The following is a 66,600-nucleotide window of genomic DNA, read 5'->3' as shown; positions in this document are numbered from 1 at the left end:
TCCTGCCTTCAGTGGGATCGCCCTGCTGCCTGTTTATTATTTAAAATTGTGTTCCTGCTCACTTTGAACTATTTCAATAAGAAAACAATACAACAGAAGACTGGTACCTCTGGGGTGCTGCCAGAATTACCGCCATGGGGTGATGCCCTTCTATTTCCAAGTACTTCGAGATCTATTTGTGAGCCAATTTTCAGTCTCTAAACTGCACACATCTGTACTTCACGCATGTATTAATCAAGCTGATGGGTGATAACATGGCAGGTGCCTATGTGTACTGTCAACACGTTTGCTTTTATCAGTCAAACTTTTAGCTAACTACATGGGAAAAAACAAAAACAAACAAAACAACCAAACAAACAACATGCAAGGCTTGACAGGATTTGTTTTCCATTAAAGTGTACAGACTGGAATTAATTTTCAATTAAAGGGTACAGGCCACCAGCCAGGGTGGTCTCACATGCTTTGCAAGCTGCTCTGCCCATCACTGGCATTCATCCTGCCACGGCTGCTTGCTCCTTGCCAGCCCCCTGTCCCTGGCTCCTGGGGATATCACTGTGAAAGCTGATTTTGCAGAAAAATGATCTGATTCTTCAGGCCTGTCAGGTGGAGAGGCTGTCACACAGCCGCTCTGCTTGATGGCAGCAGAAGGCACCTTTATCCCAGACGTCTTCCTTCGTCATCCCCAGCTAGGGAAAGTAATTTGAAAAGTGACTGACACCTCTTAGGCAACGCTGTAAAGAAAACTCATTTGGAGATAATTCAGCTTCTGCTTCATGAATTTGCTTAATTTTCCTGCATCCTGGCACGGTGTGTTAACATGGAGACAGAGTATTTGCTTTAAACAGCTCATCAGCTCTGATTATTGACTGTGCTCCTTGTGTCAGCACCCAAAGGGAGGATGCAGCAGCAGAGAACAGCCCCAAGCTACGAAACCCCACTTGTGGTCCATGCCCCATCAGCAAAGCTGCCACCTGTCTCTGGGGAAAGGAACAGGCAGGGACAGAGGTGAAATAATTTGCAGGGTTTTTAACCTGCTCCCTGGTATGACTTGGGATCTCAGCGTGTCCCCTCAAAGCATCACAGTGAAGCCAGCAGAGGCAGCTTGCAAAAAGCAGGGGGCTTAGAGAAAGCACCCTGCCCACCAACTGCAGCCTGTCTGAGGTGTGACTCACAGACAGTTCGGCCAGCCCTGGGGACAGCTTTTTTGGGAGATGGTGTGTCTCTGGTCAGGTTTCTGATGGCTGGGCAGGAGAGCAGCAGCATGATGCTAAAAGCCCAGGAAAGGAGTGTTTTATAGAAGGAATAAATGGCTGAGTTTGAAAGCTGTGAAATGAAGTCTGGTGATGGCTTCAATGGAAAGATCGTCCTGGATTTCAATATATACATGGATTAGATGGAATGTTAAATTAAGAAGACGTTTAATGCAACATAGTGATTATGAGTTAAAGGGGAGAAGCACCAGCCCAGGTAGCAGGGAAGGTTCCCAGGCCAGCAGCCCTGTGCTGAGGGATGTGCAGAGCTGCTGGGAGACGGTCCCCAGGCTGCCCAGTGGAGGACAAGCCAGAGGCTGACGGTAGCATCTTTCTGATGTACATCAGACACTGAATTTCAGGAGGATGCAGCATGCAAGATTAAGGTTTAGCACCTAGGAAAAAAGGCGCTGGGGAGATAGTCTTTGCATAGCCTGGAGGCTGAGCACCCCGGGCTTGCAGCTGGACTTCTGACAAGCAGACCCTGTATCCATCAGGGAGATGCTGGCGCTTGCGAGGAGAGAGAGGTGAGAGCCTGCAATGAGCACATCTAATGTGGTGTGAGAACAGACAACTTGGCAATCTCTCTGAGAACAACAGTGTGCTGGAGGCTGCCTGAAGAATAAAGCAGCTGAAATTTCACAGCTCTATTATCACGCTCTGAAAGGCAAGCAGGTCTCTGCTCTCCAAATGAGGACTGCTGGCCAGCCCTGCATGCTTTGATGGCCCAGAAAATCTCACCTGTAAGTGTAGGAGCAGCAGGAGCAGCCTAACTGGTGATCACTCTGAAGGAGAGCAGAATGCTGCACTCCATAATTTACCAGAAATCATGGAAAAGCCCAACCTGGGAGGCAGCCTGGAGGTGAGCAAGGAAGGGCTTGTGGCCAGTCTGTGGGGGTTGTGGCCTTCATGGGTCCCTACATGAATCCCACAGTTGTACAAGCACCCCATAGTGACAGTGATAGATCCAGGGACCTGAATAGGCTCCAGAGCCTGCCATTTCTCCTTCCCTTTGCAAGGAAAGCAAAGCAGCGACCACCATGAGATGCCGGTGACCTGTCTGCATTTTCTTCATTGTCATGACCTATACCCTCCAAATGTATTCCAGCACATCTCCAGTTCTGGCAATTAGTTGCCTGTGAAAGCAGCAATGCTGCTGCCCAGGATTACTTTCTTAGTAGGGAAGCTGGATTGTTCCATGCTGGGAAAGCTTTGCAGAACCCTGCTGTGAAACAACAGGAGAGCATCCTCTGACCAACTAACGTGGGCATCAAAGAGCTCCCAGGTGTGTCTTAGCTTCTTGCCACCTCCAGGAGGACACGAGGAGACCCACCACAGCCTGAGGGACTGGAGACTATTAGCTAGCCCATCCAGTATCTGAGCATCATAGCCCCACTCAATCACCCTGCACCTGCACAGCTCGGGGAGAAAATGCCTCATCCTGACTGCTCCAGTGGCCGAGAGGTGCCTCAGGAACCCAGCCACCCAGTTGGGAAATAGCATCTGGTAATTTCTTACTCCTTTGCATATGCAACTGCTATCTTTCCTCTCCTAATTCAGGGGCATTTTGGGGAATTCTGTATTTTGTCTATAAGCTAAAATGCAGCATTTTTTTTTTCCAAAATACTGATAGTTTTCCAAGAAGACATGTATCTCTAAGGAATCCCTGCCCTCTCCTATACCTCCAGCCTGAACCCTTTTAACCAGCACTCTGGAGCCAGCCCTGCGCTGCCCCTGCTTCCCTCTGCTTGCACTGAGGAAGAGGGGGCAGATTTGGGCTGGATTCTGTGTTTCCACTGCCTGCTTCCCCGAGCTTTGCAGAAACACTAGCCCTTGAAAAAAACAGGAGACAGAACAATGTAATTAAGGAAAAGAGGAGCTCCAGATGACACTAACTCTAGAGAACAGTGCTTTCCCCTCCCTCTTGGTGCTTTCTCATTGCATTGGTCTCTCGCTGGGGGCATGAGTCACATTGGTTCTGGTGATGGATGAAATTAGCTCCAATGTGAAATGCGAAATAAAAAGCCTTTCACTGACAAGACAGTTGCGCAGGCACGGGGCTCAGGGCAACGATCCGCTCTGCCTTTTTCTGTTCTCGTGCTTTTCACTAGCAGCTCCCTTTTAATTAGATGGGACGCAGCTCTAAGTCAACTATAAATGATATTATCAAACTAATAGAGTGTGATCATATCCTGTCTTTTATCGGTCTGGGAGCTGCTGCTGGCTGCCATGGGAACTGCGTGTTTCACATAGCTCCTCAGGTCTGGTTCATATGCATCAAAAGAAGGGAAGGGAAGATGATGAACCCCCAAAATGACCTTGCTTTGCAAGGATTTGGTGAGTTGTTCTCTCCAGAGACCCATCCATTTGGACTTTTTGACCCCCTCTTTCTCAGCCAAGGCTGCTCTTCAGCATTTCCCTTTGTGTCCCAGGAGGCTCCTGCCCTGCTGCCCACCAGCCCCTTGCTGCAGCTGGGCTGTGTGAAAGCAGGAGTGATGGAGAAGGGAAACAGAGAGAAAAGCGAGGACTCTCCTGTTGGTGCAGTGCCTCTGTGGGACATGAAAAGGAGAAGCTTCCTGAAAGTTATCTGAGGGGAGAGAGAGAAGCAGGGCAAGGGAGGCACTGCCCAGGTCCTCCAAAGGCAGGGCAGTGAGGAGGGGAGAGGAGAGCAGGGGCTGCAGCCTGCACCCCCCTCAGCCTGTCCCAGCAGAGAGGGTACAGTCTGGGCTGTATCTGCAAATACAATCTAATGCAAAAGGAGAAAAGACAGACAGAGATTACTTGCTTCTGGCTGCTGTTAGTGTTTTAAGCTTGGCAGGATGTTGTGGGCTCCAGGTGCACCTGGGCTGGAGTGCATCTCATCTGGGTCCATCCAGCCAGCTGGCTCCAGCTCAGAAATCTGGCAATTAAACTGAGCCCAGGTGAGCTGACCCCCAGCCCAACTTCCCACACTCTACACTACAGGGAGCAGCAATTAGCCTCATTTGTGCCTCATCAGCCTCTCCCCAGCTCATCAGAGCTTACAAAGGTCAGAATTTGGTATAGAGGAATATGTGTCTGCTGGGCGGGGTGTAGAGGGCAGCTGCAGGGACATGGGGTCTGGGTTAGATGGGACCTGGGTGAAAGTTTCTCTGCCAAGTGCGTTACCATCTTTCTGCAGCAAGAGACCAAAGTCCAGCTTCCAAGCAGGGGTTGCGAGGGTGCATGGCTGTGGGTGACCCAGGGGACAAGGGGTCTGAGTTCCGCCAGCTGCTCAGCATTCCTGCTCAGCATCCTGCCTGCATCCCTGCTCCTGCTGCCCTATAACACTGCAGCTCTGGCTGCTGACGTGCTATCACCTCGTCCTGGCTAGCTACTCTTCTCGAATTTAGATTCTTCTGAAGAAAAAATACCTGAAGCAGGAGAGGTTTGCTATAACTACTAGGCTGAAAGACTTCTTCCCTGCCTGTCTGACCCTGCTCCATGATGTTCCTTTGAAAAGATCTGTCCGTGAGCAAAGGCATTGAGCATGAAATCCCATGCCCCAGTTCAGATCTTCTCAAACCACCCCCTGCTGTATTGATTTTTTTTTTTTTTGCATGAGACTAATTTTTAATCAGAGTGATGTAGGACATGATCAGAAGCAATTAAAGGCTGACAGACTAATTAATGTCAATCAACATGGTTTATGGCTATTGGCCTTGTCAATCAAACCTGATATTGTGTGTCAGTGAGATTGCTTTTGGTTCTCAAAGCTAATGCTCTACAGAGAGCTTTTCTTTCCTAAGATGCTCATTAAAATAGTGCAAGTCCTTCAGGAGCTGCTTAAAGGACATACTTAAAAGTTCTTTAGGCACTGACAATTACAGATAGAACTTTTGCTAAATCCCACTTGGTGCTGCAGCAGATTAAATGCCAAGCTTGCTAGGGTGCTAGGTGCACCTCACCCCACCTGGGGCCAGCAGGCTGCTGGGAAAGTGTCCCGGGAAGGTTCGGGCTGGAGGAGATGAGTATGGCAAGCTGCTCAGCCCAGTAAAGGTGTGATTAAATGGGCACCAAGGTAAGGCTTAAGCAGGATGGGGACAGGTACAGACTGGAAATCTGAAATGTCCCATTGCCTGTGGGGTGTTTTGCAGAGGGATGTTTAGGAAAAAGAGGAGGCAGAAGAAACCTGTTGTAAGCTTGATCCTGACAAAAGCAACGAGTACTTTGGAAAGGTTGAATTTCTAAGCAAGGACACCTGCTGCCGTGTGGCATTCCCGGCACAGCTGCTGATCCCTCCACAAGGCCCCAGATATTAGCTGACTGCAGGCATTGGCAACCTTTCCAGCATCCCACCTGAACCCGTGGAAGAAGAACAGAGCTAGCTATTAAAGGACATCCCTTCCCTTGCAAGTCTGCATGCCGAGTCTGGTGCTGCTCTTGCTGAAACAAAATTCAAAGTGTGTTTACAGTGCATGAGCTGGGATGGCACAGGCATAGTTGCTACGAGCACTCGCTGCCTTTTAAACCCCACAGTGCTCGTGTTCTTTGCTCATAATAGTACGGATGTAATTTCCTACTTTTAAGAAAAATGAATAAAGGAAGAACTCCATCAAGCGGAGCCCCTGGCAAGTGCCCAGCAGAGGTGTGAGGTAGCAAAGACAGGATCTTGCAGGGCACAGCCTTCCATGAAAAGTGATGCTCAGAAGTCTCAACAGCCCCAAACAGGGGAAGCACAGGCTGCAGGGTACCAGGGACTGGTGGCATTGCCTTCCCAGCAGAAAACACCTGGCCCTTTGGCAGTGATGTGCTTGGGAGGTGTAAGACTCGCTGCCATCCACACTTCACGGGGACCATAGTGCCAGCTCCTTCCTACACAGAGCTGGAGAGGGCTAAAATGCTGGTCTCCATTCCACTGGATTTTATGGGACTCCAGGGGTCTGAGAAAGACTGGCATATTATTCAGCATCTCATCAAATATTACAGTACAGCCAGCAGGTCTCCAAGTGGTCACTGTGAAATTTATCTTTGTGATTGCTGGGGCTCGTATTATTAAACTTTGGAGCTCTATAATGCTATCCTTTCTGAGTGGCTCACAGTCCTTTGCCACAGCCTGTCAGGCGGAGATGTCTGAAGCACCACGGCAGGCTGAGCCGGGCAATGCTTCCAGCCCCGGTGTGCAAAGAGCTGCTGCCACGTGCCAGGAGCACGGAAAGGGCAGCCAGGGAGGGGAGGGATTTTTATGACACGCTTATTTCTGTGGTACAAAATCATATATTTACATTATGGTGGAAGATCCTTTGCCTGGTGGTCACTTAAGACATATTTTATCTAAGCAAACGCTTAATTACACCTCATTGGACACTGGTCGTGGGACATTAGGCATCAGTAAAAGATGATTCTTAAAATATGGGCTGAATACTCTTTCCACTGTGATGTAGTGGTTGTGGTCGCAAAACAGATTTGCTTCACTGTGTTTTTATTTTTCATTTGTTTTCCATTTGGGCAAGGTGGCTGATACCTCTGCCGTAACCACATCCCTGTTTCCCAGCCCCAGCCTTTGCCCTGCAGCTTTCCTGATGCAAAATGCCCCATCCCTGAGCGGGGGGCACTGTGGACAGAGCCACACATTTAATTCCTAGATGACATGGGAAGAGCATGGTCCTGAGACAGAAGACAAGGCTGCGTGGTGCTCAGCAAGAGCAGGGAAATGCTGGTTGCTCAAAGGACACAGATGCTGGAGGGAGGCATTAGTATTCCAGGCCACCACGTCTCTCTGCCATCTGTTGCACTGAGGCAAAGGACACTGAAATAAACTTCAAAATCCCCTGCAAGGGAGAAAACTCTGGATGCTGCTTCTATGACAAGCTGTTCAAGGCTTGCTCAGATCCCCTTTCCAAATGCAGCATTTCTGAGAGGTGTCCTGCCTCGGGGAGATGGGTTGGGTAGTTGTAAGGCTTGTAGGAGTGTGATGGTACATGCTGGAGGTGCAGGCATGCTGCAGCACAGCCAGCCCGGCTTACTGGGAGCTGCAAGCTGGCAATCCTTGCAGAGCAGTTTGTTCCTGAGCTGGTAGCACCATTTAAAACTTTTGGATATTTCCTGAGATGTCTGATGGAAAGGAGGAGAGGTTTCCCCCAAAACACCTGTGGACCGCGCGAGGCCCTTGTGCTGCCCTGTCTCCTGCTAAAAGCCCTTCCACCAAGGTTCCATCTCCTCCAAGTGCTGATGATGTCCCCCTTCCAGGAGGAAAATTTTATGAGGATTTATTCTTTAGCTGGTGTTTTGCACTCTCGCAGTGTAACACACTTACCGCCTATGGCCCATTCCCTTGTCTCCTAGGATGTGCAGGTAAAGATTTATGCTATCCCAGGTGTCAGCCTCACCAGAGAGATTAATGAGAGATAATTTCTTACAAAGAGGTTGATGGAGTTTTCCGAGTTCATTCACCAGCTGTGAAGTGAAACATCTGAAAACAGTTTTTGAATATTAAATTCTCCCTGGCACTAGTGCAAAAAAAAAAAAGGAAAACAGTGCGTTTTTCTGCTAGAGGTATTTATTCTGCTGGGCAGAGCAGGCTCCATGTGCAAAGTCGCGGGAGCTGAGATGCTGAGTTATCGATGCTGCCAGCACAGCACACCCGGGGTGTGGGAGGATGTGCCTGGCATGCTCAAGGCACCATGCTCTGCTTCTCAGCATCCTCAGCCCCGCAAGCTCCTGTGAGCAATGGGTTGTTATTTCACAGCAGATTTGGAAAAACAAGGGAGCCCAGGAGACAAAGGCAAAGGTGATCACTCAGCTACAGCCATGTAAAGGCACTAGGAAACGGGGTTTTGGCTCCAGCACCCACATTGTTGGTCTGGTGTCATAGCAATATCTTTTCTGCTATGTTATGCTTTAAGGCTGAAGGAGGAAGGTCCTTCCTTGACCTCAACCTCACCCAGTCCCCTCATTGCTCATATCTTGTTGACCTGCTTCTCGGGACACCCTCTTCCCTCTGCCCTACCCAAAAGCCCAGCAGGAGCCCAGCACTGGCTCCTGCACCCTCATGCTGGGCTAGTGCAGAGGGTAGAGCCTGGACCAGCATCACACAGCAAAATAACACATGGTCATGCTGTTAGAGGTGATGCTGTCTTGCTGCAGCCAGTTTTCTTCCTTGGAACATAGGCTCCTCTGAACAGAAGTCACTGTTGCTCGGTTTGGAGGACTGCAATTGGTTGCAATTAGTAAAATGTCCTTTCAAAAACTCCTCCCATTAGTAACTAGGCAGGTGGCTGCACGGGGATCTCTGGAGGGTGTATCTGTATGTAAATATTTGCCATGAAGCACTGATTATCCTCCTCTCCTGTGTCAAGAGCATTCCTACCCCTACCAGTGGATCATTCTACTAATTTTTATATCCACTGCATTTAGTGTACTATGCCCATAATGTGTTTGCATTTTCACATAGATGTTGAGGGTATGTTAGCTGGGAAGAGTCGATGGAGAAGCCCACAGCTGTAAAGCCAGATTTGGGAAGATTATTTACCATTTCCCTTAATGTGTTACAGCGAGTTCCCAGTGAGCCTGTGGGTTTTCCCCCTGGGATGCACCAGTGGGGAGGATCTGGGCATCTTCTTCACTTATTTATTTATTTACACTTTGATGTTCCTTTTTTAGGGGTGGTTTTTCTGCAATCTGGAGCATTTTTCCTTCAATAATCCCCTCTTGGCAGCACCCCAGCTCCAACAACAGGGCCGCCACTTCTTCACATCCCGATGAAGAATTTGCAGATATATCTTTGCAAATGTCTTTTGCACACATGAAATGCTGTAAAATCAGAGAAGCTCACATAAAAACAAACTACAGCACTAGCTCTTCCCTTTGACTGGTCTTTGTCTTCAAACAACTGTAAAAGAGGGCAATCAATATACCTTGCCAGGGTCTTTTTAATGCTTCCTGAGCCATAATGGTCATAATGTTTCTTCAGGCTGCCGTGTCAATACATTTGAGACACTAAACATGTCAAAAACACATAAAATCTTTATTAAGGTGAAATTAAATGAGCAAGCCCAAATCAGTAACTTAAATGGATATTATCCTTCAAGGATGCCAGACCTAAAAACAAGACACAGCTGAAAAATCCAAGGCATTCAAAGTTAGGATAAAATTGATGAGAAACTCAAACTTTTGCCACAGAGCCTGGGCAGGAGGAATTTAGACAGATGGGAATTGCTGTTACGGTGCTCTGGACACTTGGCCTTTGTTTTTATTGCAGCCTTGGCCTGAGCTAAAGAAGTGCAACGAATCTGGGACAGGCAGGAGGAAAACAGTTATTGGTGTGAATGTTCAGCCTCCCTCTACTCAATAAATTAACCCAGACTGAACAAAAGAAAACAAACAAAATATTTATTTGCATATGGTCTGAGGTGTCAGTGCATAGGCCTATGGGGAAGCCTGTGCTCTGGGAAGGACCAGGGTAGGAGGAGTAATTAAACCCCACAAAAGGGAGCAGGTGCTGGGCTGGGAGAGCAACCTGTCCCCAGGTAGCCTCTCTTGGTGCGTGGTTTGCGAAGTCTCACACTGCAGAGAGTCAGCCTGACCACAGGGCCACCCTTGTGCTGCACTGACCCAGTGGGTGACTTTCCTCTCCTGAATGCTCCTGAGCACTTCTGGACCCTGCAAAGACACCAGTATTGTGGCCACAGGGAGAATCTGGCTGCAGGAACACAGGTTTTTGGCTCCCCTCTCTGAGCCTTGCACGGGGGCTGCAGCATCAGATATTTTCAGCTGCCAAAAGGAGATCATCAGAGGACAAGAAGGACATGTGAGAGCTGCCAGGACCCAAGAAAAGCTACAACTCACATCCCACTGGCCTCCCCACTGCCCTTGGCTGTGGAGCACTCAGATCAACGCAGTGGTAAATGCATGAAGCTCCCAGGTAAAATTCAGCCCAAGGTGGCAAGAAGGGTGGTGGTACTTCAGGTACCACAAGGCTGCTGGGACACAAAAGTTGGATCCAGGCTCTTCTCACAGACAGTGTCAGACATGCAGTAGCTCAAGCACATTGCTGCCTCTTCATCCAAATGTTTGGCAGGGGTATGGGACACAGATGAATTTGCCTGGGCTCGACGCTTTGTAACAGCCTGCTATGTCTTGCTTTGCTTCACTTGTGAGCTCCTGTTCTGCAGTTCTCCAGTGCTTGGGAAGGGGATGGGTTCAGCCTCACCCATCCCTGCTGCCCAGGGAGCGATCACAGTGGCTGTGCTGGGACAATTTGCTGCCCTTCAGGACCAACCTGACAGGAAGGATCAGAGAAGTTTGGGTTTTGCATCACCAGGGGCTGTCATTGCTCTGGTGGGAGCTACAGGGCAGACCTGGCTCCTCCAAGGGCTGTTGCTTGGTTTGGAAGGAGGTATTCACCTCAGCGCTACCCAGCAGGCCAGTAACTGGTAGGACAGCACTAGTTGGGTCCCCAAAGCACCATCTGCCTCTCTTCACCATGGGCAAGGGCTTCCTTGTGCCTGTGGCCTGTTTACAAACGGCAGTGGGGGATGCTGCTCACATGGGTTTTCCAATGGAGGGCTGGGAATTGGCATCCCTTCTTCTGCATTATTGTTGTGCTGCTTTCACTTGAGCAGGTGGGAGTCTGTAGCTTGCCAGGAGGATTTAATATTTCACAAAGGAGCCTTTTGCCAACCCACCATCTCAGCGGAAGTCTGAAATATTGCCTATTTAGTTTTAATTGTTTCCTTTAGTTCTTATTGCCCACAGCAAAATACCCCCTTCCCTGAACAAACAGCCAGGCTGGGAGCCAGTCACCCTGTGCAGCCACCGCCCCTGTGCCATCCCTCTTGTCCATCCCACGGCTCCCAGGGCTCTTGTCTCTGCTGGGCAGGGCTGGATTTTGGGGAGAAGGAGGCAGCAGCAGCTTGCAATGCCTTCAGCAAGCAACAGGCAAGGAACAGTTACAGTGCTCCCATTGCTGGACCATCTCCATGTTTCCGAGGTCTCTGCTGGCCATGCTGGCTGTCCCCTCTGTCCCCAAATGCTCCCCATGCTGCCATTCCCAGCTCGCTCTCCTCTCCCCAGCTTCCCTGCCTACTGTGGAGGGGACAGATCACAACACTTGCTTTCAGGATGGCTTTAAAAAGAGAGGATTGTGTTGCTGAATAAGAAACATGAACCACACAGAGCCCCAGGGGGATGTCAAACAGCAGTAGAGGAGAAAAGCATCTCCTCCCTCTCTTCACCACAGAGTGAGCTTCGAGCATCAGCAAGCTCAGGTGCCTCATGGGAGCGATGCTGTGCACAGCATCCCAGGTGAGCATCACCTCCAGGACCTCTCCTGCTCCTGCTGCTAATGCCGGGGCTCGGGCAGCCCTTGAAGATGACAGCCCCATGTCAACAGTGGAAAGCAGGGCCTTGCAGCCTTGGGGAAAAGGCTGTGGGGGACTCCTAAGCCTGCTGGGAGGTTACGGCACCAGGATGATAAAGCACTATTCCCTTTCCATGCAGGGTCTATCTCCTCAAGCAACCTTAGCAACAGATAAAGCTCAAGGGAATATTTACTTACTGCAATATAAGGCATGGGTGGAGAGCTAGATATCAGGTGGAGACAGGACAAAAATACACACAGCAACCTCTCGGAGTAGCCCCTGGGCAATTTATTTTATCTCCAGGATAAAATACCGCTGTGGGCCCAGCCTCATGCTGGGTGCTGCCCGAGCTGCGTGGCGCCGGAGCCGGCAGCACCGCGGTGCCAGCGCCTGCAGGATTCCCTCCACTCAGCTCTGGGGAAGAGCTGTAAAACAAAGGCTCATAAATTAATTACCTAGAAGAGTGGCAGGATGTTATTAGATACTTGGGAGTTAATTGTACTGATGTTAATCGCATGTATTTTAATGGCATCAGTAGAGATGTAATACGTAATTCCATAGGTATTCCAGAATAATTTAGCAATTTAATTAGTTTCTGCTAATACCTTTTGAATCACCTGCCTTCTTCCTGTCATGTTCTCTGAGGGAAAGGAGGAAGAAACTTTTCCAGTTGGCTAAATCTATTGCAAACTCACTTTTGTTGGCAAAGATATCCTTTTATTTCTCAGTGTATTTATTCCCAGTAGGGAAGACCCACAAAGTCATGCCTGGGTGACAGGGTGACCAAGCAGGGCTGTGATTGCCTGGTCCTAAATTGGAAGACTGGATCAGGGCTGGGTGAAATGTTTTGGACAGATCATGATGGGTTGAAAAGATGGAGACTAAAATGGCTTTGTGGATTTAGGTCAAATCTGGTGAGTGGAGACAGGAGAAAATGAGGAACGGAAACATAAACAGCATCAGACATTTTATTCCCATGTCCTCAAAATGAAATGTTTGGTTTAGAAAAAGCAAAAATATACCATTTCAGCATGTTTGAGATGCAGTTTTTCTGCTTATCTCCCCTGTGCCTCCCCCCCAGGCAGCTGAGATGTGCCCAAACCCCAAGGGCAGCCTTCGAGCTGGAAAAACAATTTACTCGCAGGGCACAGCACCTCAGGACAGCACTTGGGGTGGCAAGGTGGATATAGGAGGAGACAAGTGATTTGGGCCATGTGAGAGCTGCCCCCATCCCTCCCCACACTGGCAGAAAAGAGACCACGAGAAGCCATTGCTCTCAAGGGGCTTTTATTGTCCAGCTGGTGCTTGCCTCCCGCTGCCCGCGGCCGGCTAAGCCCCTCGCCACCACACACATGAGCAGGGGAAGACCCCTGCCCAGCCCTGAGCCCGGCCACCTGCTGGGGCAGCACATCCTTCCCAGCTCTTTTTTGGGTCGTTTGTTGGTTCTTTTTTTTCTTTTTTAATATTTTATTTTAAAAATATAGTAGCTGTGGAAAGCAGCCCTCTTTATAAACACTCGATGCCGGAGTGAAGTGCATCGTTGCCATCCTTACACCTAAGCTGTCCTGGGTGTCTGTGCCTGCCTGTGGCGGTGCCCGCGGGGGCCGCACCGGCGGCTGCAGGCAGGGAGAGAGCAAGAGAGACCCTTCTAAAAATAGAAATATTGTGCTGAGTCGTTTGAAGTGAATGAAATACGTAAACCACCAGCATTTGGTTAGCTTTAGGTTGTCAAATATTGCTGCCAGCGGAGTCGGCGCGGTGCGCTGGTGGGGGTGCAGTCTCCCCCTGTCCTGGGGTCGGGGGGCCATGCTGGCCTCCAGTCCCACTCCCCACTGCAGGGCTTGCTGCTCTCATCCACTGCAAGGACACCGGCCCCCAGGACAGCCCAGGAGCCCCTGGGAGCTGATATAAATAGGAAACTGTAAACACAACCATTGGAGATAAGAGACATCTACAATCACAGGGTTTACTGGTTCAAATCTCCCACCCTCCCCCTCAACCCATACACTCCTGTCCCCACTCCATAAAAAGGTCTCCAGTAACAAAATCTTCGTTCCAGGCTTGGAGTAAAGGTGAAGTGCTCAAGGAGTAAAAAGGGACATTGCAACCATAGTGGTCTTTGCTCGGGAGGGGAAAAGGTGGTGGGAAGGAGGGAGAGGGTTAGCTGGTTCAGGTCCTTTGCAAGTTAATTTGGTTTGTCTGGAGGACTCCTAGGGTTATACCTGAGATGAAGACGTCTAGGGGACACTCCATAGCTCAATCAAAACATGGTTGGTGTTTTGTGCCTAGAAGAGCCCTCGCTGCCAGGATTTGTCCATCGCGCTCGCCCCGTGCAGCAGGGAAGCAGCATCCCTGCTCCGCTCGGCACGGGGCTGTCTGAACCAACACTGGCTGGGGGTCATCCCTCATGTGTCCAGGATCTCACTGGTGGGCGACGGCTCATGGGGGATGCCCTGTGCACTGTGGATGGTTTGGTTGTGGGAGAGGGAGTTCTGCTGGAGCTCCAGGGCAATGGCGTTCTGGGGGAACTCCTTCACCTGCCTCTTGTACTCAAGGAAGGTGCATGCCTTGGTGGCGATCGCGATGATGTTTTTGCCAATAAAGATGGTGGAGACCCTGCTGTCCTGGAACAAGATCATGTTGATGGCCCGGATGAAGATGGTGACGATGTTAATGGTGACCAGGCTGAGGACAGGGTAGAGCATCATTTTTTGCGGGGCAATGTGCTCCCCTTGCATGCTGATCTCACTGAGGGACACGCAAGGCAGGATCAGGAGGAGTATGTAGCAGTAGAAGAACATGAGCCCCTCTGCCCAGATGGGCAGGCCGGTCCTGTGTGGCTCCCAGAGGTTGGCCTGGATGTCCAAGATATCCAGCAGGTCGAGGGCCACCCAGAAGAGGCGTCCCCTCAAGTCCTCTTTCTTCCGAAAGGTCCGTATGTACTCCATGCTGTCCAAGGCCACCAGCACCAGGTAGAGCCCTGGCACGCAGATGGAGAGAAGCAGGGTCAGGGCTTTCCTGGCCACCGTCTCCAGGTTCTTCTTGTCCGCTTTGTAATTCTGAAAGATGAAATACAGCTTGATCTCCAGCACAAAGATGTAGAGGAACCACAGAATCATGGCGTAGCCCCGCTTGGCTGTCTTCACCTCCGCCCCCACCCACACTGCCACGTAGCGTAGCACGATGAGGAAGCAGATGTCCCCCACCAGCACGATGATGCAGACACCGATTTTGCGGGGACCCTGGTTCTGCTCCACCAGGTAGGCGTCCATGAAGGCCATGCTGGTCATGATGACGATGGTGGTCAGACAGACGTGGCGTTTGTCGGGCGGCGGCAGCACCATGGTGAGATGAGCGTCCCTCCCTCTGTGCCGGCACTAGGGGAGCAGTCCTGCCAGCGAGGGACAAGGGGACATCCACGGCAAGCCTGGGGACCTAGGCTGCCCCAGGAAGAGATCCCCAGAGGAGCTGTCCCCAGCTCTTGGCCCTTCGCTGGCTGTGCCCTGAAGGCACCACAGCTCTGCCCCCAGCCCCAGGCAGCCTCTGCCACCAGCAGCCAGGGTTCACAGAGGTGCACGGCCTCCTCGAGGGATGTCCCTCCTCCGTGGCAGGTCCCCCATCATTGTCAGGGTCTCCAGTGATCCTACAGCACTAATGCACCTTCGGGCTCTGAGCCCCAAATCCTGGCACAGATCTCTGGAAAGGCAGGAGGCAACTGGGCAGCAGGGAGGGGAGTTCTCTCCCCAGTGACACCCTACGTTCCTCTGGGATCTGGGGGAGTCCTGCTGAGTCCTCACGAAGAACCACCTTCACACCTATCCCCACAGGGCTGTGCTGTGCTCCTTCTGCTCCCAGCTGCACATGCATCCCTCCATCCCTGGAAAAGAAAGCAGAGAACAAGCATTAGACATTGAAAACCTGCTCTACTTTGCACAGGCAAGTGTATTGCAGCTGCTTATGTTTATGAGACCTCATTTAAATAAAAGATGGATTCTCTCCTGCTTCGGGGGGAGAAGAAGAACAAAGAAGAAAAAGTGGGAAGCCATATTACTCAGAGCCAGATCTGACATGTGCCTGAGTAGGTGGACACCAGGGATGAGGGTACCTGTGCCCTGGTTCCCAAAGGACATGGCAGGTGAGACATGGTGCTCAGCAAACCTTAGCAGGGGACTTAAAACCTGCTCCCAGGACCCCCACATTGCTCTTCTGAGCCCACTGCTAGACTCAGGCACAGCTGGGAAAACTGGCACGTTAAAATAATTTCTCAGGCAGGAGTTGCTCAGAAAGAAACCAAAAAGCCCAAGGGGATTAATGAGGACCCCTAAACGGTGCTACCCTGGTAAGGCACTCACCGCAGCCCTGCTCTCACTATGCTTTGTATCTGCCGTTTAGCACTTCAATTTGTTCTTTCTTGAGGTTTTGGATAAAAATATACAGTCTTTGCTGTAACTGCTTTTAAACTTGTGCCAAGTTTTACAGGGGATTTATAGCCAAGGATGGATAATTCCAGATAAATTAGGTCTTTCAGAAGGGAATGGTGTTCTTTTTTCTTTCCCTCTGAAATATTTATGCCTTCAAAAGACAGCGATTATTTAAAGGGCAGTGGGTGCATCACAGCACGTTAAGGTTAGGAAGCAGCTTGCTGGTAAATCATGTCCCTCTCCCTCTCTGCATTACATGTGTGGTCTGGGAAGCCGGGGAAGGTAGACGCTCCCAGCCCAAGCTGTCCTCATGCCTACAAGAAAACACACAGAAAAACCCTACCCTGCCTCTCGATGCCTACCCAGGGCACCGGGCAATATTAATTCCCACTGTTTACAACAGCAGCAAACAAGCCTTTCACCACCAGCGCTGAGCAGACTGTTTTCTGCAAAATACATGCTCAAACGGTGGATTCTTCCCTCTTGTCCGCTCCTGAACAACTCACAGCAGCTTGGGATGGATTTGATAAACATGTGCATTTGTTACAGTGACCTTTCAGAGCAGAGGAACAGGATCGTCGGGCAGAGGTGAATCACAGGACTCAAGCGCTGCTTTCTCTCAGGTTAAATCCTATATTACCCAGGGCAAGCACCTCTCTTGCCTTTTGCAAATGGTTTCCAAGCATTTGCTGCAGCGCAAGATCTTATTCTTTTTGAGCTGTGCAACAGCTGGTACTTTCCCCACCTCTTGCAGCCCCAGTGCTATTTAGAAATACGGAGGTCTCTGCCTATCTGTGGAACAGAGCTTGGCAGCTGGAGTGATGTGTGACCATCCTTCCATGGATGGGGGACGTAAAACTCTCCTCAGAGGACTATTTAAAAAAACAGCTAGTTTCTAACCAATCTTTACCCTGGGAAATCCTGGTTCATAATTTTTAAATGACTGTATTTGACAGTACATACAGAAACCACTTGAGAAACTTCATGGATATAAACAAGAAAATGAGCATGTCAGATAGCCACAAGAGCATATCTGAGGCAAATATTTATTTAGACAAGTATTCACAAAATTTTTCTTTCTGCAGGAATTCTTATAAATAAAAGGCAGCTCACCTGAACGTGATGAGCTTGGAGTGTTACAGATGCCAGCAAGCCAGATTGGAGCCTTCCTATGGGAAGCGATATAGCAGGCTTTGCATCCTGCTCAGTGCCAGGGCTCCCATGAGCAGGTATTGCAGCGATGCTTCAGTCTTGGCAACTATGGGCCTCCTCACCACAACAAAATTCTATCCATAATCATATATTGTCATCTACCACTATTCTACGCAAACAGCTCTGTTTGGAGCAAGCCAGCCCCTGCTCTTATTGCTCTGATGCCTCTGCTCTGGCTGTGGAGTTATTTCTTGGTCTTTCACCTGTTTTTCCCAGCCCTCCCAGCTGCTATAAAGAACCTGTGGTTACCTGAGGACGTGTGGTCACAGCCTTTGCTACACCAGGCAGTTTGGAAGAAAATTAGTGTGCTCCCAACCATTACACCAGTGGCTCATTGCAGTGTGATTAATTGCCGCTAGCTCTGCCGTTACTGGTGTCTGCAACCCACAGCCACCCATCACCAGTGTCCTCCCACATCCTCTCCTGCCTCCGCTTGTTGCCCATGTCCAGCATCACCTGGATGGCACCAGGCACCACAGGGAGCCGCTGGCATCCCCCACACCCACACAAACCCCATCTCCAAGGTGTGGGGAGCAAGTGGCCGCAGGCAAACCTGGAGGGTTTCTGGAGCCACTGTCAAAACACAGCCTCATTAATGCCAACAGGTGCTTCTGAACCCTGGCTCTACCTGGCAAATTAGTTTAAATTATTTAAGTGATTTGAATTCTGTCTATAAATAAAAGAGGGAGTGAACAAGGCAAAAGTATACACAATGCGCTTCCCAGGTAGTTAGGATGCTGCACTGCCTAAAGCTTCATTTGCACTTTAATTGCTTTGATTTATTTCAGCTTTGCTGAGTGTAAATCCAAAGCTCCCCTTCCCTTAGTCCTTCAGCCCTCTGAAGAGCTGCTGCTCCACAAAGCCCTTTCCCCAGTGCCTGCCATGCCCTGTGTCACAGCACTGTCCCCAGCATGGGGCAGGACATGGTGATGGACAGAGCCACCTTTTGTGAGGACTGAAAGCTAGCTGTGGCAGAGCCACCCGGGCAATGGCACTGCTCCGCAGCAGCCAGCTGCGCTTCAGGGAGCAACCGAATAACAGCCAAGTGACCTGCCCTCGGCAGAGGTCAGGGCTGGGACGCGGCTGTCAATTGCTTACGTTTTTTATGACCCACTGAATCATTTGTGAGCTCTGTGCACCACATAAGGATGGGGTTTACAAGGAGAGCAAATTCTCCTCTGACTGAGGAACTATAAATCATGTAATCGCCGTGCCATTGCGTGTTCCTGCGTCACCTTGCTGAAAATTGATGCCGGTGGGCGTCTCGTTCTGCCTCCACTGACCTGCATGCTGGGATGTCACCTGCCCCGCCAGGGCAGTCCCTGGGCACTGATGGAGGGGGAGCATTGCCGAAGGGGATGCTCATACCCTGGGGAATGGGGAAGGTGCTTCTGCGCCCTCCTGCTTGCTCCGAGGCAGTACCGGCATCTCAAGTGCATCCTGTGAAGGAAATGAGATTGTGGAAGATTTTTCCGGACTATGCCCACTAATTGTGTCTGAAAGAGGAAACAGCCCACTTGCTAATGATTACAGATAATCTACCATGTAGGCATGGCAAAACAGGGAAAGAGCTGCAAACTGTTCCCAGAGCCTGCCCAAAATAACCAGTGCAGCAGGGCTGGCAGGCAATACCAGCTCCTGCATACACCATGAATGCATCCACCATGCTCTCACCCTGCAAACCCCTCAGTTCTCTCAGGTGGTTCATTTCTCCCCACTTTCCCAAAAAGAAATCCAAACAGAAAGTATCAGACCTATTGCCTCAGTAGGAAAAAAATAAAACCACCCTGCCGATCACATCATTTTGTGATGGAGTGGGGAACTGCTGCTTGCTCAAAGCAGAGCTGTGTGGGGGGCGGATGGCCTTTTGTGTTCGCAGCCCTGTCCCCCGTGGCCATTCTGCCAGGGCTCTGCTGCTGATGCAGCTGGCTGGAGCTGCCAGGAACTTCTCCCCATTCACAAATATGCTAAGTTTGATGATATTTGACAGACGTGTCAAAAAATAAAATTTAAAAAAAGGCTTTTCAGGCATTTTGGGTGTTTAAACATACCATTTAGAGAAGTTAAATGATTCATTTTGATTTGTACATAAAATGTTAAAATTATAATACTATGTTTTGACACTACCAAAACAATTTACCCTTTTCCCAGCAAAAACTGCTGTTCCTTTAGAGGAACTGCTGTTCCTCTGCCCAAGCCCATCAGCATCTTCCCTGTGCCCCTGCAAACACGGCACCCAGCACTGGCTCTCCCAGCCGTGATGTGACCTGCCTTTGCCAGGAGAATACGACCCAACTACCAACTATACCCATGCCTTTTTTTTTTTTTTTTTTTTCTAATTCCAGGCTCTGTTTCTCCACTTTTGCAAGACCCTGTTGCAATTTGACTGTCCTCCAGCATGCTCCCACCCACCCTACCTGCAGTGTGCCGTCAGTAGACGTAACCAGCTCCCTCACTGGTCCTCCAGCCGAGTCACCCATGACACTGCCAGTTCCCTAAGCAGGATCCGCCCCATCTGGGAAAATATTTTGTTTGTTTGTTTTTTTCTGAAGAAGCCACGTCGTCCCTATGCTGGGGATGAAGCACATCACAGAGGTGACCGGGCACTCAGTGTGTGGGACTGCAGGCACCACAGGGCTGACAGTGCACCTGCAACTTGCATTTGCACAAGTCATCTAACTAAAATACACCAAAACATGACCAACTTGGACCTCTGCTAGCACCTTCCTAGATAGATAGGTCAAACCAAACTGGTCAACAAGTTTCACTTGCAAGCAAAGCCCCAGAGCTTTGTTTTTTTCTGTGCTACAAACAGACACAAATGCAAACACCAGGACCAGCCCAGGCCAGGAGTGTAAAATTTGGATCTGATTTCAGTAGCGTGAGGCTCTACTTTTGTGTGTGAATCACTGCTAGGTCCTCACATAACCTCATGTTATCAGTATTGGGGGAAAGCAAAATATGGAACCAGTGCACAGTCCTCACATGGACACTTTGCCCCATTGTCTGCTGGAAATCCCCGCAGCTGAAAGATGGAAAGGCTTCCTGCTCTTGTTCATCCTTGTTCTCACTCTCACAGGGATGCACAAATTTTCCTGGGAGAGCTGGTCCCAGCACCTTCACCCAGGCCACCAAGTGCTCCCAATGCTGCTCTGGCAGCATCAGGTGCCCCAGAGGCTCTGGCTGCCCCTCACCTCATCCACATATGATTGAGCGGAATCAGCTAATTAACAGAAAATGGAGGCTGGTGTGTGAAGCTATAAATAGGAGAGTGCTAGGAGGTTCCTGGTGCTAAAAGCTTGCAGGGGAAGGAGCTGTTGAGGGCTCTAGGGCAGAATTCTGGAAATCTCATAGGAAAGCCAAATCTGAGCTCTGTAGGCATCTACTTAAAAAAAAAAAAAAAAAAAAAAGTTGGTTTTCCTGACCTTGGGCCAGACTAGGAGGCAGTAGGTGAGGGACCTGTTCTCTTACCTCCTCCCTCACCCACACAGCGGAAGGAGAAGCTGTGGGTGACAAGAGGCTGATGCATACAAACCAGAGCAAGCTCAAAAGGTAAGAGCTGGAAGGACAGAAGGGTCTGACTGCTGCAATCCTGGAAACCCCTGTTGCTTGATGCTGAAGGTATTGAGCACTCTCCACACTCAATTGTTTTAGGGAGGTGTTGTGCCAGCTCTGTAGGAAGCTCTGTCCTAGGGTGGAAGGACAGTGAAAATGACTGTGTGTGTTCTGCTGCCAGGGGAAAGCTCCCCCCTTGTCTCTCTGTTTGAGGAGAGGAGTCAGCTTCAGCATCGTGTAGGTGGGGAGGCGCTTTGCGAGGACAAGTAGCTCATCTGCCAGCCCCAAGATACAGTTCCTGCACAAAGCAAGGGTCATCTTGCTGTCCCTGGCACCTGCCTTGGGCTTGTCCCGGCTGCCAGGCTGTGGTGGCACATTACGGCTGGGCAGCAAGTAGAGAGAAAATCATGCCACTGCTATTCCCTCTGTGTCCTGAGCACGTGGTTGGTGGCAGTGGGATGAGCTGGGCAGTCCGCTGCTGCTGCCATCAGTCTGGCCTCAGATTAAGAGTGATTGTTCTACTCTTAATTAACACAAGGCAGCTGCTGGCCACTGGAGAGCACAGTGATGGTGATAAAAGGAGAGCATGTCTGCTGGCTCCTGCTGAGCCTGGCAAAGCTGCCCTTTCCCTGCCATGTACCCGAGCTGCATGCAATGATGCCTCCAAACCTTGCTGAGGAACTCTCCCCTTCTTGTGATGTCAGGTTTCAGCTACTATTTGGAGCAGTGTTAGAGATGAGGGATCCACTCAATCCCTGGGGTAATTTTGCTGTGGTCTGTTTTCCCAAACCACCCTGAGATGGTGTTGCTGACATTAGTTGTGTGGCTGCCTCCCTCAGGGTTTATTCCTCATCTGCTCCTCAGAGGACACCTTCCTGAGACAGAGCCTCTCCTGTGACAACAGGTCTCATCCTCTGATGACACCTGGCATGCTGCTGCTCACTCAGGTCCAAGGCAGCCACCTGCCCTACTTGGGGAAATGGGGTTTCTGAGGAATGGTGTGGAGCTGCTCAGCATGTTGCACTTGCAACTGAACCATTTAATCATGAGACAAGAAGACATCTTGGCTACTTTTCTCCCCAAGACTTATGAGCAGGGAGCACAGCATGTATGTAACCCAGTAACAGCTTCACCAAGAACATTATGGGGTTTTTTTGCTAAGTTCAAGTGCAGCAAAGCTCACCTCAAACCTCAGCAGTGCAGAGACAACAAACAAGAACAAACTGGCAGGTGATCTGCAAAATCAAGGGACCTTTGCCTTGCCACACACTTGGCTGATTTATTTTGGCGAGGCTGCTCCAATGTTAATTATTGATGGCAATAGCTCACCGCTGGTCATCATGAAATCTTAGCAGGCCAAGAACTCCCGGTGGCACATTCTCCAGCAGACAGCTATTAACTTGTCTGGTCTTAAATCAAGGGTGAGTCATGGTAGGGGGTTGTTGGTGCCACAGAGCTGGAGATGGGCCTCTGTGGACTCTGCCCTACATTTTCTCTCTATCATTTAAGTCCAGGCCACTGTCAGATCCTTCTGGAACATGTGTTCTGCAGGACAGTGTGCCGTGATGCTTGTTAGGCTTGGGAGGATGACAGGCAGATGTGGTTGTTCCTCTGCATAGACACCAAGCTCAGGGTCATCCTCCCAATGCTGTGCATGGCCCAGCCTCTGGCATGGTGGCAATGGTGGCGGCTGCTGCTCTGACATCACTTGGGAAATAAACATTGCACCCATCTTGACGCAGTGCAAGAAAAATAATGCCAGCCCAGGGGTCACAAGGGAGACATTTATCATCTTCTGGTTTCCAGCCTTTCTTCTACCAGCCATCTAATAAATCTAATAAAATCTGTCTTGCTGGTGTCTAATTCAATTCCAGCATCCAGAGGCCAGGCTTCTTATATCACTCACAGACCTAACCAGCTACATCCTTGGTGTATGAGCCAGGCCAAGGGGCTGCTGCAGGCTATTCCAGAAGAGAGCAATTATCTTGGATCAGAACTTGCTCTCCCAATCAATTATTTGTTTACAGGTTTTCCTTGGGTCATACCTCATTGAATTATTTAGATGCTTGAGTACCATTGCCAGAGGCAGCCAATGACTTCTAGACTGAAGTTTGGGCACTAGAACAGGTGCCTTGTGTTTCATCTCAGAGACAACTCTCCACAGCACCTCTGTTTATACCCTCACGCAGCACTCGTGAGTCTGCAGTGTGTTCAGCCTAATGCCATCTCCAGCAAGCAGCTGAGCTTTGATTCCTGCTCTAAAGGTGAAGGACTTCCAAGGTTGCACAGAGAGTTGTGACCAAGCCTGGTTCCCGAAATTTGCTCCAGCACCTGGAAGCATAGGGGCAGGATGGTGGCTCTGCTCCATGGAGCATCTTCTGGTCCCTGGCTCCAGTGGCTGCAGGGTCACCTCTCAGCAGAGCTTGGAGGCTCAGAGCCAGGGCTGCAAATGCCCTGATCTCAGCTACCAGGAGCACGTCTGATGAAGGCACAGGGATTTGTCTTTCCACAGTGCTGCCCTCCCCAGGGTGCTCCTTCTGCCTCCCAGGCAGTGACGCAGTGATGCTCCAAGCCACCTGGAGCCAGACCTGAGAGATGCTGGGACCTGCTGCAGCCAGGAAGGGGTTGGGGTGGCTGGAGTGAGCGTGTGCTGAGAGATTTGATGTAACAACCTGTATATCTCAGTCAGGATCTCTAGTACCCTCTCCTTTGCATCCATGCTGCTGTGTCAGCCAGCTGGGGATGCTCCCATACACCTTGTGCAACTCAGACCACCAGTGGCCCAACCAAACCCTGTGAGGAGCCCCTGGGGGTGTCTGAGCTGTGTGTTAGGCAGCACCCCATCGTGCAGGAGGTGTAGGTTGCTTGTTTGGCCTGGGGCCTGTTTGGATTTAGCTGTTCATTTGCATGAGCTGTTGGTTTTTCAGGCTTTCTTTGCTAATGAAAACTCTTTCCCTCTGAAAATAAACCTCTTCATTAAAAAAAAAAATAAATAAATAAAAATCAAGTCATCAATCCTAATTGTGGATCTGTGCTTGGAAGAGCTGTGAGCTGGGAAGGGGGGTGGGCAGGGGCAGGAGCCCCAAACCCAGCGATGGGGATGCTCCTGGAACTCTTGCTGCCAGTCCCAGGGGAGGAAGGTGCTCAGCATGGAGACTGCATGGAAATTGGGACGTGCTATGGCTTCCCTGTCCAAGAGCAAGAGCAAGCTTCCTCTGCCCCAGGAGGATGTGACAATTTGCTTGCTGGAGCTCATTGCCAAAGAGATAAAATATTTATGGCTGCTCTCACTTGCTTCCCGTTTCAAGCCACGGTGACTTATTTGTTACAAATTTACATGCATGTTTAAAGACATCTTTACATTCTTTCTAAGTACAAAAGGTTTATTTCTCTGTGTAGCATTTTGCCAGTCAGAATCAGCCACCCGATGTACTCCGTGCCTGCATTTGTCCCCAGCCTCAGAGCTCCCTTTACTCTTGGTAATGATTATCATTATACTAAGAAAAATGGGTCATTTAGAGTGGTTTCTCCCCAAATGAAAGGCTGTGGGATACAGGATATCATTAAAATTCTAAACCTGACTTCCAGCCTCAAAAGCAGGCTCTTGCTATTTGGGTATCTCTGCAGAGGGAGGGATGGAGGGAGGGGAGGGGGGTGCACGATGCATATGCTTTGGCCACGAAATGATTGGCTGAGTCTGCGTGGCCTGTGGTGTCGGCATCTGCACTGGCATTAAACATCCCCGGGGTTAAGGCCATTGCTTGCCCGGGGGGTGGAGGGCAGAGGCCACCCCCCCCATCCCCTCCAAGGCTGTGTCGTCCATGCACCCACTTCCCAGCCACATCCTGCATGGGACAGTGCAACCAGAGCCAGTGATGGAAGCTAATTCCTACCATAAAAAGAGCAATTTAGCTCCTGCCAGGAGGGATGTGGTTGGATCAGATCCCCTGGAGAAGTGGGAGCTGGCAGGCTGAAAAGCCCGCACTTGGGCAAGGGAAGAAAGCAGGCTGAAGCGTTCGGATGCAGTGTCCCTGGAGGTAGCACTTGCCTTGTCCTTACACATCGCTAGGGCTGAATTAACCTCTGTCTGAGAGTGTCAGTGCTGTCCCTCGGGCCAGCTGGCTGCAGGCTGGGACCTGCTACTGTGCCCATGACCCCAGTTGCCTGGGGATGGAGGAGACACTTGCCCAAGGTCTCTCCCCACCTCCTCAGCCCTGGGTCCAGGCTCCACAATGACTCCTCGCCTCCTCATTTCTGAGGATGGGAAAGCATGACCTACCCAACTTCAGTGCTAGCTTAGTCTGTGACAGCAGATCTCCCACCTGCCTGGTGTTCTTCAGCATGCTGCTGCCACAGAGTTCTCCTTTCTATCTCCTAGTATTCCCAGAAGAGTCTTCATGGGAAATGTTTTGCTTGGAAAGGCCATGTGACTTCTGTGCAAGCCTGAAAACTGTGGTGTACAGAGCTGTAAGGCAAAGCTAATCCATTTTGCAGCTTAACCAGCTGCTGAAGGATGTTCTTTAGGAGTGGGGAACTGCTAACTCTTTTTCTGCCCCCTGTGAAATGGGAGGGACAAGGGATAATCAGACGATGAGAGACTGAGACTGACCCAAAATGGCTAATCTAGAAACAACTTTTAGGAAGGGAGCCTTGCCCCAAATTGTCAACTTTTGAAGTTGTTTCTTTCTAACTGTGCTCAGAAAGGGCTGATTTTTCATTCTCTTTTTTCACACTTTAAATCAAAATGCGTATGGAAAGCTCTCATCTGCTGATCACAGCCAAGCAAATGCATGGCGGCCAACGCCACGTCTCGCAGGCGGGATGCAGCAACAGCCGCATCAGCCCGCTGTGGTGACTACATTAGGCAGCTCCACATCACAACATCAACCTCACGCTGTCCCAACCGTTAATTAACATCGTGCATCACTTCCAGGCTTGTCCTGCCTGGGTGTGCAGCTTTTCCCATGCCACACCGTCCCTGGGCACCCAAAAATTGTGGCAGCTGCATGCAAGGGAGTGTGGGTGGGATGGGGACATCACCAGGGCAGGACAGGGAGAGCTCCTCCTTGGGGCCATGTCTCCGTGAGGTGTGTCTGAATGACTTGTTAGTTTTGGTCTAGCAGACAGGCTGAAAATCCAATATAAATCATTTCTGTTTGACCACCATTTAATTATTTTGACTTGGGTTTTTGAGCAAAATAAAAAACTGGAAAGAATGAGTAGGAGTCAACCTGAGATGCTTTGTTCAGCCTCAGAAAGATGTCCTTTCTCTCTGGGGTTATTTTACCCTTCTCCTTCTCCACACCTCCCCTCTGCTGCTAACTTTAGATTGACTTTAAACCAGCAAACTCTTTGGACTTTTCAGGAACAATAAAGAAGATAAACACCATGTTGTGCAATTTGCTAGAAAACACAGTTCCAGGAGAAGAGGATACAGACCTCATTCCCAAGTAATGTCAGACAAAGGCAAGAGCAATAAAACCTCTCTCTATCCACTAATGGCCACCAAGCCATCATGCACCTTTGCTGCTTCTCCCCATGTGGGAGGGAAGCTCATCCCTGGGGAAGTGGCAGTAAAGTGTGGATCAGAAATCTCCCATTTTTTCAGGGAAAACATGAAATGTGGTAAATGCCTCTTTCTAGCAAGTATTTCTCACCGAATTCTCAATTCTTAAGAGGCACCAGAAAATCAGTGATTGCAGAGCAGCACACAAGCATCCCTCCTGTTCAAAATGGGCAATGATGAAGACCTAAGAAAGCAATGAGACTGGTGGGGGCTGGGGGTGCTGCAGCCTAGGCCACTGCTGAGCTGTCAGAAAGCTCACCGGGCTGCAGAGGCACAGCGGAAGCACTTGCAATCAGCTTTTAATATTTTAATTTGCATTCTGAAACCTGCGCTGATTTTTGCACGACCATTTTTCCTCTCTCACCCTTACCTTTCACCACCATCACCCTCCCACAAGGTTTCCCATGGCCACAGCCTCTCCTCCTGCCTGATTTGCCTCATTAGGCACCTGTTTCTCATTAGGATTCCTGGCAGCCCACCTCTTAGTGCACGGGGATGCGGGGGGACCCTCCACCACTAGAACTCTGGGGGTGCTTGTCTGCTTCGTGGCCCCATGCATTACAACGCTTCCCTATATTTACATATTTGCATGAAACAAACCGTCTCCCGCTCTGAGTAGTTAATTCCCATGTAAGCAGGTAGCAGCTAACATCTGCTGCAGCAGCACTGGGAAGCTGCCACCGCACTCGACTCTTGCCCGCAGGGATGTCCACACCTCCTGTGCAGTCACCACTCTCTGGGTATAGGCAGCCTGGAGGGGCTGGGTGTGAGCACTGAGGTCAGACATTGAACAGTAAATCACAGACGTCTGTTGTCTGAGGGATGCAGCAGGAATGTGCAATTGAGAGAGGGGTCCTCGCACCCCCTGGTCTTCGGCTGGTGCCTGCCCGCCCCTCTCACCGTGGTGGAGCAGGCTTGGAGTCAGGGAGCAGGGCAGCAGGCATCAGGCAAAGATTATCTCACCACAAAACCAGCTGCTGAATGTTCCCACCCTGAAAACGAGAGGACCCAGGTCTATGCAGCTGGGGAATGGCTTTCAGACATAAAAAACACTGCAGCTGAGCTCTTCCAGAAGAAACAGCAGCAGCTCCTTACTCTTTCCAGGCATGGAATAGCTCCAGTCACCCTGGGGGCTGATTTCAACATGATTTCTGCTATTTCAGGGTTCGGTGAACCAAGTGAGCACAAAAGGCAAATGCTGCTGTGAGCAGCCTGGGCTGTGTTTGCTCCTGCTGTGTACTGGGAAGGCACAGTGGTCTGGGGGGACAGTGTCCTCTTTTGTGGTGCTGGGGGGCCTGCCTTCCCCACCATGGCTGGGCCTTGGGTGGTCAGCAAAGGGGAACCGTGCTTTTGGGATGGAGCTGCCCCCCAATCACACTGCCCAGCTCCTCAGCCAAGGAGCGCCTGCCACCAGCACATCCCTGTAGGACCTGGGGACAGCGGAACCCCCCTTTCACCTTGTGCTGTGTCCTATGGAGCCCTGACCCCCTGCTGATGAGTGCATGGCTTGAGTTGTTCATCACTTAGCTCAGCTTTCTGCTTACTCAACAGTGGCCTCCTGCCAGAGGAGAGAGTGGCCTCCTGGGCTGTGCTTTGCTGGTAACACAGCACTCGTGCTCCTTCCCTGGGGACAGCCATTAGTGCCATTAGCTCCCTCCTGCTCTGCTGCTCTCCACGATGAGTGCTGGCCCAGGGAGGGGACAGAGCTCAGAGGAACTCTTGGCCAGAAGGGATGCATCCCTGCTTCTGCGAGATGCTCTTTGGGCTCTTTCCCCCAGCATTTTGCTTCAGCTCAATTTTAGGGGGGTTTCTTCCCACCTTGGGAGCTCCACAGCCCTTTCTTGACCTCCTTCTCTTCCCAGCCGCCTTTGTGTGTCACAGCCATTACCCTACTCCTGTGGGACATGCTTGGGCTGGTGGCTGGCCATCCTTCCCCACAGTGACGGTTGGGTGTTTCTAAACATGTGATGTTCTGCTGCAGGAATGGAGTGGACCAGCCCGAGTAGGACACACTCCCCACCTCCTCTACTTCTTTGCCCCCCAGAAATGAGGGCAGCTCTAGCCTGCAGTGTGACCTGGGGAGGTGCGGCCCCCCACAGTGCTCAGCCCTGCTTCCTGACTGGGGTGGTGGGTCCTCTGACCCTCCAAATCACCCCTGGTCCTGGGACAGCTGGATGAGGAGCATGATGATTTGAGTATTCTTATGACTGCTGAGCCACCTATGGCTTTTTGGGTGCGTCTTTGTGTTCCCTTCTCATCAAAAGATTATTTCTTTGTGCCGTACTCCAAAATAGCTCGAGTGTACTTGTAGGAGAGACTGTGGAGAGCTGGCTTTTCTTTCCTCTGAGCTGAAATACAAGTGCCATTCTGCATGATGTTTGTGTGTGCTCCATCCTACAGGATACCCGGTATAAGCCTCTGGCCCTGAGCAGTGGCAGGATTGGGAGAGCACGGCTAGATTCAGGCTTGCACTAATTTGACATCAGGCCAGCTCTAAACTGATTAGGGCACACCCAGTGCAAACCCTGAATTAGTCCAGTTTACAGGTAAATAATAACTACATACAGATTTCCATTGAATGAATTACATGTGCATAAATATTCCCCTTCTGTAAATTTAAGCAAGGTCTAGAGACACAACTGATCATTCATCACCATACAGATTTGCCACTGTCAGATTGCTGCTAAAGCTGGGATCCCCTTCTCTGCCGAGCCAGGAGTCATCCCTCCAGTTCATACACAGTTTGGTCTATAGCTGTTGGCTGAGCATCTTCAGTAAAAAAACAATGCAGATAAGAGGGAAGTAAAGAATGAACCTCTGACAACAAACAGAGGTCACATCTGTCCCCTTTCTGCTAGCTGATAGACATGCTACACCAAACACCAGCTCCTAAGAAGTCATCACTTATCCCATGTCTTGCTAGACAGCATCCGCTGCAGGCGAAATTATAGATGGACTGTTTGAAGTGATAGGAGATGCTAATATCCCATTACAGGTGTCATTTTTTCTGTCAACATGTGGGGAGCTTGTATCTGCAACTTCTGTGTGGTGATGGTGAGCTCCCAGAGATCAGAAGGCCCCTTGGCGTCAAGCAATACCCATTTCCATGGGCTGGAGATAACCCATAGTGGCAGCAAGTGTTTGGGGACTCTGCAGCGAGAAACAGCATGACTCATTTTGGACAGTGCTCACCAGGAAAAGTCCCTGGGAAAGAAATTTTTTTGGTCATTATCCACTTGGAAATTCATCTAGTTTGGAGAGAAAAAAAAAGGGCACAACAAAACACACACCTAAACAATTCATGTTCAGATGCAAGCCCTGAATCTGAGCCTCGTGCTCCATCCCCAGTTTAACCAGGAATCAGCTCATCGCCTGAGAGACCACAGCAGCCGATGGGGTTTTGCTGGCAGCTGCTGCCTTTGGCTCTCTAGACCCCTGCATACTAATGCAAAGAAAAATGGGATGGATAATTTAATTCTACCCTGCTAGAAGCAAAGCAACACACAAGCCTGCTCATCCTCTCGTCTAAGTTTAGCCCAACAGCGTATTAAAGAGCTGCCACTGGATTCTCGCCAGCCCCTACTTAGCTAAACTACCTGACTCTGCAAAATAGCAGAAAATTCTCCATTCTGCATAATTTCTGATCCTTGGGAGAACGACCCACATCCGTCAGGACACTTGACCCCCAGGCCTGCAGGAAGCCTGTGTAATTTGGGAAAATGGGTAGAGCGATGAAGGTTTTCTTGTGACATTGGGCACATTTCCCATGGACATGCTGCTGCCTGGAGCTGGGCTGCTGGAGCCTCCGCTCAGGGCTCCCTTCGCCCCTCTCTTGCAAGCCCGTGAACAGTAATGAATAAATCTGTCCCTGTTCACTTATAAATGGTTTATAAAAGGTTCATAAATGATTTCTGGATGTTTTACTGAATAGGTAATCAATTGTTGCAGGGCCAAACAGGTCAGCAGATTGCTCATAGCCATCAATTATGATGTCTGCTGATGAGCTTATAAGCATCAGTAGGACTCCACTGATGTCTGCAATGGGTTTGTAGCATCTGTAAAGAGTTAATAAATAATTAATAAATGATGTGAATGCTCTTAATTAAAAGCTGTAGAAGGCCATTGAAAAATGCATTCTTGGAAAGCTACGGGCAACACAGTAAGCAGACATCTGAACCTGGGTTTGAATCCCTGTCTCCAAGTAGCAAATCTGGCAGAGAGGTGCCAGTCCAGCCTGGCAGGCAACCCGGCTGCCCAAAGAGCAAAAACTTTCCTTTGTTCCAGACAAACCAGCTGATTCTAGAGAAATTCTGTGCCTGCCATGGGCTGGAGCAAGGCAGACCACCCCTGACCCTCTCTTTGAGCCTGGCAGTGGGATGCAGCAGTGCAGAAGCATCCCCTGTGTGCTGGCTGCTGCAGGGAAGGCACTAGGAAGCCAGGAAATGTGGATGCTAGGGAAACCAAGAAAATTTCCCCATTTTGAGGGGCTCTGGCCTGTGCCTCTGGACATCAAAGTGCTCTCCCCTCCTGGCCAAAAGGTGATTTGGGGTGAGGTGCTGCTCCCCTGACCTCAGCATGCCCCTCTGCCAAATGGGGAGGGTGACACACAGAAATGCAGTACCGAGGAGTTGTGCACTATAGTACCATGAGGCAATAAGCTATATGGTGTTTGGCCTCCTTAGCAGAATCGCTTTATTATCATTTAATGCTGAATATTTCTGGATGATAAAAGCAATTAACTGTAAAAAAAAAAGGTAATGATCCATTCCATATTGCATCCAAAAGATATGAAAATCCCTCATAAAATTATCACCCTAGCACAGAATTGGACCTAAATATCTTTATAATGTAAGATAGAGAACTTTGCTTACAGTCGGAACATTTATAAGGCATTCAATTAGCCACTGGAGGGTTTCTTAGTATTCCCCTAGTCTCCATGAGCACAGAGGCAATTACATGAGATTCTAACTTTTAAAATTAAAGAAAAAAGACAGGAGAATTTGGATAAAACCTGTTCCCAGTTTCACCCTGGAACGTACATGTGGAGGAAATTTCACGCAGATCAGGCTTAATTTACTGCACAATTCAGCTCAGAGCCAGAGCAAGACTCTTCCTGCACATTTGCTGGAAGATCCTTCTGCGTGGGAAGGGGACCGGTACGTTATGTGCTGCTCCGTGAGCAGTTTCTAAGGACGCTCCCACAAGCAGCTGGGGCAGAGTGTCATTCCACATCCCACTTCTGCTCCCCTGTAGCCCCCACCACCCCTGCAATGTCCCTGAGACCTTGGGTGTAGGTCCCATCCCCCTCGCAGAGCCGCTCTGGGGGTGCCCGTCATGGTAGACTCCTGTCCCCTCTGTTCCGTTCTGGGGGTGCTGGTGTGGCCATACACGCATGGTAGTGTGTGTCAGTACCTGCAGCCCCTCCATGCTCCTCCATGAATCATTGTGCAGCCCAGCCATGCCCAGGGACTAATTCTGGTTGGAAATAAGGTGTATATTTGTAACAGGCAGTTAATAGTGAGGGTAATTAATCAGAGCAGCAGATTAGCAAGGGACATGATGGATTTCCTGATTCTGACGTCTTTAAATCACAATCAGTTTCTCCTTCCAGACCTGCTCCAGCTGAGCCAGAAGTGATGGGCTCAGTGATGCATCACATCCCCACAAACTGATGCTGCAGTGGGAACCTCCATCCTCACCTACCCCACTGTGGGGTACTGGGGCTCTGTCACCCCAGGAGAGGGCAGCTGGAGGGAGGAGAACCTCTCCCCACACCAGGGGCTTTGATCATGTCCTCCAGATTTATGTTTTGAGAGTGTTTAATGGATTAAGATGTCAGATCTGTAGTGCTGCCAGAAAACACTATTTTCTCTTAGTAAGCAGAGAGCAGGAGGTCATTTCATCACCTGTACCTGCTCTGTACCTCCAGCAGGGAGGTAGGACTGCACCTTCCCAGGGTGGCAGCACCTTTCTGTTCCTTTCTGGGTGGCCTTGGCAGACCTTTCCCCTTCACTGGGACAGCAGCACCCCAGCACAGCCCTTTCCCCTATACATTTCCATGGGCGTTTGCTTCTCCAGAGCTGCTCCACACCACGATCCAGCCTCACACAGCACTGGCAGCTGGTCTCAAGCATTTGGGCCTCCCACAACAGATTTTTCATGAGTGGCATCATGCTCACGGCAATATTTTAAAAAGTAATCCATAACCATGCATTTTGCTTTGCTTTCTGGCTCCTGAGCCTGCAAGCCTCGCTTGGCTCACACGTTCTCCATCCACCAGTGCCAGACACCTCACGCTGCCTTCCAGTGCCAGCCAAAAGCCTTCTGCAGCCACACCACAGCCTGCTGCCTTCCGGGGCAGTGAGGATGGCAAAGCTTTTAACACAACCATAGGGGTCCCTATCCCTGCACTCCAGCCCTCCTGATGCTGTGCAGGGCCCCGAAGGACCTGGACAAGCAGAAGCATCGTGGGGAGCAGCTGAGCAACCCTACTGTGGTTCTGGTCCGTGTAGTGTCACAGACTGCTATGAGAATCACCCCGTAGTTGGGGAGGAACAAGACTGACTTCTCCTGACCCCATCCCACTGCTGCACATCCAAGCCATCCCTATAGAGCCAGCCATGCTGGGGGATGCTGGGCTGTGCATAGGGAAAAGTGTGCAGGGGAAGGAAACACCACTGTAAGGTGAAGTGAAAGTTAATATAGCTGCATAAATGAACTCAGACACTCCGCGCAGGGAGGATGCAAGGAAAGTATAATGCAGAAAAGTACCTTTTTTTATTTTCTTGTTTTGCTGAAGAGCAAAGCACTCTGCTACTTTTTCCAGAGCACTTAAAAACCTGAGCACATCCCAACTCCCTCGGGGCATTCCCTCGAAACCTCTGTCATTCCCCTAACACTCTCCCTGGGTATCAGACAAAGGGCACGAGAACTGTTTAATCCCATGCTACAGCACATTTTGACACTGCTGTTGTGCCAGACCTGAGATCACTACAGTGGGGCCAGCTGCGGCAGGCAAGGGAGGCAGGGCTGCAGGCAGCATCCCCTGCCAGCATCCCCAGGGCCTGATGCCCATCAGCGTTTTTTTGTTTTACCCAGCGTGAGGTGTTGATCCCAGCAAATGCTGGAAGTCAATGTTAAAGCCATGCTGTGGCATTTCCCAGCTGCTGCTGCCCAAAGGAATAACGCTAACTGCGTGCTAACATGGCAGGGCTGGGTGCCCACGCTGCCTTCCCTGTGCCCAGCCGAGAAAGAGCATTGCTAGCGTGCAGAGAGATTCCTGACTGAGACCGCAAGTGCTGGCTCTTGGGGGACTTACATTCAGCAAAAAAAATAGGTAGAAAGAGAATGTTTACAAATATATATATAAAAATATATATATGCATATCTATATGCATATATATATTTATATATATGCATATCTATGTGCATGTCATTATGCTAAGTCATGGTGAGACAAAGTGGATCAGCTACAGTCTTGACATTCTAAAATTAGGTTTTATGTAAAATAAGTATTTGCTTCATGTAGGGCAGTTGGTATTAAGATTTATTTTCATCCTGACTTGTGTTACTGCTTGATATGATTGGGTAAAGCCCAGGGCACATGCATATCATTGCCATTCATAACATATACATGGATTCATGACGGTGCTAGCAAGCTGAATTGCCTCGCAATCTTTTTTCTGCTGCAGAAAGCTTAATAAGCATATAAGTCTTTGAGCAAAAAAGAGAACCTATGTATTTGCTTCACAAGAAAAGCCCTTGAATGGAGTTGTAGGAGCCGGAGAAAGCATAGTACCAGCTGCCTAGCATTCATTACCCACGTGGGCTCATTTCTAAGAGCCAGGCCCGTCATGTCTGTGGGACTAACAGTAGGCAACAGGGCAGCAAATGTTAGTGGAGCAGTTGTATAAGCTCCAGGACAGCCCATTACTTCTCTTTCGCCAGAAAAAATTCCCAGAGTGTTTATTTACTTCAGCTCTTTAACCAAATGCCTTTGGCAAAGGCACTTTACTGTTATTAAGAAAGCATAAATTGAACGCTTACAAACATCTACGTGTGAACTCCCATGCTCCTGCAGGAATAGAAATATGGTTACAATCAACAAGCAGAAATAATGGTTTTAATAATGAATTTGATGTCCCCTGGGGTTTTCCTGACAAAGTGAGGAACGTGTCCTCGCTGCAACTCAGGTGCAGGACTGGGAGCAGTTACGCAAGCCCACAGGTGGCTGCCATGGGGATACGGCAGATAGAAAAGCCACAGCTAGCTAAGGAGAAGGAAGATTTGAGTTTATAGAAAAACTTTCCCCACAGAAAAAGAGAGATCCTTAAAGGACAGGCTTAAAAATCCTGGGTTTCTAGGGTCAAGGCTGAGATATGACACCCTGATGGAAAGAAACAACCTGATGCAAACAAGAAGATGGGGATGCATCCACTGAGAGAAAGAACCTGATCAGCTGTATGGAGGAATTAGGATCATTGGCACCAGCTGAGAGACCAGGTAGTTTTAGAATAAAAGGCACATGGTGAGGGTTTGTTATATACTTCCCTGGAGTAATTTTGGAGCAGTGCTGCTGGGGCTGATACTGTTTAGTGAGCAGCTACTTTCCAGGTAGAGACTGAGGCACAGATACTCAAACTTATTCTGCTTGAATGTGGCTGGAGCAGGCTTTTTACCTGCCAGTTATAGAACTGACATGAAGAGATGCTGCTTTTGTTTGCTTTTTAAGTAGAAAGAACATTATAAAAGAGCCAGCTATAGAAACTAAGCCTGGAGTGAGTAATCACCACTGGCTTTGGTACAATTAAACAGGAAAGGTATGAAAAACAGTCTGATATATAAGGGCTCCATCCTGAAGAGCAGAAACTGGTTGAAGGCATGTCTAGCCTCCTCCATGCGGGTACTTTGGGGCTTTTTGGCAGCATGCATTAAGCTGGCTGGGGCTGCTGAGCCACCATGCCATGCTGCATGGGGTGCACACCCTGCACAAACCCCCCTCACCAGCCTGGCCAGGCAGGAGCAGCACTGCCAAACTCAGCAGAGCCATAAGGACCAGAGAGGGAGCATGGCTATTTAAGCCAAAGGACAGTGCTGACGCAAGAACAGACGAGGATAAATTAACCATGAATGAACTCAGCCAGGAAGAAGGAAGGATGGAGCTTTGGGCCAGCCATGGTGCAGAAGATGCAGAGAATGGGAGTTGGGTTTTATTCCCAGCTTCTACAAGGAGACGGCAGGATGCAGCACCAGGGCTCTACAACCCCCAAAGTCCTTAACTCGCAGAACTGCCACCACCTGCCATGTCCCCTTCCCCACCCGTCCTGCTGTTGTGGGGCTAGGGGCTCCCTGCGGACACTGCACGTTTGCCTCCCAGCTCCACTGGAATGTGTTACCATGTTTTATTTCATATATGTTTTGGGTTTTTTTCAAACATATGTGGCATTTCTCTACAACTGTCAGCATTGACCTTCGTAGCTGCCATGGTGATGAGCACCACAAAGAATCCTATAAATAACATGAATGTGCCACATGCTGGCCCTTTTATGGGCCCTACTCTTTTTGATTTACTTATATGCAAGATATTTTACCGGACAACCCAATTAAGCTTGACAGCTGTCTGACAATGAATTCCTGCCCAGTGATGGCTTGCAGATGCTTTATATTAAACCAGACAACATGATGCAGAAGACGAACAGAATCTACTGGTGGGATTTTTGCATTTGTACTTGCTGATACTGCTGCAGGGTCACCCACGATCTTTACAGCAACAGCCCTTGAAGGATCCCCACGCTGCAGGGGACAGCACAGCTCACCCTGAGCAGCAGCACGGCACTGGGCTGTGAGTTTTAGGAGGAACCCTTAACTTCCCTCGCTGTGTGCATCGATCAAGCATTCAGTTACAGGATCGCGTTGTATTTCTGGGATGCTTCAATAACATGCATGCTGGATTGCATACATTTTGGGTACAACTCAATGTGAGCAGGTCGCTCTGCTGTGAACGTCATGCAAAAAGTGTGCTCAGCCACCCTGAGCTTTACAGCAGCTACAAACTTTGTAGGAGGCCACTGCGGAATCAAAAGCCCTTGGTCGGGTGCCTTGGTGGCATCAGCACCCAGCGTGGATCCGAGCTCAGTCCCTTCGCCTGCAGCCGGGCTGCTCACCCGGGTTTACACCACATCTTCCATGATGGGGACTCCTCATACCAGCGTCCACTGTAAGTAACATCTCACGGGACAGTTTTCAGCTAGTACCTCTGAATTCTAGCAGGAATTCCTATATTGCAGAGGGGCAAGGCAGAAATGAAACAGCAGACACAGAGCTCGCAAGGTGTGTTTCTCTCAGCCACCAATAAATAGTAGCTATTGTGAAAAAGCCTCTTCCACTCTCTGGGCCCGCTTCTACCTTTTCTCCCAACCAAATTAGAGGCCACGATACATTATCCTCATCCCAGAGCTGCTTGAGCCGTCATCCATCCTTCCCACCTTGATGGCGTCTTTCTTATGCTCTCCCTGCGCATTCCTGTCCTGTTGAGCCAGGGAGAGCATGCTTGGCAGAGACAGCTGAAAAATTAGGTTATCCAGAGCGGAAATAATCAAAATTGCTTTCTATGTTGCTGTCCAGGAAGGCAGTGTCTGGGTCCCCACCTCTTTGGGGAGGTAGAGGGGTGAAGCCCTCATAGCACATGGGGAACAATACAGACTCCTCACTTACAAATAAACACAACAGCATTTTTTCAGCTTTTCTGGCTGAAGCCCAAATCTGGATTTCAGGCCCAAATATGTTTTCAGATTTTTGATCTTGAAGGATGTAACAGTATTGAGGAAGGCAGGTGCTTCACAAAATCACATTCATTCACTTGAAAACCCAATTTTCCACCAATTTTTCAAACTGAGGAAGTTTGGATTGGCTGCGGTTTAATGTTGAGCTGACACCTGAACCCGGGTGGCTGGTAGGTTAATGAAGAGCAATGAGTCCCAATAATGTAACCTAAACTACCCAAGCTCTATGATTATTTCCCTTCAGGTTTATAAGTTCCCTGCAAATTCACATTAAGGGTGCACCAGTTCTCCCCTCTCCTTAAACATTTTCTCCTATGATGTCTGCCAGCTCCTGCAGTTTCTTTACTCCTTCTCCCCTCTTCCCTGGATAGTTTTATTTTGCTTTTGCCAAGGAAATCGAGCTCAGCACTCCTTTGCAAAGTTATTTTGCAACTATAAATTTCCTATACTTCCCCTGCTAGACTTGGGTGCAAAGAGGGAGTTCAAAGCAATACTCCTCTCTTCCCGTGAATTTGAGATAAGATCCCTATGGGACTGTGAGGCTTCATTGCCAAACAGGAGGGCAGGGGAGAATTAATAAGAGGTGATTTAGCCCCGCCATGACCTCCACGCCGAGCCAGGGAAGCACAAGTACTGCTCAAAGTCTAACAGCGCATGATGCTACACGAGATGAAAAGTTGTTCTGGCTATTAGGTGGGACGAGTTGTGTAGCTGCAGAAAACATGGGAAGATTAGAAAAGCTAAGAAATCAAAGGAGAAACCAAAGAAAAAAAAAAATTAAATTGATTTCTATTAGAGGAATAAGAACTGAACAAACCTGCGATTCTATTACTGTATCTGCAAGAGGGACAGGGAGGAGTGGAGGGAAGAGGCTCCCCTTCTGGGGGAGCCCTGGGCCGCTCACCGCTGTGCTGCATGCTGAAAACCACTGAAATTTAAGCTACATCAGGGGAATTCAAACAAAAGCAAACCAAAAGCTGGATATTTTGCAAAGGGATTAAAGGAAAGCTTTACAATCAGAGCCAAGGGCTCCACAGGTAAATTAATTATGTGGAAGCTGCCCAGAAAAAGGGAGTGTGGTGGCAATGAAAGCTTCATTAGCACAACTGGTGTACAGTACCCACATCTTGGGACGCCAGTGTGCGGGCAGGTTCTCCTGGAAATGCAGAAAACCAGGGAAGCTGTTGCCAGTAAGCATGTTGCTTGCAGACGTAAACTGCTGCAGGAGCTTAAAATCCAGAGAGAACGGCACAGCAGGGAGCAGGTGCTTGGACTAGATGACCTTTGAAAGTCCCTTCCAACCCAAACTATTCTATGATGATTCTGTGCAGAACTTGTCCAGCCTTAGCATGAGGGAATCGCTGCCATGCTGCCAGCAGATCTACAGGGACTTCTTGAGCTTTTTAAATGCAAGCATACAACTCCAGAGGGTTCAAATCAAGCTGTCCTAACTTCAATAATGCAACAACTCCTGATTTTTAATAATAAACTTCCTATCAAACTACACTTTAACCTCGCAGTGTAAATGATGTGCCAGGGCAGGGGGTGGCTACAGAAAAGCTAACCTAAATCACCCGGCTCTGCTGCTGTTGCAGAAATGAACCCGCAGGGAACAGAAAAGCCACCCCAGGGCAGTGGCAGCTGGCAGCCTGAGCTGTCTGCTAATTGCTATGGACAACCGGCGACCTGCAATTTGTTTGCTATCCTGCTCGGTCTCGTGTGTGGGAAGCGCGAGGGCACGCTCGCACACTGTGTGGTTTGCAAACAGCACGGGGGTAGAAAGTTCAGCTAAAACGCTTCAGTTGGGAAAAAGCAGCCACATACAAGGATTAATAATAGCGGCTTTCTTCTTGACTGGAGTTACTAGCAACACTGCAGAGATGTGCTTGCCTAGGCAGGTAATGCTATGGACTGTTTAATGGAGCTAGCCGAAAAATGACTAGGCAGAGCTCCCAACATGCCAGGTAGTGCAGCAGCTCCTACAACTTTTGTTATTGGGGGCTACAGTGTTTCTCTGAGCCTCCCTGCCCTGAGACTGTGGGAGGTTTGAAGGGAGCATGTTTGCAAGGTGCTCATCTGTTTGCTCCCTCCAGCCTCACAATCTGAGGAAGAACCTCTCGGCCCTGGGGGAACTGAGGACTTGTCCCCTCCACAGATGCAGGGACCTGGATATGCTTCCAGGTGCTTCCTCTGGGAGAAAGGAAAGACGTGATGGCCTCGTGAGAAGGGATGAAGGTGGGTCTCGGTGGATGCTCTGCACAGCTGGGCTCTCACACAGGTTTATCTGCAGAGCTGTCACAGTCCAAGCTTCTGCTTTACAGCCAGGTTTTTATATTCTGTGCTGATTTCCCAAGGGTCTTCATTTGGGCTCATCATCCCCATAGGGATAAATAGGAGTGCAGCTGCCATCCTAGCATCTGCAGCCAGCTTTGCCGAGCAGCAGTGTGGTCTGCTGGATAAAGCAGGGGCTGGGAGCCAGGAGCACAGAACGCCAGCCCAGCTCCTGCCAGGAGCCTCTGCTGAGGGCTCACTCCAGCCCATCGGTGTCTTCACAGACACTCGAGGCATGTCCGAGCTGGGCATTAGTTAATACTGGTGATCTTGTGTCCACATGATGCTCAGGGCTCAGGCAGCACCGGGGATGGTGCCCGTGCAAAGGACCAAGGAGCCCTGTAGCTCCTGCGGGCAGTGGTTCCCTCTGCATCCCAGCCCTCCCCTTCGCAGATGGCTCTGACCTGTAAAGCTGAAAGGCCACAGCATCCATGGCCAGGATCAAGTGAGCAGAATGTAATTAAAATAGCCAGTGTTATGCTACATCGCGGAGGTGGCTGGAGACATCTCCTCTGCCTCAGCTCTGCGCTGTGGGTAGCACCGGGGAGACGCTGTCCTGTGGAGAGGTCTGGTGCCTGCGGCTGGTGGCAGAGTCGAGTGCTGCTCACTAGCGGGGCCTTCCCAATCTCCCTAAATGCTTCTGGCCCTTGCCAAGCTCTTCTTCCTAAAAACCCTGTGGAATTACAGGTCCAACAGCAGACTGTAACAGACATACAAGAGACGAGTAGCCATCTAAGACAATGTGGAAAATATACCCATAACTGTGGGCTAAAACCTTGTATAGGATCAGTTGCATTTCCTTCCATGGGGATACTGTGATCTGTAACTGATGCACACTTTGTGTTTCGACACTACCTCCCAAATATCTGTATTAATGCCCGGTATAGCCTGGCAATATTAATTAATAACCTTCCTTCACTCATTGCTCCGTGATCACTGTGCTCAGATGTGCAATGCAGGCATTGCCCAGCACAAGGATTCAAGTCTGATTAGCAGCAGCAAAAGCTCCACTAATATAACCATATAACAATGCCCTCCCAGCCTACCTGACCGGAGGAGTAAGATGCGTAGGGAAACATGCTTGTCCCCCAGCCACTGTACTGAGCCATGTACTTAACAGCATTGGGCCTGATCTAGCAGCACATTTCTCTGCGACATGTTCCTTCAGCTGTAATAAAGCTCCAGGGGAAAAATTAAGGCTGCAGCTTGTCAGGTGTCTTTATATGCAGTGATGGATTCTGCATCTAGTTATTAACCTCTTGCAAAAGCTCAGTGTTATCTTGTATGGAAGTAATATTAGGTTAAACAGCTGTTGATAACTTATCTCCCATTATCAGTAACTTCATTCAGGGCCAATATTTACTCCCATCCAAGAAGCGTCGCTGTATTCCCAACAGCATTTTTTATGGAGTCAAATGAGAGCAGCTTTTAATAGGTCCTAGGTACTTAGGAGGCCCATATTATCCAAGAACCTCCTAATTTTGAATACATGGCACAAGAAAACTCCCGGCGGGGATAAAGCCTGGACATGGCACACAATATGCAGAGGAAACCTAACCTGGGAAGCATCTCCTACAGACAAAAAGGTACTGACCCAGATTCCCCACCTGCTGCCTCCTGCACCAACCATTCATGTTGCTGCTCCTTCCCATCCCTCCTTCCTCCCTCGGAAGAGAGGTCAGCCATGAACTAGCGAGTCCCAACAGGTCCCAACCATCGCATGACCCTTTCTATCCCCTTTTTCATCCTCTCATGACAGCCCTTCAACTGAGGGCTCAGAAGATACACCCCCTGCCGCTCCACTCCATCACTCAGACCTAGCGTAGGTAGGTTCCTCTTAGCAGAAAAGATAAGTCTTTGTGTTCTTGCTGTGGATACAGTCAAGAGCATGTCAGTGGTATGCTTCATGGCATTTTTCCAGGGAGTCCATCCTCTTCTTTATTACTTTTGCTGATGCTATCACAGTATTGCAAAGCCTTAGGCAGAGACTGAGACCCTGCTGTGCTGGACACAGTAGAAGCAGAGATTAGAGGAAAGAATTTGCATCAAAAAAAAACTGAGATCCCTGCAGTCTAACTTCTCCCACCAGTATTTACAGGGCACGATCCTGCATGTCAGGCCTGGGATGCAGATGAGGGATTCTGTTTCAGATCCCAGGTGTTTCCCATCCACACAGGAGCCTGAAGTCCCCACCACATGCACATACGCGGCACTGTGTGGTGATAGTGGTGTATCAGTGGTGGCACAGGCTGTCCCTGCACACCACAGAGCTCCTGCTTCCCCTGTCCAAAGTCAGCAGGTGTGAAGGCAGTTTCCACAGCCTCTCTTCTTCTCCACACCACCACCTGTCTGCACTGCAAGGAGAAATTACACCTTGGCGATTGCTGGGCTGTTTTATTATGCCATTGCAGTTGGTGGAGTTGGTTAAACTGAACCCCTGATTTGTCAGCAAGCGGCAGCCCTAGGAATGGCCAAGGGCCGGCGAGACCATCGTTAATGCTTAGTCTAAGCTGCAAGTGGCAGGTACATTGTAAGTGTGTCCCCTGACTCAGTACCCAACTGCAGTGAGTTTATAGCCTTCAATATTGTTACATTAATCATAAGGAATCTCCCAGTTCCTTGGAAATACAGTGACAAGCTCTCCAGGGCTGGTTTCAGTAGTTTTATTCCTAGGTAATAGCCCTCTCCTTCATTTATAGCTATGTCTAGACACAAAGTGAGCAAGGTGCTATAAACACTTGATGTAAAAACCATGTCTACCTCCTAATTCCTACATTTTCACATCCCCACCGTGCATGAACATGAAGTCTGTGCTCACAAGCCTTCCCATGACTGCAGCTTGCTGTCCCCGGCACCGGAGTGTGGTTGGGTCCCCAGGGGTAGCCTGGAGGGCACCCAGGGTTGGGAGGCTGTTTGCTCAAGTCCTACAATGTGTCTCGAGATTATGGGCAAGTGGGAAGGAAAGAGGCAAGGTGTGCTGCAGATCTGCTCAGGAAGATGCAGCAGGAGCAGCTCTGCTCCTGATGGCATTTCTCAGCATGGTGTTTCCAGGCACGCTCTGTCCACACAGGATAGTGTGAAAAGGAAGAAATCAAACTCACTCATAAACAGGAGGAAAGAGAGGAGCTATTAATTCTTTTTTTGGGGGGATGCTAATTCATTATTGATGAAAACCAACACGGTTAACATAAATGGGATGGAATCCTAAAACGTTCAAGGCCTCTATGGATGTAAAAAAAATCATTTACTAAGTTTAAATATTGTATTTAATGTGCCCAGTTATACCTCTACCTATTTTAAGTCTCCCCAGGGCACCTGAAATAACTAAAGGCCTCTGAGGCAGACAGAGGAGATTGAGAGTGGAGGATACATGCTGAAGCCTGGGAGTGACCCAGCGTCACTGAGACTGGGCACATCATGGGGAAGGAGAATTAAATCACGACGCTATGAGAGATGATGGTGATGCTGCCCGGGACCAAGGATGTGAGGCAAGGAGCTGATTTGCACCTTCAAGCCCCGGCCACACCGGGCCAGCTCAGGACCATAGGTCCTCATGGAATTGTCACACAACTGTGGCATCTAAAACTTTGCCCTGGGATCTTGCAGAATAGCTTGGCTGAGCCAGCTCACACGGGTGACAAATCCAGCAAGCAGAGAGGCAGCCGGGGGCTGACGGAGGGTGAGCCAGTGACCTGCCTGCGGTGACTCTGCTGCCAGCAAAGGTGGTGACTTCATCTCATGACGCTAGTTGTTGGCAATTATTTTCCAGCTCTTGTGTGTATTCATGCACTGCATGGCACTTTGGAGCCTTCAAGATGAAAGGTACTTTCACCAGCACTTCAGCGGTTTGTTTCCTATTATAGGTCTGGTTTTGACACTCCCCCACCCTCTTATCTAACTTTCTCTACAAAGCTCTCCTCACTTTTTCATCTTTCTTCTGTGGTCTCTAGCCAGGAAAAAAAAAAAAAAAAGGAAAACCAAAAAAACATATTTATTTCCTTTTTTGAAAGCTTGAGATTAATCAGACACAGTGGTCTAGGGATAGGAGACCTTCACAAAGGTGATTCTTTAACAAAGAAGTCTGCATACTTTTCTGTAAACGCCTGTCTTCAAAATGGCTTGGTGCTTAAGGAAAAAAGGCTTTGTTTTTCCCTTTTAATGAGCCTAGTGGATGTTTTAATTAAGTTGGATAGGAATTTTCGGAGTTACTTGATGTGAAAATGTGAGGCTATAACAGCTGCCTTTGATGCTTGAGTTATGTTTTAAACACTTGATGAGTCCTGCAGAGCTGTTAATCCTTTTAGCATAGCTAATAGCTATTGCTAGAGTGCTCATGAAATCCTGTTTTGTTTGTCTCTGCTGAGCTGGAGCCTTCCTCCCAAATGGCAACAATCCACTCTGGAGCTGTTTGCAGACCAGCAAACCCAGCAGCCTCCCAAACCACTGGGGCTGGCGACCAGAGGACACCTGGGGACCCCAGGGCAGGTGGCTGTTGGATATGAGCTTCGGGGGTCTCCCAGCACATCTCACCAGCATGATGCGGGACCGCTCTGAGCATCCACTGGCAGAAGCATGGCCTGGTAGCATCCCGGAGCTGTGCCAGGGTGAGCTCAGAGGCACGCTCCCTGTCCACCTCCCCAGTGGGTCACCCACATGTGGTGGCCTAGTGGGAGCTCAGAACGGTCCCCACCCCTGCGCTCAATAGCAGTACACACCGCAGTCTGTGTGTGCAATCCTCTGCCATGTCCAGAGTTGCTACCTTAAAATAAGAACTTTCCTTCTCAAATATTTTGACTTCACCTCTCTCCAGATGGGAGAGCCACCCCTCACCAGCTCTGGATGTGCTTGAGGGACAGGTAGGGAGGAACAGACTTTGGGGAAGTGTCAATGCCTTCCATAAAGGATGCTGCAGGGAGAGATGAAAGCCAACACCATTTGCATTAGTTCCATAACTCTGAATGTTTTCCCTCTCCTGTTCAGACTGGAGTTAACACACACGCACACATTTTTGCCACAGAGCTATTCCATTGCCAGCTGCTCCTCCCAGGAGTTTTGAAGAAATCCCCCATTTACACACGACGCTATTATCAGAGCACCGGCAGCAAACAGGGAAGGCAGAGGGAGAGCCCAGGCAGCCGTGGTTCAGCAGAGCCCTGCTGCGGCTCTGGGGCCAACATGAGCTCACTCCTGTCACCCTGGGTGGGGGGCAGGTGGCAGGACCTGCACCCCCCTCCTGCCACTGCCCCTGGGCAGCGTTACAGACCCATTAGCCAAATAAAAACCAGCAAGATGATGAGCTGCACCACAGTGCCTGAGCTGTGCTTCCACACGGCCCATAGCAAAATATCAGCGGCAACCTATCTATTTGTTAAAGCAGAACAGGCACAGGAAAACGTGCTCTCTCTGGATCTATGTGCTAAATAACCGAATAAGCAGGGCTGTCTCCTGGGTCGGTATGTGCCTGTACATGGTGCTCCTGGGGAATATCCTGCTGCTGTCGATGAGGTGACGGAGGAGCCAGCCATCTGCTGGGTTTCCTTTGAAGGGCTCCTCAGAGTGCCTGCAGCACACAGCAGGGCGCCCAGAGACGGACGGGGACACAGGGACGCAGTATCGGGGACTTCAGCTCCAGACTGAAGCGCCAACCACAACGCTGTGTCAAGCCATGCTCACTTTCTCAGCTCACTGCTCTAAAACCTTCCTCCAACATTTTCACAGTATTTTGTATTTATTTCCCTTATTATTTTTTAAAGGGAGCAGGGGAATACCTCTCTGGCAGCAACACTGGCCCTGCCAAGTCTAGGGGAGTTTAAGAACAGTTATGCTCATGCAGCCTTTGAAGCCATGGAGGTAAATGGGCTGGGGTTGCTAGTGTCTTAACCAGAGGCAATTTTCTGTAAAACTGGCTTAAACAAGCAGCCAAACCTCTGTCTTAATTCTGATGGCAAAAGCTTTGCGTTGGGAACCAGGGAAAAACCTGTTTTATATTCAGCCTGGTCTACTGTAGGTTGCAGCAAAACCTGTAGAGAGCCCTAAAATTGCAGGATCTGTGTTTATTTCATCTTATGTCGGTGATGCTCAGGAGATGAGAATTTCTGGAGGAGGATTTTGCATGCAGTCGTCACACTTGCATCTGTTCTTGCACCCAACAGGCACCTGGGGGAGAAGGCAAGTGACACCTGTGATGTGCAGCTGTGAGGTGGACATCCCACAGACTGAATGCAGCCCAGCCCACCGGCAGATCAAGGAGCTACTCGAGACCCACAGGGCTCAGCAGGCTTGGGAGATATGGAGAGGATGGTACCGGGACCGAGAATTCCGATGGGCTCAGTTAAAGGCAGCTCACAGCTAAAGAGGCATCCAGATTCCTGGTGAAAACACCCTCGTGCCAGATGCCTGACAGGACAGTGGTGTGTCCAGAGTGAGGAGTCTGGATCTGACCCTCCGCCTCCAGCTCAGCAGCATCAGATCAGGCTCCACAAGCGACATGCTGGGCTGAGCATAACTTCACACGGGCTCCGGCAGAGCTGCAGATCAATACCCCACACCCACGGCAAGTCACAGCTCGGCTGCACAGCCTGTCTGCCCAACGGATGGTGACAGTCTGACACTATGCAGGAAAAAGGGGGAAAAGGCTGCAAATGGGGATCTTCCAGGCACGGGAAAGTCCCCACAAGTAAAATACACAGCTGACAGGGCCAGTGAGGCAGGACCCCCAACAGTATTCATGTCATCCCATGCACTTCAAGTCTGCGGGTAAGCAGCATCTCTGCTAGCAGGGTAGGAGAGGGGAAAGTCCCACTCAGAACATGTTCAGCATGCCCAGGGGAGGGTCGAGCTGGTGTGTGGTGACCACTGGGCTGTGTCACCTCTTCCACAGGTTGTGCCACTTCTCCCACAGTAGCTTTCTGAAGTTGACTGCAAAGGGGAAGGAAGGGTTTCCAGCGTGGAGACTAGGAGCATCCCTGCCCACAAGGCAAGCCCCCTGGCACTCAGCCCCCCTGCAAAGAGCACTGCAGGGAGTTCACATTCTCTGGGGAAGACAGAGATCAAACACGGCTCTTGCATCCTCCAGCTGAGGCCTAGCCTAAAAGCATCTCTGAGCCTGGGTTGGCCACCTGCCGAGGTGAGGCACCCAGCACCCCGAGTAGCAGGAGGCTCTGGGGGGTCCCCTTGCGGGATGCTCCTGTCCCACAGGTCCCCACTCGGGGCTCCCTGGCTGTGGGCATGTTTCCCGCAGCCAAGTTTGCTCCAAAAGCATCAGAGGCTTCCACCGCATCCGCCCAAGCACCTCTCTCTGCTCTCCCCCGGCGACCTGACCGCCGAGCTGGGGGGCGCGTTGGCTGCAGCCCCCCGGCACTCGCCCACTGCAGCCGGACGGTGCGCGACGCTGCCCGAGCGGGACCCCGGCCCATGCTGCTCCCCGCCGGGGGTCTAGGGGGTGCAGGGGCACAGCGGGGAGCGCAGGGGAGGGCGAGTGGCCGGCGGGGGGGCACAGCCCGTGGCAGCCCCATTCTGCAGCATCCGTTGGCGGATCGGGGAGGGGGTGATGGAGTGAGACGGTGCCCGGTGGGACCGCAACGGGGGAAACTTGTGCCGCGTCCGGAGCCCGGCGTTGCGCTAACGCAAGGGGGGATGCTCGGAGCCAGACCGCGGGGGCGGCAGTGCCCCCCGGTGCTGCCGGCGGTGCCTTACCTGCGGGAGCCGCTCCGGAGGCTGCAATCCGCGCCGTAAATCCGTATGTCGGGTGCGGCGCCGGGCGGGCGGGCGGGTGCCCCCCCCGGGGCCGCGGAGCCCCGGCCGCCCGCCGCTCAGCCCCGCGGCGCCCGCCGCCCCCGCCGCGCTGCCCGCCGCCCCGCCTCGCCGCCCGCCGCTCCGCCTCGCCGCATCGCCGCCGCTGCCGTCGGGGGCTGCGGGCCGCCCCGCTGCCGTTCACCGCCCCGCCGCCGGCCCCGCGGCCCCGCGCCGCGCTCCGCCGTCCGCGGGAGGCGCGCTGGGGGCGGGCGGCGGGGCGGTGCGCCGGTGCGGCGGGGAGGGGAGGGCGTCCCCATCGCCCCTCCGCCCCGCGCCGCCGGGGGGAGACCGGACCCCGCCGTACGGCGGGCTGCGACAGCCGATCTCTGAGTCTGCCAGCCTATCGTCAGGAACCGGGAGCAGCCCTGTCCCCCGGGACCCCATTCCTGGGAGCTGGGGTTTCCTCCGCCGCCATCCTGCGGCCGGGGAGCCCCATCCTTGTTCCTGGCACCCGAGAGTAAACCCGTCCTCTGGGATTCCGTCCCTGTGTCGCTGGGAGCTGGGACTGGTCCTAGACCTCGGGACACCTGTCCCCATCCTGGGGACCTATGAGCAACATCAGAGTCCAGAATCGCTGTCTCCATCCTCATCCCTGGGGGCTGCAGTCAGTCCTAGAGTCCCGAAGTTCTCAGGCCCAGTCCCAGGAGCTGGTTTCAGTGCCAGGACCTAGGACTCCCTGTCACCATCCTGGGAAGCTGTGGCCAGTCCCAGAGACCAGGACACCATCTTTAAGCCCTTCTCTTGTCTGTGTCCTGGGACTGGCTCAGCTGCTCTGCTGGAAAACGTGAAGGAAAACACCCAGTCTTTTCCTCCACCCCATAGCCTGTGCCCCCATAGCAGAGGTCCTATATCATCACATGGGGAGCTCAGGACAAGCATGTGCCCTGTCTCAGTAGCACTTTTCAAGTCTTCCTCCTGCCCCTGCTGTGCCCTCTTGCCTCACCCAGCCCTGCCCAGCCACAGGTACGATGCTTCACCAGGAGCATTGCTGGGGCAGCTCTGAACTCAGCAGTACTGAAGGCACTTTGCCCTAGGTGGGCTTTGCTGGTGAGCCGCAGGCACAGGAACTGATTCCACGGGAAATCTCTTAATTCCGCAGACCTTAGTTTTTGAAAGCAGTGGTTGAATAGTGGTGAGTCTTGTCCTAGACATCCAGCCTCAGTTTGAGTGTTTCCTGGGATGCAGAACCAGTGACCCAGGAGAAGTGTCTCCTTGGTTAGATGAGTGAGGACGTGCAGCATTGAAATGCTGAGACCAGAGGGATGCCAGCCTGCAGCTCTGCTCACACCTCTCCTACCTGCAGGCTTTCAGCACTATGCAAAGAGAGAACCGTTGCACCTTCACTCTTTGCAAAGGAAATCACTGTCCCTTGGTAGCATAAATGGAGAACCCTCGTGAGACACAGAATTGGCTGGACCAGATTCTCCCACTGCCTCTCAAGCAGTAGGTACCCCTGAGGCAGCTGACTGGCTCAGCTCCCTGATGTGGCTACAGTTCCTCTGCACTGGGAAGCTAACTACTGGAAAATTATCCAACCCAGAGCCAACAGTTTCTTGGGGTAAAGGCTGGAGGCTGCTCTGTAGCAGGTGACCAGGACAGTTGAGCACACATCCCTGGGGAGGCTGTGAGTGGCAGCAGAGGGAGGTGCCTTCACAGCCTTTTGCCTGTAGCCAAAGCTGCTCCAGATGAACCAAACCTCTGCAGTTATGGATGAGACTGTGTGGGAAGGGGGCCCTCTTGGGCAGCTGAATGAAAGGGGATTAAGGCAGCAAGTGTGTTTATACGAATATGAGCTTAATCTACTAATCAAATCAATCAAAGCTGCAGGTGATGCTTTCCACATGGAGTGTGTTGCTACTCCTGTGCTTACTCCTACATTGATGCAGGAAAATAAGTTCTGCCTGATGTCTACAGCAGCAGTCCCCCTGTGTCTGGACCCACTTTACCTATGTAGGCCAGGCACAACTCTAATTTCCTACCACATTAACGAGCAATACTGTAGATTGGTATGAGGGTCCTGTGGCCTTGCCAGGTATGGCAGGAAGACCTCACTTCTGAGTTGGAGCAGCAATACAGTTGGGATGTGAAATCTTGCAAAGCAGGGCGATTTAGAGATCTCTCTGTGTGCTCCTGGTCACTTATCACACTTATGCTGAATTATGCTTCACTTACACAACCTCTAAGGTTGCTACTCCTGTGAGGCAAAGCCAGCTCTTATGCTAATGTGACTATTTGTTAGTCTAATAACTCTTACTTGCATTTACTGTGCAGCTTAATATTGTCAACACTCCTTAATTGTGGTGGGAGAGTGCTTTTATAGTGAATTATAACAGTAGAGGTTAATTTGCAGAAATGCGACTTTCCAACAGGCCCATACCCATGGAGTTTATAGCTGGAGAGATTTGTACACCATCACCATATCCATGGAGCTTATAGCCAGAAAGATTTGCAACCCACTGTTTACCCCGTTACCTCTGCACTGGACCTTGTATTTGCCTTGGCCATATCTACTGTTTTCTTCAGTGTGGAGCACACTTGTGTTTCCAGGTCACTTGTGAGCCCTGCTGAACCTCCTGAGATTGTGTCTCTCTGTGTGCTGTGCCTGTGCGTGCAGGTCCATGCTGCCTTACCTCCCAGGTCTGCTGGATGGCAGGAGACATTGCAGAGCAGGCAGTGTACAGGACGTGAGCTCTGGGAGTTTAACTGTGAATCTAAGTGCTGGGTCATTTAAGCCAGTTCAGAACAAGGTTTAAGGACTTTAAGGGTTCCTGTTTGGAAATATAAGTTAGTTGGTTGTCTGTGTTGTAAATCTCCTCATTTATCCTGCTGGAGCTGGATGAATAATTGAACAGAGGTTTGTGGCTAATTGATTTGCTGATCAGTGGAAAGAAATAATGAATAATTTATCAGACGAATATTATTCAACCATCCGTAAAGCTGGTCAGTTACTGAAAATAATTAGTTGCAAACACTCAATTTTTCAGCCAGTGGCTTTGTCCGTTGGCAAGCGCAGCTCACACTTCTCACCCTCCAGCAGGGATCCCTGTGGATTTCTCCCGGGCTCAGTGCAGAGGCTGCTCTTTAAAACAACCTGAGCACTTCACCACAGCTCTTCTGCTCCATTCACCACTTCATGTGCCACTGACAGGGACTCATTTCTGCTTCATCCTCACATTGCAAAGCTTTCCCTTCCTTCCCACGTCCTTGCAAATATGAGCCCTCTGGGTTGCACCGAACTGTTAAGTAGGATTCATCAAACATCCTCCATGTGGGATCAAGGTGTTTAGCAGCTTTGCTTGTGGAAGGAGAAAATGCAAACGCATGTGTGCATGACACCATCTGCTCCTGGATCTTTCCAAGTGGCAGCTTTGCTACGTTGGTTTAGTTCCACAAAGGTACCTGTGCATCCAGCCTTCAGGGCAGAGATGCTACCGCTCGTCTGCATCATTGCACTGGTGAAGGGACAGAGCAAGGGCTGGGGCAAGCACAGCAGAGGAGGAATATCCCACACCAGCTTCCAGACACACCAGTGCAGAACCAGGCTCCAATTCCATATTTAAGTTTAAACCTTTAAGCAGGCCACATAAGCCTGTGATTTTTCCTGCATCTGTGTGACTCCTGGTCCTCCCTTTGCAGGCATCCCTTGCAGCACCTAGCACAGTGAGGAGGCAAGTCCTGCACAGCCACCTCTTCTGGGTTAAAAAAAAAGATGAAATAAAGAGACTTTGGGGTTTCTCTAGGATTGCTATTTATTTTCCAGTACTTGCATGTTAAGATTTCTGAGAAAACAAACGATCTCTGGAGGCTGGCTGATGTTATTTGCCTTCTAGCAGAAATCCTGTCAGATTCTCCTGTGGTTCCCATCTGATGGGGGCAGCTCCCATCCCTTCTCCTTTTCCACCCCCAAGCAAAACACAGGCACCCTCCCCGTTGAATTAATATCATCTTTCCCATGCAGCATCCTCTCTGTGTGACTTCCTGGGCTCATAAGCAGTCGCAAATTTGTTCTCTCCATGGCTGGGGATACTGAGCAGCAGGATCCAGGAGCTTCCTGGCATGTGTGCGCTTCTGCACCAGGGTGCTCTCATTTGGGAATGAAAAAGTCCTCTTCCAGCTGGACCTGGAACGATTCAGAAGTACCGCTATTTTTAAGTTTAATGGAAACAGGACACTTGTCCGAGCACACGAGCTTGTTATCCCCGTTCAGGTGCAGACAGCTCCTTCACTGTGGGAATCCCATGAGTTCGTGCCAACATCTGCAAGCCTTGAGCAGTCAGGGGGAATTATTTTATGGAGAGATAAGAGGATGCCTAGGCTTTAGCAGGGCCAGTGAACACCCCTGAAGGTGAGCTGGAGCTGCTGCTGTAGCCCCAGGGGCTGCTGCTGCCCTGGTCTGTGCTCCGCTGCTCTGCAGGAAGCTCACAGCCTGGGGCCGGGGGGCTAATTTCATTATGCAATGTTTGCAGCTAGAGTCAGGAGTTTAATTATGTCTTTCCTTTCCTTGCTTGCTCTCAGCAAAGCCACATCTTCTCTGCCATGTGTGATGCTCAGCCATGCCTGTGAGAAAGTGGGCTTGTTTCACAGCAGGGAGGTGGGGATGGAGGCTGCAGATCTAAGGGTTTGCAGTTGAAGTCCCTGCTTTGGGTGCTTACCTCTGGCTGCTGGTTGCTGATGCCAGGCTGGGAATTTGCGTGTGGTATTTGTGGGACCCCAGCTGCCCCGGTGCCTCAGAGCATCCCCGTGTGCTGGGCAGCAGCTGCTCCATCACTGTGTGCAGCCCATGAGGGTCAGATGCAACCCAAGATGGCAGCCCTTTTGGCCCACTCACAGCTGGTGCTGGGGGACCAGCCAACACCCCTTCTCCTTCCCTCTGTCTCTCAGGGCTGTCCTCTGCCAGGACTCTTCATGCTGCCAGGGACAGCTGACCCTGGCTGCTGGGTATCCCAGATCCCCCACAGTGCCAAGGTGGCTCCGCCACCTGAATTTTCGGTGCTTTCACTTATTCCTCCCTTCCCCTCACAGCAGATGCTCCGTGTAAATCAGCGCTGCAGATAAGCCATGCTGCTTTACACCAGCTGGGACTTTTGGCCTTGGAAGACTTCGTTGTGGCCTCCAATAAACACCGGGAGGCACTAACCCATGTGGAGCTGCTGGTCAGCCCACCCCACGGACCCAGGGGGGCTCCTGGAGCCGATGCTGGGGCCAGGTGAGCCAGGATGGTCCAGAGAGATGACTTGCATATGCACACCTCTTTGCAGGGAGGAAAGGGCTATGAGAGAGATGTCCTTGATACCCACCCTACCTTGATGTCTTTATCTTTGCAGCCAGCTTTGGAGAGAGCCTGCCTGCAAGCAGAGGCAGTGATGCACGGGTATTTTTCACCTTCAGATTTGCTGTTGAGATTGTTTAGGTGGAGGATGGGCTTAATGGTCCAGGCTTAGTAGAAAGATGGGAGAAAGTTTGCTCAAGACAACCTAATTGATCTTAATGAGACAGGAAGGGCTTTGTGCTGCAAACACCAGTGTTTGTTTTGTGGGTTTAATGCGATTTCTGGCTGGTTTTGATTACTCTGGGGAAGTCCTCTGGCCTAATAAACAGAGCCATAGGGAATTAGCACTGATAATTTCAGATGCTCCTCTCAGTCCGAAAGAGCACAGACTTCCAGGGTGGAAACAGACCCGGGGAGCTGGGGGGGAAGAGGGGGATGAGTAATTGCAAATGTATTCAATTAGCTCCCGATTACCAAACAGTTTGGGCTGCTCTGGTCGATGGGTGCCCAAGGAGAGGGTACACTGGGCTGTGTCCTCAAATGGGGCAACACCAAACACCATTGGGCATCCAGCCGGGGCTGATGCTCCCAAAGAGCCTGGAAATAGTCTGTGAAAAGCCTTATGGTTTTCTTTCTCCAGTTGGTAATGACGAAAGCAGTTGTTTTCAGGGGAAAAATTCTTTTTCAAACCATGGGCATTTGGATTGTGACTTTCCTAGAGAATGGTGTAATTCCTGCTTTCCTCTAAACCGAAAAATAGGACCACAATGTGCTTTTGTGCTTCTTTTTTATTGGTATCTCCTTAAGCAGAAGGGGAAAAAAATAACCGTGCATCTCACAGCTGCTGCTGAAAAAGTGGTTCTTCAGAGAGCAATGTTTCCACTGAGAGATTTCTTCATGCCTGCTGGCAGCTGCCTGTCCCTGTGGGCTCCCTGGGGTGCATTTCTGTCCAAACCTGCAAGGAGGCGGCCGAACTTGTGCTGATGATGTCCCTTGCTCCTGCAGCCACGGCCCAGAAATGTCCCTGAGATCTGGCACGCCTTGGGAAAATGAGTGCAGGGACAGTGCATCCCGACACTGCTGGTGCCAGGGAAAAGCAGGCACTGCCACAGAGGGACCCCAACCATTCCAGTCAAGTGATGCCTTCTTACGGCCAGGGGAAGAGGAGGCAGGGAGAAACATTTGGTGAAAACGTAGCAGTTCCTTAGCACTTTCTTTCTAGACAAGGAAAACACAGAGACAAATTGCTGCAAGATCTCCTTTTTTTCCATCAGTTGGAGGGAAAAGAAAATGCTCATTTGTCTTTTTTTTTTTCCTCCTTTATATTTTTTTTTCTTCCCTTTGCAAACAGAAGTAGTAAAAAAGAGTCTCCCTCCCTGAAATTCCTTCCTCCTCCTCCAAATCCTTCCTTGCATATGGCACATAGCTGGTACGTGGCTCTGCACAGCTGCAGGTACAGGGCAAAACCACCTCCTCATTGTCCCCAGCCTGTCCTCGCCACTCGGCCACACACCAGAGCAGTGCCAGCACCCCAGGGACAGGCAGAATCACAGTGGCAGGGGCTGAGCAGCACTGCAGGGCTGAGTCATGGGGAAGCCATCCCTCTGCATCCCGGGGAACGTCGTGGGAAGAGCACAGAGGGAGATAAAGATTATTTATAGCTGCAGGAGCAATTATACAGAGCTGGTGTAGAGGAGCTGGCAGGCTGCCGGCTGTGCAGGACTGGTCACCCCCGGGAGGCAGTGGGACGGAGGTCCGGGAGCTTGTGGGCGTTCTAGGGGGCAAGGCTGTTCCTGCCGGGTCCAGGGCGTGCCGGGGTGTCTGGCTGGCTGCTCTCCACGGGAAAACCAGGACCAGCCACTCTCCACCTCTGCCTTTTCTGTATCCCGTAGCACCGGGTTACAGTCCCCAGCTCCCCATTGCTCGACTTCCTTCGGAGGCTGGAAAATCCCCCTTGCCATTTTCTCACCCCCTTGGACTGGGGATATGTTCTGCTAATTTTTTTTTCCCAGAACTACTTGCTGTGTTTCACATTGATTGCTGTCTATTTCCCCATTCTGACTGTTGCTTTTTATTGCTAACTACTCTTCTTGCTCCTCTGTAGGGGAAATACTTCTCAGTTCATTTTAAACTTATATTAAGGATGTTAAACAATATTTACTAGAAATAAATATTTTAAAATCACTGTCTCTGAACAGTCTTGTGGTGGCTGCTTTGGCTTGTAGCTCTTGCCAGGGGCCAGCAATACCCTGAAATACTCTCTCATACGAAAGGCTGAGAAGAGGCCATGGTCTCACTGTGCAATTTATGGTTGGAGACAGAATGGCTGGAGACCATAAGGGTGGGACAGCAGCTCCCCACAGAAAGCCAGGCTGCTGCAAAGTTGGGTTATATTTAATTGCAAATGTCTTGAAGGTTCCTGTTTGATTTCTGGGAGAATTTCAGACTGAGAGCTAATAGGGGCGGAGCTGAGGTACATCTAAGACTCTTTGCAGGGCGCTTGCTGGGCCTTTTGGGAGGAGCGGGGGTGATGCCAATGGCTTTTCTCAGGGAGAAGAAGAGGTCCCAGGTAGGAGGAAGGCCAGGGGACGGGTGTCTTGCACAGCCCGTAATGACTCCAGCACCATGCACATCCCTGGCAGGCAGCTGGAGAATGGCCCAGGAACGCCTTTGGAGGCAACTGATGGCCTTTCAATGAGTTTTAGAAAGAGACAAATGGTTCAGGCCCAGAGCTGCAGAGGAGCAATTTGGATAACAAGAACTTCTGTCTGATGAGACAGATCTGTCAGCTGAGGTTTATTAATCCAAAACCCCGAGTGAAGCTGTCAAGTCAATCAAGGACTGCAGCTGCTGGCCTTGCTCCTTGCCCTGAGAGTCAGATGGCTGGTGAGGTGAAGGCGTGGGAAGGCTCTGCACATCGTCCCTCCTTTACCCTTGGCTATATGAGTTTTTTAGTCATTGGGGAGAAAAAAGAAAAAAAAAAAGAGTTTGGGAAATCTCACCAAAGTCTCCATTAAAAGGTTGCAAGCTCAAGCATCAGAAATTAGGCAAGGCTAGTTTTATGCTAGGTGGTGTGACCTTCGTTCTGCCCCCATTTACATTATGATGCAGTGTTTAGTTAAATGATCACTTACTCCTTTCTCCTGGGGCTTTTCTCTCATTCCAGTGCACATGGAGCAAAATCAAAGTTGAGCAGGAACTGCGAATCTGACTTTTCTGAACATGTGGGTACTTTACTTACTGCCTGAGCAATGTTTGTTTGTTTGTTTGTTTTAACAGAGCTTTTTGTCCATGGTATCTTAAGTAATTTGGTACTAGTTCGATTCCCACAGAATTCATGGGATAATTAGGTCTTGGTTATAAGTGAGTAACCTATAGCATTGTTACCTTGTATCCACTGTTGCGAGGCTTTGCATGTCACTGTGGCACGGTTTTTCTATTACAGCAGACAGCTTGGTAAATGCCCCAAGAGACTCTCTCGATTCACACGCTGCCCACCAGGTTCTATATTAAAAGCCCATTTAAAGTTCCCCAGCAAAATGTGTGAATTAGGAAAGTTAGATTGTATTAATTCTTTCTCGAATATCCCAAGGATAAGCAAGCCCAGGCTGCTGCTCCCTGTTTCCATACACTGCTCAGTGCTAATGTGCGTTAATTTTCCTGGGGAGATGGAGATATCGCTGTTGAGTGGTGCTCTTACAAATAGGTCACTGGAGCTTTGTGCAGGGAAAATGGGTTTATTTTCTGCAGAGAAGGTGGTGAATTTGTATCTCAATGAATACTTTTTCCTTGAAGGACTTTTCCATTATAGGAGTAATAAATTCTTCTCATGGGTAAACTGCTCCAGCCATCTCACCTGGGGGACATGCATGTCCCCAGCCCTCGCAGCCTCATCACACAGGTGCTGGCAGGGAAAGCCTGGCCTGGCCAAAGTGCTGTTAAAAGGCAAGGAGTGAAGACAAGCCATCCCTGCTCTGTGCACTGGGTTTGCTGCACAAGTAGCTGGGCTGGAGATGACTGGTACAATGGGCAAAGCTGCCTGGTGTCTACCTGAGGCTGAAAATGCCACAGCAGCTGGAGGATTTTGTATTTCTCCCCAAATCCCCCAGCAGCTGGAGCCGAGGAGGAACCATGGGGAGGGGGATCATGAATTGTAGCTGCATGGGAAGACACTGCTCTGGAAGGGAGCAGATAATCACAGTAGTGATGAACTGCATGAATCATTTAGAGGGATGTAATCTTGCACCATATGTTATGTGTCAGTATGTGGAGAACGTGTCACATCCATTAGGATAATAATTGCACAGTTCATGTTCTTTTTTTGAAAAAAAAAATTAAAACCCCAACACACATTCTGCAGGCTCAGCAGCACTTGCAGGTCAGAGATGGCCTGTCTGTAGCACCACGTTTCTGTGGCAGAACCTGGGTACCAAGGGCAGGCACCCAGGGACGCGTCTGGCTGCGTCAAAGGAGGGGAGAGGGGAACAGCTGGGTGGGAAGCGAGCTGGGGGGAGGAAATACTGCTTCAGTAGGCCAGAAGGGCTAAATAAAACATGAGCTTTTCTGTGGGCAAGGAGGCCAGGATGGATGCCAGGCTTTGGGTATAGGAAAGCCAAAGGCTTTTGCACACACTCATAGCTTCTTCATTTCCAGCCAGAAATGCTCCAGCCTTTGAATTCCATTAAGCCTTTTCTGTGAGATTAAAAGCCCCCCTGCTGCTAGAGGTGCCCTCCTTGCGAGGGCTCTGCGGTTGTGATTGGTGCCCCTGCCAGTCTGCAGCTCCCTGGAGGGCTGTGCCTGAGAACCTTGCAGGGCAGGACGGGTGACAATGGCACGGGGTGAGTGGCTGCTGTCCCCAAAGGACCCCACGCTCTGCAGGGCGGTGTTGGGGCTGGCAGCAGTGCGGGCAGCGTGTGCAGCGGCTGGCTGTGCATGCAGCCGTACTGCCCTCCTAAGGTGTGCCTGGTGCCACGGCTCTGGGCAGGAATTAGTTTTCATTAGCAGTTTTCCAGGCTTTTAGGCAGCCAAGCAGCCATGCCTGAAAGACTCTGGGGTGAGCTGTCATTATTGCACAAAGGTAGCTAAGCTCCCAAATCCTATTAGTGGGAAGGGAAGAGATGCTGAGAATGACCTGAGGCAAGACAGCATCCAAACTGTGACAGCCAGGGAAGGGCAGTGTCACCTTGCACACACCTCCCGTTACCTCACTCCAGCAAGGCTGGTGGGTTTTTCTCCCCCAGTTCAGCCAACCCATGCTGCCTGCATCCTTCCAAAGCTACTTTACCTGTGTGGTACCAACCATCCCTGCTGGTGACTGCCTATGCAGCTCACCTCCTTTCACCATCTCTCCAGTCTCCTCTGCCCACTCCCCACTCCATGAGGGCCTTTAAACATCAAGGAGCTAAAATCCAACCCCCTGGCTCCCCGCATCGTGCAAAACTGCAGCTGTGGCTCTTCTGCCAGCTTACATTGTTTTGGTAGGTGAATGTTACTGTGCAAATTAACTATATTTAGCCCTTCAGGTTTTTGCAAGACACTTGAGTCAAGCATTACGTGACATTTTGATTAAAAAAAAATACCACTGCCTAACATCAATAAAGTGTAAGTTAAGAGGCAGAAAAACTGGCCATGCTAGAAATTGTCATCAGCATGGACTCATCACCCCAGCCTCCCACCGCCAACCCGGGGAGGCCTCAGGGGTGTCCCACGGTGTGGGCAGGGAATGACACCCTGGGGCAGCCAATGCCCAGGAGCAGCCCTGCGGGCACACACAGGCCCTTGCCCACATGCACATGGGTGCTAGAGGGGACTGGGTCATATCTTTGCTCTAAGGTACTGAAGGAGAGCTCCTGTGCGCAGCCTGTCCCATCGCGGGATCCTCCTGCCCATCTTTGTGCAAGACTTGCTAACAGTGATCACCGAGGTGCTTCCAATTTCATGGGTCTAATTTATCCCCCCTGCTCCTCCTCCTCTCCAGTGGCACAAGCCCATCAGGCTTTTATTATAAAAGCGCATCAGTACTGAGAGACCTTCAAAGAGACACGTTCCCTGCAGCGAATGGGCACCGGTGCCTCCTCTTCCCAAAAATGGCGACAGTGTGAGATGCTGAATCCCTTCTGAAACAAGAAGCCCCATGGGACAGAGCTGTGTGTGGGTGATCCCTGGGGAGCGGGACGGGGAACGCTGTGGCCCCAAAGATTTTCTGCTGCCTCCCCAATGCTGGGGAGAGACAGCATCATCCTGAGCCAGGGGTGCCACTGCTTGGCTCACAGACCATCTCCTTCCATTCTCCTGCATTGATTCTTCGGTCCAAAGGGCTGAAAATAATCACACGAGGGAATGGTGTGCTGACTTTTCTTTCCAAGCAATTTTTATCCTTCTCTGATTGCCTGGAGTGTCCTTTGGACATTTAAGTGACAAACTGACAAACAAAAAAGCCAGTGGTGTTTGCCATTTCTGTATCCTTCCTAACGGCAGAGCTTTGCAAAGGGCTTAACAAGCTGCCCTGCATGACACGGGGGAACAGTGGCTGTCCTGCTTCTCCAGATCCCAAACTGGGAGGACTGGAAAAATTTTCATTCACCAGAAATTCCAGCTGAAATTTCAAGAAGAAAATGCCATTACTCAAAAGGAACAATGGCCATACGTGTAGCTGTGGAGTGAGGACCAGCGGGGAGTTTGTCAAGGAAATGCACGTTTGCCGGAGATGTGTGGGGTTCCCTTGTGGGTCCAGCACCCAGACCAGGATTTTGGGGAGCAGACACCAACCTCACACCATCCAGAGACCTTTCACTTTGCATTGCCCACCCTGACAGTGCAGTTGGGGCTGGGAGCAGGGCAGGATGAGAGCTCAGCCAGCTCCAGCCAGATTTCTGAGGCTTTCCGCATGTTATACTCTCCAGCAAATGATTTTCACTCCACAGCAAGTTCGAGGGAGTGCTGTGTGTAGTGAAGAATTATAATAAAATTGAATTATTCTGGTGCGAGAAATTTTTCTCCTCGCCATTTGTCAAGCTTTCTGCATCTCGTTCCAAACCAAAGAAAAATCACTCAGCGATCCATCAGAAAGGGGGAAAACCATAAAGCCTCAGCAGCAGGTGTGCTGGTTGGAGGGCACAGAATCTGAGCAGCCCCCGGGGTGTCCAGACTGTCCACCAGGCTGCTAGACCCCCCCAGCCCATTCTCCTGGTGTCATGCCAAGCAATTGCTGATAAAATAATCTGCAGCAAAATAACTGGTATATAACATTAGGCAGGACAGTCCTGGGTGAGGCTCTTTCCAGAGGAAGGTTTATTTTGCACCCAAGGGGACTGGAAGTGGGGTGATATTACTGAGGTTGTGCTCTCCTGAGACCCACATACAGAATGTGGGGGAAGACTCACCTGCAAAGACAATTTTCTTATTGATTTCTATAGCTAGATGTCCAGTCGACTGCAATTCTTTATTAGGGAGCTGAGCAGCACACGGTGATGGGAAATTGCAAGGAGGGCTTGAACTGCAGAGGAGTTTTCTGAAAACCCAGGAGAAACTCGTTTTGACACAGATTTGATATAAATAACTTGGATTTTGTTAGCAATGTAGAGAAGAGAAGCAAATCGCTGCCCTTCCCTCCTCCACCCAAAAAAAAATCATTTTGACCTGGTCAGACTTTGTGAAACTGAAATGAAATTGAATTTACCTTGTTTTTTTTTGTTTTTTGTTTTGTTTTGGTTTTTTTTGTTTGTTTGTTTTTTGTTTTTTGTTTTGGTTTTTTTTGTTTGTTTGTTTTTTGTTTTTTGTTTTCACTAGAAAAGTCTTGGAGGAAAAAAAAAAAAAAGAGTCGGAGATTTGCCAAAGGACACTGAGATTCATTTCATTCAGAAAGCAGAAGTATCAGAAGTATAAATTTTGACTCTAATTAGATATTTGGCCACCCAATACCATCGTCAGACTTTCATCAAACCGAAGTGGACAGTGTTCAGAAGGAAGACAACCTCAAATGCCACCCGCTCCTCCTGCAGCCCCCAGCAGCTGGCACCATGTGTAAGGGGTTTTTCGCCTACTTGTAATTGGGTTTGTTAAAGTATAAAGGAAATGCCACTGAGAAGGAGGAAAATACTCTGCTCTAAAATGGCAGGATGGGGAGCTTTGTAAGGAATGTCTTTCTTCTTTCTTCTAAAGAGAGATTGTATCCAAATTCACATCTTCCTCTGCAAGATTTTGATGAAATAGCATTTTTTTGCTGAAATGACTGTGTCAAAAGGTGTCCAGCCAACTCTATTCTGCTTTACCACATCTGTTTTATCTGTGAATACTTCTCTCAACAGACCAAGGACTTTCTTTTTTTTGCCTAGAAAAGGTCAAACTCATAGAATTTGTTTGAACTTTCTAGAGGGAGCTGTACCGGAGTTGGCAGCCTGCTGCCTTCGGGGCTGTTCACAGCTCCTATTGCAGACACAGCTCCCCATTGGTGAGCTGAGGGCAGCCCCCCAAAACACAGGCAGGAGAGCAGAATATCAGCAACGCCAGAAACCTTAATCCTTGCATTGCAAAGGGTTCGCTTGTTGTCTTAATGTTTTTTTCCCTGTCCTTCAAGCTCCTGGTGCCGCTCGCAGCCCGGTTCATCTCTCTGTGAGCCGTGGCCACCTGCACATTGCCAGCTGGCAGGAATTCCCTTTGACAGCCCGAATCTGTCAGCAGCCAAATACCTTGAACTCCGGAAGGTATCGCTGTAGATATTAAAGGAAAAAGAGGCTGTTCTTTCAAAGACTTTTTTTCTTAAGAAGAGACCAGAAGCCTTTTACCTGGTACCCAGAGCCGGGCTCTGTCTCCGCACCACCCTTTTTTATCTGGGTGCAGAGCTGTACAAATCAACAGATCTCTGCTCTTTTGCTCCTCCAACAATCTTGAAGAGTAGGAATGATCTGTCATGGCTATTTTGTGTCAGTGTCAACAAAACACAGGAATTCTTCAGACCTTTTGGTGGCTCAGAAATACCAAATAAATTAATAATGTCATTTACCATTACGCAATAAACTATTTCCTTGAATCTCAAGTGAGAAAGGCTTTCAGATATGACTGGTTTGTCACTAGTCTTTGCATTTTCTTTTGAGCACAACTAGTAGTTTTGTTGCTTCAAATTAAAAAAGAAAAAGGAAGTGTTACACATGGAGTGATTTTGCAATTGAACACTTCACTATTTTTTTCTCTTTTTTGGTGGGGAGGAGGCAAATCCAACAAGTCCTGGTGAAATGCTGCTGCTTCTCAGAGGTTGCAGGCAGACACACCGTAGGAACCTCTGTGCCTACCAAACCTGCTCTTGCATAAGCAAAAAACACACATTAATCTAATTACCAGTGTCCTATAAGAGCAAATATTTAGCTAGTGAAATCAAGGTAAGGAAAAAAGAGCTTGTTTAAAATAGAATGGAGAAGGCTTTATACAAATGACATCCTTCCCAAAATCAAGTCATTCTCTGAGGTCATTGAGACCTTGTGTCCCCAGCACAGGACTCTCCTTGTGCTGGCTCCTGTCCATGGGCTTCATCGCCCTTCATCCCCTGGGGATCATTTTTTCCTGTCCATGTGTACACACAACTCTGGCATGGGGCTCTCACAGATGTTACTGGTGAGAACTGTTTGGGACATGTTTATTGGGAAGCATATGTGAGATTTGGAGTCAGAAAACCCCAGTTATGCGATGAAAGTTTTTATTGGTGCTCAGCATTTGTCCCTGGGGTTATTGCTATTGGGCTGTGCCAGCTTGGCTCATTAAGCTTGACGTTTTCTCCATGCTTTTTGGGTCTCTCTGAAGCCCCAAATTGTACCTCTCTGAGGATTAAAAGAACCACCACGCTGTCGCATTCCTGCAGGACCAGGTCCTCATGTCCCTTATGGACCCCGGGCATCAAATGCAAGGGACTGTCCATAGGGAAAGCAGGAGTAGAGCCTTTCATACAGAAGTGGCCTTAACTACACATTAAATCTGGGTTAATTATGAACACATGCTCCAAGATAAAACTTGAAGGAAGAGCTGAGCATCAAATACACAATGAATCTAATTAACATGAACACAGCTAATTAGATTTGAATCTGCTCACAATATTACATGTGTGCTCAAAACTGCTGGCTTTATGGGAGTAATTAAAAAAAGTTAAGTAGGGTTGGATTCACAAATTAAGCAGCTCAAATGATTTCCTTTTAAGCATGTGGTCTTCACATATATTGTTGCTTTATTTGATTTCTTGAAGAAACTGTTAGTTGTGCACCATTTATTCCTCCAGAAGCTGACAGATTTGAGTTCCCAGAGCTCTTGCAGAGGGAGATGGGGATTTGCAGGAAAAGCCATTCGGTACAACTGGTTAGGGGGAAAAATGGCTCCTGCCAGAGAAATTGCCTACAGAGCAGCAAGGGCAGGAGCCCAGCGCCTGCTTGGCCAGCTAGCTTGGGGTGTTCAGATACAAACGTCTCCCAGCCCCCTCCCAACAACTGGGAATGATGGAGCTCAAGGCAAGTCCTGCCCATGCAGATTGTCCTTCCTGCTGTGGGTCTGTCCTGCTCCTGAGGTTGGACAAGCTGAGCACACCTGGGCAGCATCAGCAGGTGATGGGTAGGAAGCTTCCCAGGTGACAGGAATCAGCCTGGAACATGGCTGCTGGGGGATAAAAGGCAGCTCCAGGCTCATAGGAGTGTTTATGGAGTGGGAGTAGGGCTGGGGATGTGACAGAGACTCTCAAGAAAATTTGAAAGCTGCTGTAAGGTCCTCACAACAGTTCTGAGGTGCTGTAGGGAGAGAAGATGGTGAATTTATGGCTGAGTGTTCTGTGTCTTCCTGTGACATCTAGAAATGGTGAGTACCTGTGGGTTAAGCAACCTGCTGGGGCAGCCCCACTCCCTGGGAGGGATGAACCAAGGGATGTAGTTGCTTGGAGTTCTGTTGGGGTGAGCCTGGAGGTGGAGAGGTGGGGAGGCTTCTGGAGAAGGGCTGTGTGGGACAGTCAGAAAATTCTGCTACTCCTCCCCAAAACACAGCACAGCTCCTGGCATGCTTTGCAGTCTGCTTCTGCGTGATGGAGAGGGCCTTTGTATGCTGTTGAAGTACATACCTTAAGTAAGGTGTATGACATATGTTGGAGGGGCTTAGCCCCTAGTGACTACCCTGGACTACCCTGAGTGCTTGATGCTGTTGCTTTGGCAATTTATTTGATTTTTCCTCATCAATTGTAAAGGAGGGAACTGTGCTCTTGGTCTGTGTTTTGTGCTTCTAGCTCCTGTTGTTTCTCACTGTCACATAGAGATGAGCTCTGGTTTAGGCTCCTGACAGCCTCTTTATAGCTGGAAATACACTATGGCTGAAGCTGTTGGTTAAAGATTCTTCTTGTGTTACCATCATCTGGTCAGTGGGATGGGGTGGTACATCCTGGACCAAAGCCCTGTGTGCACCCTGCAGCATGTACAACCTGTGATGTGCATTTTGTTCCATTCCTGCTGCCTTGGGAGCCACCTGCCTGCTTTTGAGGCCTGGATTTGTTGTGTTGTACCTGGGAAAAAGTTGCTTTTTGTTCAGACCAACTGTTTACAAAGCAGATGAAATGAACTGCAGGGTGGGGGAGATGTAATGGAGACTTGCCTGGGAATTTTGATACTAGTGCATCCAGCAGAGGCATTGGCTTTACTTAATTAAAATTATCATTGTGCCAAAATACCTAATTAGCTTCAGGCACCTGTAGCCAGACAACTGCAGTGTTATGCATTAGCTAATGTGGCAGAGAGGTCATTGGCTCTCACTCAATGGCTCTCACCTAGCACTGTGTCAGATGCCTGCCCTGGTTCATTAGGCTTACTTGTGCTGTGTCCCTCTCTTGGGGACAGCCTCCTGCCCATCCTGGAGTGACAGGAGCAAGAGTGTTGCTGCAGGCACCTGCTTGATGCTCCCACAGCTGAGATGTGTCACCTCTGCCTGCTCTATAGCACTCTGCTCTGCTCTCAGTGCTCCCCTGGCCCCAGCTGTCCCTGCCCTTTGGGCAAACCACTTCTCAGGCTAAAACTTGTCACCCATGTTGTGTGTTTTGTCACTTCCCAGGGCATGTGCCTGCTGCAGCCCTTGGGGCAGCAGGTCCAGCTGACGTGCCCTGCACAACTTCTGGGAGCAGTTTTCTAGCATGAAAAAAAAAATGAGCTTGACCTTTTGTGTGCACCTCCCTTTCAGCCAAAGTGCCTGAAGGTTTAGCTGATCAGGAAACATCATCTGTCCCCATCCTGTGCACTGAGACAGGCCATAGCAGCAGCCATGGATTTCAGAAAAGTTGGGGTTTTAAAGCTCCCAAGACCAGAGGCTGGAAAAGATGGATCTCTGGGATACATGCCATGTTGGGAATGCTTAGCTCACATGCTAAAGATCTCCAGGGCTGTAAGGAGCTGAAGCAGGCAGTAGTATGCATGCTGCATGCATGATCCTGGGGATGAAGGGTGGTCTCAGCTTGAATCGTAGAACAGTTTGGGTTGGAACAGACCTCCAAACTCATTTAGTCCCACGCTCTTGTCATGAGCAGGGACATTTTCAACCAGATCATGTTGCTCAGAGCCCTGTCCAGCCTGGCCTTGATTGCTTCCAGATATGGAGCATCTCCCACCTCTCTGGGCAACCTGGGCCAGTATTTTACCACCCTTGTAAAATATTTCTTCCTCATATCTAGACTGGAATGGCCACAGCATGTGGCTACATGCAGACCCTTGGGTTGATGTCACTGACTGCCAGTATGGTGCAGTCTCCTTTCAGCTCTGACAGCAGATCCTGGGACCTGCCACTTGCAAGCCGCAGTGGTGGCTGCCTGTGCTGCGATGCTGGCATGGCCCACAGACCATCAAGGCACCCAGCACCAGACCCTCCAGGCCTGCCCCAAACTGAGACTGCTTGGAAAAGGGTCTCTAGGGCATGGCTTGCGTGGCTGAGTTCAGCCAGCTCTGTCAGACCATTTGCATGGGCGCTTACTGGGGTCGGGACCAGGAGAGTGCCAAGTGCTGACATGCAGCTTTATGGTGTGATTGATCCAGTGAGGGAGGGAGTTTGGAGTTAATGAAGCCAGCCAGGGAGTGAGACAGGTGAGGGTTGCTCGTGATCCCTTAATGGGGATGAATCACCAGTGATGGTTTCACATTCTGTGCTGTCAGGGTGAGATGGATGGGCTCCTCTGCAGCCCCCAGCCCTGCGCAGGCAGTATCGTAGGGGCACGATGCAGTGGGGTACCTTGCCCAGAAGGTGGAAGAAGGAGAACCACATCTCCTGGGGAGACGGGACACTGCACATGGAACAGCAGCCAGACCATCATTTTGGGTGATGGGAAAGAGAGTGAAACTCCCCTGAGCCACCGGAGCAATTTCATGAGTCACCAAGTCCTGAATTTCACTCCAACCCACCCATCTGTCATGACTTGGCTGCAAGACAGAGCCATGAATGAGTGATCTTCCCACACAAAGCAGAGCAGAAACAGACGGGAATACGCCCTGTATTTTCAAAGTGGAGGTTTTGATTACCATAGAGCACAATAACTGACAAGTGCCTTGTGGAGTAATTATTGTTGTGAAAGTAAAACCACCACTGCTTGCCATTGAATGTGCTGCAAAGCACTGCTTTGGCAGCACAAGATGCAGCACCAAAAAGGGATGTCTGCTTGTAGTGTGGCAATGAATGCATTTTGAGAGGAGGAATATGGGGTCTAATGGGGAGAGGGAAACATGGCCACAGAGTGGTGAAGCCTTTGCCTCTGCAGGGTGTGCAAGCTCCTCTGGGATTCCCGCCAGGAGGTGGCAAGGCTCCAGTGAAAGATCCTGTGGATCATTGTAATGTGATTATGTCTTAAAACAACACAGTGTGTGCAAGAAAGAGAGGCTGAGATCAGCTGAGCTTTGTCTTTTTAGAAATTGTGAATGGATCTGTTTCCCTGTCTGAAGACCTCTGACAGCTTGGTGATGCTCACCAACCCCTGTGCCATCAGCAATGGAGGAGGAGGCTGAAGGAGATGGGTGTGTGGTCTGCTTCCCATGCTGATCCCTCTCCCTTCCTTTAGCTGCACAAATTTGAGTTATTGCCACAGCATTTCTCAGTCTTCTTGGATCCAAAAGCAC

The 66,600-nt window shown here is 50.0% G+C and overlaps 1 protein-coding gene across 1 annotated transcript; it reads right to left on the bottom strand.

The window, feature by feature from the left end:
- Nucleotides 1–12,489: 12,489 nt before the first annotated feature.
- TMEM121 (transmembrane protein 121) lies at nt 12,490–47,199 on the bottom strand. Its single transcript, XM_082053363.1, has 2 exons — nt 47,131–47,199; nt 12,490–15,446 (listed from the first exon to the last, which is right to left on the bottom strand). The coding sequence occupies exon 2, from the start codon at nt 14,911–14,913 to the stop codon at nt 13,975–13,977; it is 939 nt and encodes a 312-aa protein (XP_081909489.1). The 5' UTR covers nt 14,914–15,446; nt 47,131–47,199; the 3' UTR covers nt 12,490–13,974.
- Nucleotides 47,200–66,600: the final 19,401 nt, after the last annotated feature.

Source organism: Streptopelia decaocto (assembly GCF_964273445.1).
Source record: "Streptopelia decaocto genome assembly, chromosome: 5".
Classification (NCBI taxonomy): domain Eukaryota; kingdom Metazoa; phylum Chordata; class Aves; order Columbiformes; family Columbidae; genus Streptopelia; species Streptopelia decaocto.
This window is presented reverse-complemented; position numbering and strand designations above follow the sequence as displayed.

Coding starts and splice junctions, on each gene's coding strand:
- TMEM121 (XM_082053363.1), bottom strand. CDS start 14,913: ATGGTGCTGCCGCCGCCCGACAAACGCCACGTCTGTCTGACCACCATC.